General features: G+C 46.9%; 2 protein-coding genes across 2 annotated transcripts; both read left to right on the top strand.

The window, feature by feature from the left end:
- Window positions 1-788: 788 nt before the first annotated feature.
- Window positions 789-30,461, top strand: LOC8037348 (ARF GTPase-activating protein GIT1; the record flags this gene model as incomplete). The annotated part of the gene is given in 14 exon segments (XM_042290827.1): window positions 789-875; window positions 3,072-3,202; window positions 9,645-9,739; window positions 10,940-10,985; window positions 11,121-11,169; window positions 14,441-14,611; window positions 15,529-15,631; window positions 15,981-16,048; window positions 18,763-18,949; window positions 19,209-19,306; window positions 19,749-19,822; window positions 23,837-23,987; window positions 26,832-27,048; window positions 27,588-30,461. Coding segments are annotated over 14 exon segments (1,506 nt in total), but the record flags the coding sequence as incomplete, so codon positions are not given.
- Window positions 30,462-31,213: 752 nt separating this feature from the next.
- On the top strand, window positions 31,214-54,792 carry LOC8037349 (oxysterol-binding protein 1). Its single transcript, XM_029992753.4, has 13 exons — window positions 31,214-31,486; window positions 31,848-32,096; window positions 32,177-32,382; window positions 35,071-35,327; window positions 36,015-36,198; window positions 40,427-40,511; window positions 45,564-45,699; window positions 45,898-46,047; window positions 46,512-46,757; window positions 48,239-48,343; window positions 51,092-51,468; window positions 53,196-53,416; window positions 53,916-54,792. The coding sequence occupies exons 2-13, from the start codon at window positions 31,972-31,974 to the stop codon at window positions 54,059-54,061; spliced, it is 2,238 nt and encodes a 745-aa protein (XP_029848613.2). The 5' UTR covers window positions 31,214-31,486; window positions 31,848-31,971; the 3' UTR covers window positions 54,062-54,792.
- The last annotated feature ends 6,528 nt before the right edge of the window (window positions 54,793-61,320 follow it).

The following is a 61,320-nucleotide window of genomic DNA, read 5'->3' as shown; positions in this document are numbered from 1 at the left end:
TGTTGTGTAGATTTGGTCTTGAAAATGCTGCGAAACCTGCAATTTAGGCATAAAATTATAGGCTGTTGAAGGGCCAGTGTGTTCCATAACCTGCGGTATATTTTCTCATTTTAAGTGGTCACCAGAGATCAGAGTACACTCTTTGGCTCTCAAATGCAAATGTGAGAACCAAGAGGCCTTTCTTAGAGTGTGCAGCGTTTCCAGCTTCCTTGAGAGCTCAATGCACTGCAAATATTTTTCCACTGATGTTTGTGACAAATATTGGTTCTCAAACTAGAGCGGGTGGAAATGAGTGCCAACCACCGAAAGGCTTGACTCTCAGGCCCAGAACGTGTCTCTTACTGGTGTATCTAGCTCCCTCTACCGGCCATGTGTCAGAGCGTCCCGAAATTGGAAACGAAGCACGTGACAAGAGCCGTTGGGAAACGCTATGGATTTTCGCGGTACTGGCAGTCGATCGTTAAAAGCGCTGGCAATGGAGAAGAGCAGATGCGGGCATCTCTGGCATTTTGGCGTCTTGACTCGCGGCTACTGGAGCTTCTGCCAGCCGGGCATTTGCAGAGCGAGCAGCTGCAGAGGAGGCATCTACGTACCACATTGGCGTCTCCTGCCGTGCCACCGTCAGTATTGCGTCAAACAGCAGCATTACGCAGCTTTGTTGGTGTCCCGTAGAAGATGCAGCAAACGGAACAGTCTGAGACGTGTCTGGGCACCCTAATGATAAATGGGTTAGCACCGTCTCCATGCCAAACAGCCGCATGTCACAATTGGCCCGGCATCTCTCGCAGCAACTCCACTCGAGTGTGCGGACGGCCAACCTGGAGACGAGCCTGCGGCTGCTGGCGCAAGGGGCACAGCCTGGGATGCTGCATCCCGTGAGGACACTCCCTTGTGACGCAGGAAAGATGGTCGCCACTCGGCTACCCTAGTTGCCACTGTACACGATTTCTCGCAGGGTGCGGCTGTTAAGGGGAACGCCACATCCTGTGAGGGCGGGTGTCGTGGTGATCCTGCTTTACCACTAATAGCTGTGATGACGACTGTGCGTGGAACCGATGTCATTGCTAATAACTCTTCCAATATTTTTATTTTTTAAACGTGGTGGCGTTTAAAAAAGAAAGTTCCACCACTTTGAAAAGGGTTGAGACAGATCCCAAAGGTGGTCGAAGGCGGCACCAGAAAACTGCAAGTCTCGAAGCCATGGCCGGTGCCTCGCAAGACGAAGTTTCCTTGGGTTACCGTAGAAGCCATCCGAGTCTTTTGAAAAAGCGTCGCTTGCCGCTTTGCGGGAGGCCAGTTTATCTGAGCCTACTGAGCCTACTGCACCTTCCAGTAATGCCAAACTGTATACCAACCTGTTGAAATTTAAAAGTTCCTGCTTCATCTGATTAAAACGAGCACATCCTTAGACCATGTTGAATTAACCTGAGATTGGGGTAGAGAAGAAACATCAAAACGTAGAAGGGACTGAAAATAGAGAGGACGTCTCTAACTCAGCTAACTTTTTCTTTACCCCAGTCTCAGGTTAATTCAACATGGTTAATATTCACCAACTCGCCTGCGCCCTTACGATTTTTTCTACATCCTTAGAATCTCCTTTAGGGTGACTTCTGTTGCACTAAAATGTGAATTTTAGGTATGTTTGAAATTATAGTGCTACCCGCCTTTTCTTCAGCTTTATTGCCGTCTTAAATGAGGATACATTAAAGGGATGCTGAATCGAAAATCGAATTTCAGAAAACGACGCAGAATCGATAGGCTGGATGCTGCAAATCTCAAAACGTCGCTCACAAAGGGAGGTCTCTAACAGATCGTCGTATTTTTGTAAAAGAAGAGCGGCGCTTGCACAAGGCCGAAAAGACGTGTGATCTCGCGATTCTCATTTCCTCTTCTTTTCGCTTTGACTCCGTGAGGGCGCGGAGAGGAAAGGGAGCGAGGTCATTTCTCCTCCTTTTCAACTTTACTGCGATAAGATGACGTCAACTTTCTCCCTCACTCGCTTCTTTATTTTCCAGAAATACGGCCGCCCGCTCGAGATGTGGCTAAAATGAGTGATGTTTCGTCATTTATGGCGTCGTGTTGAACACTTCTGCAAACTTATTTTGTGAAATCCGAATTTCGGTTCAGCATCCCTTTAAGTGTTCGACAAGTGAGCTGATATTGTTCTTCCCTGATACACAAACTAACATTTCACTGTAACGACGCTTCCACCTGGGCTTGTCATACACCAACGCCCTATATTTCTTGGTGTCACTTATCATTGGCGCAAGTTGCTCATCATCTGCGTGCATTGTGTGACACTGTTAACACAAACAGGACCTTGGCCTTTTTCCATAATTTTTATCAAACTTCCTATTGACGAAAGCCCAATTTTGCCGCATACGCGTATGTCATAGATTAGCGCATTCCACCACACTAGCAATTTTGTCGATAGCTCATTTGTGAGAAAAACAAGCAACATACCGGCGATAGCTCGTTCATGTCATGTTTCACTCCATATATGCAGCACAAAAAAGGTACCGTACGTTTCGTTCCGCCCTGGCTGTCTAACATAATGTGACAAGGTTATTTGACTCTTTTGTTTTTATTGTAGCCGTGGTTTGTGGCAAGCCACTTAAGGCTGGCACTTGCAACTGCTTACTACCGAGTGCTTGTAAACCTTTTGGAATCCTTATGATGAGAGAACAGGCACCATCTATCGTGTAGCCTCGGAATACTTGGCATTTCCATATATTTCCTATTTATTTTTGCGTGTCATTCTTTTCTTAGCACCAAAACCTTGACATTTTTATAAGTAACCTCTTCCTGTAGATAGTGTGTACAATCTGACATTGCAAACACCGCCAAACCCTCTGCTCTAGTGAAATGCAGCTCCAGGTTCACGTCATATATGGCGTCAGCGTGCCACCGCATTCTCTCGTCGTTAGAGATACGAAAAATCCGGTTGTAAGCAAACGAAAGTGTGTTGATGAGCCTTTATACTAAGGACGGGATCTTTGAAGGGGGCAGTTTGGCGGCAACCGATGCGCGGAGGTCTCTGGCAAGGAGCCGACGCCGACATCTCTTTGCAGGAGAAAGGCAGCGCTGCGCTGCACATGGCTGCGCGTGCCGGCCAGAGCTCGCAGGTGGAGCTGCTGCTGGTGTACGGGGCTGACCCGACGGCACTGGACGCCCTGGGCCACTCGCCAGCGGACTACGCTCGGTGAGCGGCCGCGGCAAGGCATTGCGGAGGATTCGAATCCCCCTGAAGAATGTTCTCTCTCGTTTCGATAACCCCCGTCTTTTCCGTGGATGTCCTTTTGCTCGTTTGTCTTTGCTCACTTTGGAACACCTAATTGTAGGCTGCTTGTGATTATGGTTGCAGATTTTCTTTTTGTGCGTGTGCTTTCATAATAGGCCTTTATGCACCAATTAAATTATTGCTAAATTTAGCAAAGAAATGCGTGGACAGACAGACATACAAGTTTCTGGGAAAAAGGGGGGTTCCGTCGAAGGAGCGTGCCATCGGCAAACACTCCTGCGAAATAGCTTTTGTTTAAGTGTTTTTTTTTGTTTTTTTTTCACTTTAGAATGGTTACTGCTGCAGCTGATAGCATGTGGAACATGTCTAACTAGACCTGCAGCATGCTCTGGTTCTTACCCAGTTTGGTAAAAGATTGTTTTGCTGCCTTCGTCTCGAGAATTGTGAGGGGCATATACGTATCAGATTGCAGACGTGGGGAAGAAATAGGGGGGGGGGGGACAAAACAAATGAATGTAGCGGCTGCGGCCAAACAGCATAACACTTCGCGTCATCTGCTTCGGATGGCAGTTTCTAGATGTTACAGCCAGAAAGGCAAACCCAAGCAATGGGACATTAATTAAAAAAATCTATAAAGAAATTTGTTTTTGCAAAATAGTGATTTTAAAATTGCAGCTACTTTTCTTTCCATCGGCCAAGTTTCTTATGTTGAAGGTTAATATTTGAGCCATAATATAACTTTATAATATCTGTGGGGGCTGGAATCACACTGAAGTCGATGCTAAAACCACACTTTTTCAAAACAGAAATTTTGGACTCTTAGAAATTTTGAGCAGGGATATCTCAGCATGTATGGTAGGCAGAACAATAATGCTTTTAGCAATGTGTAGCTAAACGTGCAAAGCATACAATGTAGAAGCAGATTTTTCAATATAGGTGTAGGAACATTTTAAACTGAACTATTGTTTTATCGCTGCGTCTAAAGGTAAAGATAGCCAGAACCAAAAGTCTAAAGATACGTCAAGTGTATCCGGATCCTAGAGTCTTAAGATACATTGGACGTACCTGGGACACGGAATCTGTGGACGTAGCCGCGATTCGCACTCGGGGTGTTCAAGGCACCAAGTAGTATGCCGTATGCGTCGCCGACCCTGAGCTCAATGGACTCAACCGGCTGAACTGTCGAATTTCGAGAGAAGTGTTAGAAAGAGAGTACGAAACTGACGAAACATGAATCGTCGTGTGCCGTTTCCGGCCGTTTCCTTTACTGGCGGTCAAAGTTTCGTTTCCTACAGACGTGCAAAGCAGGTAGTGTGTGAAAAAGGATCGGCGGGTCACGGCTCCTGCCTACCAATTTTTGTGCTTGTATGATGTAACGTTTCTTTAAATGCATCTGTTGACATAAAAAACCGACTAGGAGCGAGCTCTGCCGAGCAGCTTTTGGCTTTTTCCCCATGAATGACCCTGGAAACGCGAAACCGGTGCTGTACTTATTCTACAAACTGGAAACGAGTCAGCTCAGCTCTCAGTGCATCCTATCACCAGCAAGGAGGACTGCTTTGACATCACGTGCAAGCCATGTATACCAGACTAGACTATCCTATTGTAGGTCTGCTACAATAGGATAGTAATAATAACTTCCCATACAAGGATAGAATAATAATAATATAATATAATAATAATATAATAATAATAAGGATATAATAACTTCCCACGGGAGTATTGGTCACACGTGTGAAGCACATGCACCCTCTTTGTGGTCGTAACACTTTGTTGTGGGCGATGATAATAATGGCTTGAGGCTACTCAAACTGGATTGGAAATTGGAATGGATTGATTGGTAACAAGCTTGAGTTGATCAAACCTTTTTTATTTATCCTAGTCATAAATGCAAGTATGAGAAAGCGCGACTCATAAGCGTGGAGCGGGTGCGTCCGACGGACCGGTGGCCATTCACCGGCTACGTCCGACGTATCTTTAGATTCCGGGGTCCGGATACGTCCGACGTATCTTTAGGCTCCGGCTTCCAGGTATGTCCGGCATATCTCTAGACCACGGTGTAGGAAGGCTCTTTAGGTGTGGAGACTCCTCTCCTCGCCGGAACGGCGAACACATCACGTCCCCTTTTTTCCTATGTTTTCTCTGCCTGCCCCTAGAGGGCGCCGAAACGTTCAAGCTGTCCGGTCGCTGGCCGTCCGCTGGACCGTGGGCCAGTCACCCATTGCTTACGCCACCTCTAATTGTTTCCAACCTTCTTTTTTTTTGCAATAGTGAATTGAGCATAAAAGAGATCTAAAAACCAAGGATTTGAATTCGGAAATATTCAAACATTTTAATGAATGCGCCGACTGCTCCCCAGCCTGGGGAAACATAAACATTTTAGAAAGGGAAAACAACGACATGAAAATATAAGTAAAAGAGACGATCAGGATAAAGACGTCTGCCGAATGCATCAGTCACACGTCCGTTCACTTGAGTAAAGAGGCCGAAAAAATTTTGCGGCTGACTGGTTTGGGAGAATTGGGATGGCCTCGGGGTGCCGCGGTGTGTGTGTGTTGACAGGGGATCTGTTGGCAGCTTTGTGTTGGCGCCGTCTGAGTTCATCGTTGACTGGAATGTACGGAGGGCCTGGGAAAAGGAAAAGGAAAGGGGATAGAGGTTTTGGGAAATGGAAAAGAAAAAGAGGGGGACCACAAATAAAGTTTGTAGCTGCGTTTGAGATTTCATCTGTGTCATTCTGTGTTTTGTCCTGTTATGAGTCGACGCCCAGCCTGGTTTCTCGGCTTGCATGGCTATCTTGCTGGCGTCCAACCTTTTTCGCGAACAACGTCCTAGCCAGACAGTCGGAGAAACAGATCGGGAAAACTTAACAGGACGGAAGACTACTTTATTTACATGGTTATATCGTGTAACATAGTGACAAAAGGAGCGCACCGAATGGGCAGCGGACAAGTTCTTATATAAAAAAACTCGGGGTTCTGGAGCTGCCGTGGCATTGGGCAGTTAGTGCCGCATTCGAAAGCTGGCCTCGACGTCAGCAACCTCCTCTCGGCCCCGATGCTCGGTCGTTGTTCTCTCCGAATTGAAGGAGCCTCGTAGGAGATTGTCTTGCATACGGTAGACGCAGACACAACAGACTGCCCATCTGTTCAGGGTCGGATTCTGTCTGGCGTTCTGGTGGAATACAGACGCCTCCGTGGAAGGCAGTCGCTTCTTCGGTTTCAGTCGAACGTGCAAAAGGGTTCGGATCGCATGAGAATGCGACAGTACGCAAAGGAAAAAAAGCAAGATGCAAAAGCAGTCTCGAGAAAAGAAAGAGTCCTGACTGTGCGGCTCGTAATGTGGAAAAGAACTCCAAAAATCAGCCATAGAGTGTGTCATACATTAAGGGGCAACTCCGCTTAATTTCAAAAATTTTGAGATAGTGGCCGATTTTGCTTTTTGAAGCACTCAAAAACAGTCCCCAATCTTTTGTTTCGCGAAAAATAAAATATTTTTCGTGTAATTTTACTCTAGCCATGATCACAAACTGAAACCGAAACGGTGGCAAAGCCGGACAACATTGTATATTCGGCATCACTAAGCATGTACACCCACGTGATATACAAGGGGAAGAAGGAGCTCCCCTCTTGTCAGGATCCTCCTTTGTGCCTCCTGGATTAGCACAGGCGTCGCCATTCTCCTCCCAGAAGATTATAGAAGATTAACCTGTCACTCAAAATTCTTACAAAAGCAGCTTCCCTCTCCTCCTTTTACTTGGTGTTCAAAGTATGCGATGTAACACAAGCCGCGCTCAACGAGGCGATCGGCTTATCAGTAGTATCAATAGTCGAGCGCCGGGCCGGCCGAGCGCGTCACTCACGTCTTTCACGGCGCTGGCGCCACCCGTGCTCTCCCCGGAAATAAAGAAAAAAAGAAAAAGCTGTACATGTTTGATGACGTCGCGGACGTGCCGGGAGAAGGAATTTGGAGGAAGCGGAAATGCAGCCGGGCAGTGTTGTCTGGCTCGCACGTCTCATCCAAAACCAGCGGATTCGTGCTTGTCAAACTTTGACAGCGATTTTAATGAACTTCTAGGCGGAATTTCGTCGTAATATTTGCCATGGGGGTTTTGTAGATGATAACAAAGAGAACTGTATAGTTTTGCACTACTGGAAAAGAAGCGGAGTTGCCCTTTAAGGGGGGACACTACCCGGAGAAAAAAAGATTCTTCAAAAAACATTGATTTTGAAAAATTACATATTTACATCCATCTACATCCAGAGAGTATTCCCAGAAATTTTCACTAGTTTACACTGCATAGTTAATTTTTTATAAATTATTTTCTGTCCACCAAAGCTAAAGGGAAGGTAGGGTATGGAGCACTTCGAACATATTTTTCTCCGTTCCACTTTTTTGTATAAATTCCATTTTAGTCAATCTATCGTTTGAGAATGGAAATACAGGAAAGGCTCGTTCTTCACTTTTCCTGACTGAAATTTAATAAGGAATGCGCCTATGGAGTTTGTTTGTCACTTTACGGATGTCTTTTATAAAAACTGTTGACATTTTGTCGGAGACAGAAAAGACCAAAAAGTGGACCAATTTCGCAGAAGAGAAAATTGATAGAAATCAATTACTTTTTACAAAAGCCTTTCCATAGGCGCACCTCCTAGGCATTCTGCTACATATCTAGCGAATAAAAATCTTTAATATTGTGATAGTTTTCTGACGATAGATTAACTAAACAGTGTAGGGGTGTTGCTGATAGAAGCTGCCCTAATTTCCTTCCCACTTAACCAACAGACCTAAAATTTTGTTATGCACCCTCTAGCGTGACCACCAGGCTACCCTGTAAATTTCATTAATTTTAAGCCAAGGGTTCAAAAGTTGACCCTCCCAGGGGGTGTCTCCCCTTAAACAATGTTTTAACGGCGTTTTTTTTTTTTTTTGGAGCAATTTTTTTGCAGGAATTTTTTTTTAATTTTTTGTTGAAGTTTGTGATATTATTATTATACTTATATCAGAAATGCCATTAATAAAACCGGTTTGCTTTCCTTGACGAGTGTGGTTACTATAAACTTGCTGCAATCTGCTACATGCAAATGTAAGTGTACTAACAAAGTGAACCTTTCAAAGAATGCTGCTTTTATTAACCTCTGCGTGCAAAAAATGTAACTTTGTGCCAATTCGGCCAGCAGCTCAATTTAGCAGGATTCAAAGGCTGCCTTAAAATGTAAAAGAATAATCACGTTAGCTTCCTCACATGTTGACAAAATATTTTTTTAATAGTCCAGCCGACCCAACGGGAATTTGCAAACCCAATATATATATATATATTAGAAAAGTCATGTGAACGGTGCTTAAAACAATTCTGTTCCGTATTATCTGTGAACAAGGTTTGTGTTAATCATTCTTTATTTTTGTGCATTCTTTTTTTTTTTTTATTTCGGTCGCGCTCAAGTTATTGTTTACCTGCGGTACAATCAGAGTTTATTCATTTTACAAACACTTACCGACGTTAGTATCGCGCTACTGAGGAAACAAACGACGGAATGTAAGCTAGTCTAGAAACTATCTACAAGAGAAGGATATTTGTTTTTGACTCGTAGACCGCCGTATCGGCTGGTATCAGGAACTTACTCTTGTTTGTCCGTCTGACATTTTTTGGGTTATAAATACTTCAGTGTGCTGAGAGAGATAATAGTTGAATGGCCCCACCTACATACCACATCGTACGCGAACCGGTAGCCACCGGAAAGCAAGCTGCACGTCGAGCAGGCAGCTAGCACAGGCGGCCCGGTGCGCTGCCGGATGGCCTGAAACTTACGGTACCATCTGGGAGTGGCTCCATGAAGTGAAGCACGCGAGGTGTCATTATCTGGTTGCGGCGTAGAGCGGAGTCTCTACACCTAAAGAGTTTTCCTACACCGTGCTCTAGACCCAACGTTGTCTTATTGCTTGGTAGCCACACATTAAGCACTGAACTTCAGTGTGTTGTAAAATCGCTTATAATGGTTCAATCTAAAAAGTGCTTCCAACATTGTATTCTTCATAATTCTTAGTATCTAACCGCATGTTAAAACATTCTTTTTAAAAGCAATGCTTTTTCACTATTGTTTCTGGAAACAAAGTCTGGTTAATTATAATTATCCTGAGAATTAACCTACTAATTTGAGAACAACAGATATTTGAAATCAGCACTAAAGTCTGAACAAGTCTGTGCTGTTTCAATGGGCTTGACCAAAAATAAGGAAGAAAGCTCTAAGACCAGTGTTTTCTTTAAAACACATATTCCTAAGAAACGTGAGGGGCGTTTGGGGAAAAGAACACCCGGGAAAACATATAAGCCGGGAATGTGTCGGCGAGGTGCTATTATAGCAAGATTTGAGATGCACATCTTGCCTTCCCGTTATCGTCTCAGGGAAGCTGGCCACATGGACTTGGCTCAGCGGCTGGAAGAGTGCCAGTTCGAGGTGACTGACCGGCTGGCGTTCTACCTCAGTGGCAGGAAGCCAGGTGGGTTCAGGGGCGACCTGCCTCCTCTGCTTTTTCGCTTCATTTTCTGCACGGCGTCGTCACAACTGTGGATTGCCGTGGTTTGCCACGAATCCCGGCAGTTGCGCGACAGCAGAGGCAGCGGACGCCCATTCTGCTCAAGCCTGCTCTCAAACCGGAAACTCTGACCAACGCGGGCTGACATGCCATAATGGTTGTGACGCCTTCCGCAGCCAATCGTTGGGATTGCAACAGCCCGTAGAGTTTTCTGGTGGTTCCCATAATCCATTTTGTTGCTGCATGGGCAGAAACGGCAGCTAAACCATCCCTCTTGGAAATGTGTTCCAGGCACTGTAATTTAGAGCCTCACTTGTTGTGCCTGGCATATAGCATCTCCCCCCCCCCCCCCCCCAGGAGCATACAATCTTTCAAAGAAACACTACTTCCCCAAAAAGATTTCTCCCAGCGAGGCAACGGATATAATTCCCACCGTTCATTCAAATGGTTTAAATATAGCAGAAATCCAGGTTTGCTTGACACCACAGGCATTCTTATTCGCAAAAGGTCAATTATGTGTGAATACTTTTTTTTAGTGATTTGCTTGCAGTACCATGGAGTATTTGAAACCACTTATGGCACGTGTCATTCATTGCCTTACGGAAAAACACAAAACTTGTACATTTTTGCTATTGTTTTTATACGGAGCAATGAATTACGAATTATGGCTAATTCTTTTTTAAAGTTTCACACACTGATAGAAAAAAAAGTAAAGGCCCGTTCACACTCTTGCGACCGAGTACGACCGAGTACGACTGAGAGAGACGAGGATCTCTTAAAACTTCTTAAATGTTTTTAGAATGAGGGAACACACTGGTATTGTGGCGCCATCTATGCGGTGACCCTGGAACTGCATTTCACAAGAGCGAAGGTTTTGCGGGATTTCCGAGGTCAAATGTGCGTAATAACCATAGAAAGGCTCGTTTATAACATTGACAAAAGTTTTTTGAGCCAAAAAAGAAAGGATAATGCGCGAGAAATAAAAAAAATATGCCGGACCGCCGAGTTTACACTGCTTCCCAATAGATGGCGCCAGTGTGTTCTCTGGTTTAAGAGGTTTTAAGAAACCTAGGTTTAAGAGGTCGCAAAAGTGTGAACGGGCCTTTATTCCAGTGTTTCTGTGCACTCACGTTAGCCCCTCCATATGTTGGTCTTGTGTTACAGATCACCAGCTGGGACAGCATTTCATCCTCCCGGAGATGTCCGACTGGTACGTGCCACTTTGCAGTCTCCCAGGGAAGGGATTGCATCTGTCGGCGGACGGCACATTTTCGTGTTGAACGGTTAATATCTGTTGCAATTGTTTCACCACTGCACATTTGAATTGCCCTGTCTCTCTTTACAGCCTGGAGTTGTCAGAACTTGCCAAGGTGGCCAAGCACAAGCTTCAGATGGTAGGTGCAGCTCTCTTTCCGAGTTCTCGCATGCACTCTTGAATCTGACTTCCCCCTCACTCATCCAACCCGTGCCAGCGCAGGGCCAATTCTCTGTTCCCCGTATGCTGCCTGGGTCCAAACATTCATTGTTTGCCGACCGGTGCATTACAGAAGTAAGAGTCCTCAGCTCCCACTCTCTGTCACTAAATGGTTCAACACAGGGGTCTGTTAAGCCAGTAACTACGAAACTAAAAACGACGAGCTCCAAAAACTCGAGGATGAGTTCTGAAGGGGGGCAGGCGTGGAGATGGCATCGGTTGGAACGTTTATCCCAGAATGCAGAAAGACAACCTTGCACTGGTAGCCTGCATGCAGCGGGCATGCAACACAAAGTTGTAGAAAGTAAAATGTCTAGAAAGAGTGTGAAGCAAACTGTAGAAAGGAGGATGTCTTTCTACATACCTTATAGAAAATAGGAAGGCCCCTAGGCCGGTGTTTTGAAAGGAACTTGCAACCAGAACGTTAGTGACGTTTAACATCGAGCAATAAATCCCAGCTTCACGCAAAATGTTAGAAGATGGTTTATATTTCTATCCTACTCCCATTGAGGACTCTGAATTTTTTTTCTAAGAGAAGTAGGAGGTAGTAGTTGCTGTATCAATTTTACATTGCCTTGGCCAATTGCGTGCGTGCACAACGACAACCTGCTTGAGGAAAGGAAACAAAACTGCTGAAATATGTTTTGGGCATACGGATCATGCAGTTCACAGTGCAAAGGAAACAGATGCTTCTACTAGCAAGTCTGGGATGCACATGGCTATTTGCTTCAGCCGCACTGGTCTGCTACAAGTCTGACTTTGTTTGAACGAAGAACATTCCTTTTTGGGCCTGTTTTTGTGAGCGTAACATTGCTAAAGAGCATTAAAAAAATTTGTCACATGGTCGCTAAGTTGGGCAGGCATTCCAAATTTCTTGGTCCCCTGAGCTCAGGAAAACTAATAAAAAATGGATACCCGGCTCAACTCAAAGCACACTGCACATTCCACGTCCCCTGACTCTATACATATAATATTGAGGTGCATGTGCAAATAGTGGATTTTGAGTTTGAAGCAAATAGTGGCTATGCTGAATATTTTCTAATCTGATTCTGAATAGTTTCTCCAAGCCTTTCACTACTGTTCCACCATGCTGAAATGAAAATTCATTTCAAATCATGAAGGTTATTTCTAAACTTCCTCTTGTCCATTTCGAAACTAAATTTCTTTGTAATCTAAGTACCGTATTTTCCTGTCTGTTGTCCGCGGGATATACAGTGAAACCTGTTTAGAACGAACCCACGTTCAGCGAATTATTGTCAATATCGAACTCGCGGAACATTTAAATAAAAATTCATGTAAAACATATGTTTTATAACAAACAACATATTGGCTACAGGAAAACCTCGTTATAACAAAGTTGAAGGAGCGATCGTAATTATTTCGTTATAACCATTAGTTTGTTATAGCCAATGTTCATTTCTTCCCTAATAGCAAGGAAGGGGAATTATGATTGCTTTGTTATATCCATTAGTTTGTTATATCCCGTTTTGTTATAACGAGGTTTTCCTGTATATCAAACTTTTTCGCCCGTGAAGGCTTCCAAAAACGTGCAAACAATCGTCTTCTAGCCTGTCCCTTCTCCAAAAAAATAAGTAGGAAAGAAAGAAAATTCCAGAGGCTCAAGTTGTGAACAAAATTGAGCGAAGAGAAGCGATTCAAAAGGGGAGGTAAGCTAAAAAAATAAACTCTGCATGCATGCAAAAAAAAAAAAAAAAAAAAACCTGTTTTCAGCGCGTTGTTTAAAGGCGGAATTGAAGAGAGGAGAAAAAGACAAGCTCTTCGGCTTACAACAAACTCGCCTTGGAAGTTCGTTGTAAATGATTTTTGCTATATCGAACTGATCGTAGCATTTCCTGCTGCTCGTTATAAATGGATTGGATTGTATATGCTTAGAAGTTTAAATTTTACCCAATGCGGACTATCTACAGGCAGGTGCAGACTACATAAGAATTTGTTTTTTCTAGATTGTTCGCTTTAACAAGACATGAAGGATTTTATGAATAACGGAGTATGTTAATGTTGATTTACAAATGACACAAGCTTGTTTGTGAGCTTGTACAGCAGGCATTTGTGAAGGTGTGCTGTGTATGGTAATTTTTACGTGTGGACTAGAGACAGCGTGCGGGCTACGCACCGGTTGCAACTATTTAAGCAAAAACTTTTATTTTCAACCCCAAATTTGCCCTTGCAAACTGTGCACCAGGTGGTAGAGTATAGTCCGGAAAATGTGGTAGTTATATTTATGGACTTTGGCCTTAGGAAGTTTAATGCCTGTATTGGGATAGCAAGTAGACGAGGATTTGGCACAAAATTAAACCTATAGAGGTGCCCAGCTATACTTAATGGAGGGTATTTACAAAGCTCCTCGCTTTATGCAAGTATCCTTTCTTCAGTCCTGAATAGACCGATCTTCCCAAGTGTCGGGTGCACGTGTGAGGCCGCCATAACTTGAGTTCACAGGAGGCTGGCTCCAGTGCCCGAGACGGCTCGTGACGTCTCGGGTTCTGCATGCGCAGAGCTCCAGCAAGGTTGTTGCACGTGCAAAAAGACTAAAGTTTCCTCGATGCATTGCGGCAGCGGTGGTGTAACCAAGCTGGCTAATGAGATCGGTTTATTCGAAAAAAGAAAAAAAGAGACAATCACAACTGAACAATGCAGTCGCAGTTGAATTTAGGAAATTTTGCTTTAACGTAGATATCAACATTCACAAGTTTTCCGTTTTATTTTTAATTACACAAGGCGCGCGCTTGCACCATCCCGTTTTAAAAGTGTGCTTTCCTCTTGAACGTGCGACTGTGATATTCATTCTTTTTGAAGTGTTGATCACAGCGGGTTACCCCCGTTGTGAGCGCTTCTTACCGAGCAATGGTACACTTCGAAGAAGCAGCACCCACGGCGTTCGCTTTTGGGGCGTTGCATCTCCGCAATGCATCAGTGCTCGGAGAGAAGCGCACTCAACGGGGCTAACCCGACGCAATCAACACTTCAGAACTACCTTTCAAAAACTGGAATATTCGCTCAGTCTTAAAAAAACATTTAAATTTTATTTTTAAGCTAGCTCCGATTATACCCCCAGCTAGACACCTGTGGCACCCTCTGCATTCTTATGAGACAAAGGGAGTTCCTCCGTTCTGGCACGGGAGGGACGGCGTGCCCGCAAGTGCGAACCCTTCGGGGCACTGTCGTTGCAGCTGCCAGATGCGCTCTTTGCGGAGCTGGCGCGGGATGTGCACGACGAAGTGGACCGTCGGGAGAACGACGCCATCTGGCTGTCGACGCAGAGCCAGAGTGCCCTGGTGGCAGACCGGCAGTCGGTGCCTTTCCTGCCCGTCAACCCCGAGCTCTCGTCCACACGCAACCAGGCACGTTTCTCTTTCTCTCTCTCTCTTTCAGCAGCGTCTAGTCTTGGCAGGTGCCTCAGGAAGGAACTCATTGAAAGAGCATGCCAAGTAAAGAGATGGAATTAATTGGATGCAGCGCATTGCAGCAGTGCTCTTGTGTGGCTGCAAGCCTTTGCTCAGTCTTCTGTGTCGAAAGTCACAAGTATTGAAAATTTCTCACGAGTTTAGAACTTCTTTGCTAGCGGTGATCAGGATTGTTTGTGAGATTGCAGCTCTCTTCCAGATTTTGTGCAAACGTACCAGATCTGCCCAAGGAAATGTGAAGGCTTGTTTTCGTGGCGTAAAAATGAACCCTGTTTGTTTGCCGTAATGTCTCAAAAGGTTGCCCATCCCATTTTTCTGGCTTAATATCCATAGGGTAGAAATATCCGTAGGGTGAGAGAAATGGCCCATTATGTTGCTCAAATCAAGCGTTATGAGCAATTTCTCAAGTTCTGAATCAAAGGCTACCGTCCTCTGTCGGGAGCAGATGCAACGCCAGCTACCCGGCACTGCAGCTCACAGATGGCACTAGCTGTCATTCGCAGGCTGTCATTTTCATTTTTTGAGCAAACTGGTTCAGTTCAAACATTGCCTGTGTCTGGCGGTACCAAAGAAAGTGGAGACTTCAAATTGGCGCCGCCTGAAGAGGTGCATGGAGGGCAGTGGAGGCTTTTCATTATATATACTTCTTTTTGCACAAACTAAGGTAACGCTTCAGATGTTGAGTATGCTTATGTGACAACTGGCAGAATACACCCTTAGTCAAAATTATGTTACATCCCACGTCCACAGTCTGCCTTTTGTAAGTAAGCTTGGATTGTTCATGTTTTTTTCGAGGTGCCTGCAGCACTCCATGCTGGAGAGAAGTGGGTGAAACCTTGCTCGCATTTTTCCAGGGACGGCAGAAGCTGGCTCGGCTGAACGCCCGTGAGTTTGCCAGCCTCATCATCGACATCCTGTCGGAAGCCAAGCGGAGACACTTAGGGTCCCAGCACTGCGGTAAGATGCTGGTTCTCAGGTTCCGTGTTACGAGTGCGCCCGTGTGGACTCATTCCGGTCTCGGCTGAGTGAATAACTCATTTGGCTGGGGATGTTAGGCCAAGCTTAATCTAGCTTGCCAGGAAAAGAATTCTTTGCAATGCATTGGAGTGGCTGCAACATTGCACTGAGAGACTGCGCTTTGAAAGTTTAAGTACGCCCTTTGCAGAATGATGGCAGCCGCCGAGATGCCTTACCTGGGATCCCCCTTTTTTTTTTTCCAGAGAGAGTAATTGTCAGGATACATTAATTCCACAGTCAGTCAAAAACGGGCACAAAGCAGACAGGTGTGTTCCCTTTTTTCATCCAGGACCTTCAAGTCTGAGCGACGACGAGCCCTTGTACGACAGTGTGGCCTCGGACGAAGAGAACAGCCAGGTGGGTGACAGCAGCCTTGCTCGTGCCACATGCAGTCAGCAGCTGGTACTTCGCAAACTCGTATCATGTTGCAGTTACAGCACAGTGACAAGGACGTGCAGCCCCGTCCTCATCACTGTGTGTGAGACTTGGACTGCTGCCTTAATCCTTCGCATAAGCGCTCTATGAGCTGTAGACTTCTGTACCATTTTATTGCGTTTGATAAAACGAGTTTTAGGGGAAGTCCGCAGGATGGAGAAGATTTACGCAAGAATAAATTGGCTTCCACTCGCAGCAGTGCCAAGAAGAGAAGAGTTTCCCCATTGGCTGTTCTGGACAAATAGGTGTTCTTTAGTGTCAACAATTTTGACAGCCCCTGGATTACCTTATTTTACTAACTGCTATACTGGAGAAGACAAAATTGTTGCGAGGACCTAATTTTCGCGAATCGCCTACAGTTTGCAAAAAATACGTCCCGCGAAGTATTCAGGCAATATGTGAATGCTACGGAAGCTACACTTGATTTGCGAAAATTAGAACCCGCGAATAATTTCAAATTTTCAGCTTTGGCCCAATTCGCAAAAATTTGAGCCCGCAAAAATTAAGTTGTTTACTGTATTCTGTAACCGGTATATTATTTGTATTAACAAATCTTTGCAGAACTAATGTGCTTTTAACGAAAAATGTGTTTTATGCAGCGTTTTCTATGAAAAGATTGTCATGAATGGACGTCATGGCGAGTGTTGTAGCGAGCGTCATTAATGAGTGACATGCTGGGAGACAATTAAGATTATATATAACGTTCATAAAGTTTGATCCCCTAGGTCGGTGGGGTGGCAGTCAAATGCTATAGCCACAAAGCTACTAGCGCAGCTGGTAGGGACGAGTCAATATTTATATTTAAATGCAAAAGTGCTGGCAACAACGGCAGGTTTTGGAGGGTAAAAAGTTAATGAAATAAATAAACATACAAATAAAATAATAACTAAATTAATAAACGAAAAATAAATTAGTAAACAAGAAATCAAATAAATATGTAAAATAGATGTCAGAAATAAATATAAAATAATAGAAATAGAATAACAAAAATAAATGAAAAGTAGGGAAGAAAAGAAATAAGGGAAAAAAAATGGTTAATAAAAAGATTGACAAATCTTGCCCAAACGACACACGTAGTGTGGTTTGTGCGGGACACATTCCGTGCTCCCTGGTGTTTGTCAGCATCATCAAGACTGTATTCGCAACTCCAATTCACTATAGGTGGCGCCACTTGTTTTCCAAAATGGTGGTTATAGTGAGGGTCGGAGATGCGTGCCGCTGCTGACCCGGTCTAGTCTGCTGGCTTCACTAAGCGAAACAAATTATTTCTGGAAATACGAGGATGCTAGGGTGTTAAGAGCGCAGGTCACCTCTTTATCCTGAAAACAAAAATGGTGTTTAGAGTAATATTCACGCCAGGTGGCGCTGTTTTAATTCTGGAGTAAAACCGAAACTAACCTCTATTTTGGATTTATATTTTTGGTATAGGTCTTAATTTTGGATTACTTCATTACCCAAGATGTGTCTCACATCGTAATTGTTTAGTAAAAGAAGTTGTTTGTGGAAACTTTATTTTGTGGCGTGCATGTTCGATCCAGGCACTTCCAAATATTTTGGAGATTTCACTGTCCCTTTAAAGACAGGATCTTTCATACACCTTGGGGGTAACATAGAATATTGTATTTGTTGAAAAAATCACTGCTGATATTTGTGCGTTTGCACTGCCTTTTCTCGCTCAGATAATTTTTATGGGAAATAGTGAACTGCGCGCCTTTAAAAGGTTTTTGGGTATTAAGATGATTAATTGCTTTAACATTATTTTTACTTTAACATTTTTACATTATGTTCACAAAACATATAATTTAAGGAACGCTGTTCTCACTACAAAAACCCAAAGACGGAATCTGAGTCAAACAGCTAAAGTATGAGTGTTTTTTAACGCAGAGCGTGACGCATATTGCATCCAGTGTTTGACTGTTTGTCTATCTTGGTAACAATGTCAGAGTTTTTCATACGCTAAAAAGAAAACAAAACGATACCTTTCCGAAAAGTTTATTATGGTTCAATGGCTATTTTTGTGATTGTGGCGTTAATTTGGGGCACACCGTGATTTGTTTTAATAATAATAATAATATTAAAATGAAAATATTTTAATGTGTAATTTCTCAATTTCAAATGCGTGACCAAGTATGACAGTCAAAAGTGTGCTAATTATCATCACTGGTGTTAATTGCAGCATTTTAATTACCGAGTTATAAAAAAATAGTCTAAAATCAATGAAAACATTATAGCTAATGTGAGAAATCCATGTAAAATCACACTAATTATGGGTAAAGCATAACGGTGCCATAAAATTTGCGACTTTTGAAAATCGGCAAAGAAGTCCCCGTCTGTATTCCTGCAAACCAAATGCCCCCTCCCCCCCCAAAAAAAAACAACAAACTACTACACTACTCTTAAAACTGATAAGTCGTACAACTGCACCGATGCCGAACGATTATGGAAAACAAATCCTTGTATTGTCTTAGACTTTAGCTAGTCCTTACGGCGTAAAATAGCAGTTTCATGCATTTATACTCCACGGTTGATGGTTTGAACAGTATGATACCACAACCCTAATGCGTCTGTGCACCATTGCCAAGGCAAGTCCGGCCGCCTACAACCGCACCACCTGACCCACCGCTCCCCCCACGCAGTCCTTCCAGGGTGAGTGCTGCCCGTGCTCAGCGCAGACGGCCCAGCTGTGGGAGCAGCTATCGCAGCTGGAGCGGAGCCAGGCCGCCCTCAGGCATGAGCTGGAAGCCCTCAGGGCAAGTCACCGGTCCCCCGCAAGGGCGGCGGCCCCCAGGGCACCCCCGCCCCCGGCACCCTCGCCCCCACCAGGTAGGTGGGGCAGCGCTCCCGCTCGGAACTGGGCCATAGACTCCCGGATACGCGGCGCATCGTAGGCACTTCGCTTCGCCTTACGACGGTCGGTCCAATACAACACCGGTCGACGGGCCAAATTTTTAGAAGTCGAGAGTGTGTCCGGGTCCTGTTGGGCAACATTGGCATTTCCTCTGCCTGTCAGTCCGGTGCACTGTCACCATGTTAGAGTCTGCTGCGAGTCCGGCGAATAAATGGAGCCGCAACTCTCTTTCAGCGACTCTACGCCGTCCTTCGCAACGCCCCCAGTCAATGTGCGAGTGGCGCCAGCTGGGGGCCTTCCCAAACAACATGCCCAGGGACGACAGTGGACTGGTAGGAGCACACATGTCTCTCTCCTCCTCCAGTTGGAAGCATTTTTTTACTTTCTGGCTGGCTTTCTACCGTTCTTCTTACACTGGGGTGTTGGCAAAGAAACTAATACCGTACATAAATTCAGAACTCGGGGGAAAAGTCTTTTTGCCATTGCATGCATGACTAACTTTGAGCTTGACGTACTGGGGAATACAAGCATGGGATGGTGATCCGGTAGCAGATTTGGTTGTTACTTAGCTTGTACGTTTGCTTTTCTTGCTTGGATTTTTTTAAGGTTCAGTAGCCACGTGATGAAACCATCTTTAGATCATTTGCTCATAAATGATGGTGGTCACCTCTGTGTTGCTCAGAATCTCTATAAAAGATTGTTCTGACCAAGACTCCATGAAGGATTTTTCTGACCTGGCTGGAGCTGTTCTCATATGTCTGTATTGATGTGCAGGGCCAGATGCAGTCTGGGCAGTGGTCTCACGCAAGCGGAGACTACGACAACTCCCTGGAGCCCCTGCGGGCAAGGTGGGTGGACCCCAGGGAGAGTCTTACGGGGCGATCAGGTGCAACTGCGATTTGAAGTGAGCAGTAGCGGGCCCTAGAAAAAAAGGTCATGGCATTTGTCTAATGGACCTTTGACCCTTTCACTGCTGGATTTTTTTTTCTGACTGCTCCTCACCCCCTACGGGTTTTTTTTTTGCACATTGATTCAGTAGAAATTTCATGCTAGTATGCACCATGATGCTCCGCAGGACATCTCACCATATTTATTTGGGATTATCTAAATAAAAAGGTCTTACTGATTACAAATGATTAATGCAACAATCAACAAAATAATTAGCTGCGAATTAGGATGTCCAGCAGTTTAGAAAACTTTTTTTAGTGTGAAACTGTTCAAAACAAGGCACCACACAAAGCGGCACCTGGCAGCTAGAACACACATAGCAAGATTCCCTTCCCAGCTTTCGTCGCATTTGTGTCTGAGTGCATACAAGGCAGACTCATGTTGGGTTCTGTTTCGCTGCAGTTGGCGGTATTTGAGACGGGAGGTGACACCCTGTCGGCCACGTCAGATGTTCACCTTTTGACTGGCGTCCTCCCTTTGACTTCGAGTTTCTCTCGTAGAACTTCTCGATTATCTGGCGGACTAGTTCAAGCCAAAAGTCCGCCATGCTCTTTTTTTTTTTCTTTTTTTTAAGGGAAGCGGTTATTTTTGAGTGTAATGCTGTTTAGGACAGTGATGCCCTAGAGGTGAAAAAAGTGCTTTTTGTAATACTTCATGGACTTCCTTGTGACAGTACTAGTCACGGCCACAACCATATCTTTTTGGTCCACAGCTCCCATGCGCAAGTTGCGCTCAGCGACGCACCGGGGTGTCTCTTTGCTTTCGCCAGTCTTCTCGTCCACCTTTGCTTACTCTACCATGCCTCTATGCATGCTTCATTGCAAGCCTGTGCACTTCAGATTTGTCCTTCCAGCAGACAGAGAGAAGCCGGTCATTGCACATCTCACTGGTTTCCCCTTCTTGCAGTATCTTGTCTTTGTGTGAGACACCTTTCCTGTTCTTCCGCACTGTACCGCAGGCATGGGTCTTGTTTTTCGAGATGGTAGGCGAACATGGCCAGACTAGTGTACCAATTATCAACCCAGAGTATGTGCCCCTTGTCCAGGTACTTGTTCAACAAAGTGAGAACAACTTATGCTCCATACCCTATCTCAGAGTTGTTGATTTCAGTTGAGAGTCCGGCATACATCACTATGTCCAGCACTGATCCTGTCTTTACGTTACAGAGTACAAATGATTTTGGGCCAAACCTGCTTCGTTTGGACGGGATATATTGTTCGAACGACAACCGCCTGTTGAAAAGCAGCAGGCTTTCGTCAATGCAAAGATACTGGAAGGGAGATGGGGGCCTCTTGAAAGTTTTTTGGTGCCTCTTGAAAGTTTTTTTTCGCGGCGTCGAGAGGACCAAGTGCACCTTGTGCAGCCTGTCGCCATTAATCTGATGTTCATTATCGAAGAAATGAAGAAGCCTCTAGATGAGGAGGGACCAGTTGCAACTCATCAACTTTGAAAATGCGGGTGCACTAAAGAGGAGATTCATTGGCCGGTACTCAGCAATGGTGCCCTTTCTTGCGTGTGCCATGAGCATTATGACTGCAAGAAATATGTATAACTCGCATGGCGTCGCATCTTTCCACTGCTGTATATGGGATCCGGCCGCTTGTGTTGGTGCGGGAACTATTTGGCGCTGGAAAATGTTTGTCTGCTCCACAGTTGCATCCACACTATCCAGTGTTGCCAATTTAGCGGTTTTCCCGCTAAACTTAGCGGTTTTTGGTTCTGTTTAGCGGGATAAACAATTTTTTTGCGGGCGGCGAGATTTTTAGCCGGTTTTATGTAATCTTGGCGGTTTTTTTTAGAGATATAGAAGTTTTATATTGATTTACTGTCGACTATGCACCTTTCATATCCATAATAATAAGGATAATAAGCCACAGTCGTCTTCGCTTACTCTGAGTAATGTTCTGGTTTGTGAGGGTAACGCCTGTGACGTCATCAAAACATTAAGGCGTCAAATATCGGAACATGCCTCCCTGTTTTGTGCACACACGTTTGAACAGCATGAATGTTCAAATTTTCCTTTGACGTTTTTGTCACTGTTTCGTGAAATGGGTGCGATGAAGTACGCTCAAAAGTTTAGAAAAGACTAGCTATAAGACCCCAAACCTAAAGACTGGCTACTGGAGGTTCCTGGTGATATCAGACGAGCCAGGTGCCGCTATTTCAACACGGAACTATCTGCGAATAATGTGGATTTGGTCGCGCACGCTGCAACGAAGAAGCATGTTTCGGCCGCTGCACCTTTCTCCTCTGGTAGCAGATGACTGTACGAGTTGAACGGGTCAGACTAGTCACGTACTGCTGAAGGGTCCCTTGCCATGTTCGTATGCGCTCACTCTGCAATTTTGGCTTCGGATCACCTGGGTGAACTGTGGCGTGGCGTGACAGATTTTTAGTCAAAGGAAAAGGAAAGCTTCCTTTCAGATGGCATTGATGTGATCTATATTGTTATTATACCTTTGTCAAACATTAAAGAAAAAAAAAAAAGTTTAAAAAGTTGTTTTGCACTGTGTTCGGGATTTAGCGGTTTTTTAGCGGTTTTTAGGATTCCGACTGCGGGTTTTAAATTTTTGAGTTGGCAACACTGACAGTATTGGATGTAAAAAAACTTTAAATAAAAAATTCTGAGGGCACTTAAGCGCTTCTTATGAGTTGTGAAATGGGAAAGCATGAATGTTGTTCTTCTGCTCCCTTAGTTTGTCTGCGGTGTATTGGCGGAGATGGCCATGTTTCGCTACTGCCAAGGTTAGGGCCAGCGGCCGAGCGCGCGTTCTCATGAAATGGCAGCAGCCCCCCCTCGTCCTCCGGCAATGCCCGACATGAGAGCGGCAGCCGAGCGCGCACTCGTGAAGCGGCTGCCAGTGGCTATCTAGGAGCCGTTTTAGTCAACCAATGGGAGAATGGGCATTTCTTTCGCGCTTTTTGCAGTTACAGACACCGCCAGCTCTACTCCGTGGGATTGTTAATGCTTTCGCATTAAAAATCTCGAGCTCACTGGACCTTGCTGTGATGCCGTTACAGATCCCTAAAGATGATGGGTCAAAAGTGTGCTCCTGAGGCTTGAATTTTTTCTTCTTCCAACAGTAATTCTGCTCGTCATGTTTCCTCTTCTTGCTCAGATTTTTTGGCGGCAGGGGTTCTTTTTTGCTAACGTCGCTCGACAAGTCACTTAGCTGAGCTCCTTCATCGTTATCAGTTCTATCTGAGTCAGCATTCAACAGTTTGTGAATTTCTTCAACTGTCAAAGTGCAGACGCAGATGGCAGCCTGACTCGCCATGGCTCATGGCTGCACTGCCGAGATAAAGACAAAGCGATGCGGATGTAGAAACATGTGCTCCATCTCTTGTCTAACCTACAAGTTCACTCTGTTAAGGTGAGCTCTCCATAGAAGGCGGAACATGACCGCATTATTTTTTTTCATACGAGTTGTCTCGAAAGTGGCAAGGAGTGAGTTTGAAAAGCAACATGAGTATACTGGGGAGTAGCAGGGGGTGTGCATGGCTGGTCTCCCGAGATATCTCGAGGGTGGCAGTTATATGTTAAAGGGATACTGAATCGACACTTAAACTACAGCTTTCACATTCAGAAATAAGTTTACCATGACAAACTCAGTCTGCTAATGACAATCTCGCACTTGCATGTTGAATGTATGGCTATATTTGTTGTGTCAAAAGACTGATTCCATTGAGCATTTGAAGATCAGTTATCGAAAAGCGCGACGCGTCGCAGGAGCTGGACCAATTGACGTCAATTGGTCCAGCACGGGCAAAGGTGCTTGCCGGCTGGCGTGGTTATGAGCTCCGCCACTTGTATCAACGTGCTACAACCTGGCCGGTTTTGGTTGCCTGTCCCTGTTCCCCGCAAGCTGGGGACCGTGGTGGTAACTGACAATGGCGCATGCGTGCCCTTGCAGCTCCGGCAGCCCCGCTGTGGGGGAGCTACCCAGCTACCCGGAGGTGATTGCCCGCACGGAGCGCATCACCAAGCGCATCCAGGAGCTGCTGCTGTCCGCCAGGGAGGGCAGACGAGAGTGCTTCCTGCCCTGCACCGAGAACATCTTGCAGGCAGGTGTCTTCACCCCGGGGTGTGACCGTTCACCGCCGAAGGACCGCACACAGGGTGGTCTAGGCAGTTCCTCGTCGTTTCGTGAAGCGATGGGTTTTCAAGTGAAAAGTAGTTGCGTTGTACATATGTTAAGGCAGCCGGAATTTAGTGAGCCCCGACGGGTGGCTGTTGTCTCAGCTGAAGACAAGAAACATAGCCGGTGCTGCACCACGGCTGGCCTGGGGTCTTTAACGTGCCCCACCTGGTGGTGATAGACTGCTGTACGCTGGTACGATGCTTGTCCAGCTCAAAACGGGCAGAAGTGGAGATTGAGCTCTGGATCCTTTGCAGTTTGAGTTTTCATTCTACGCACTCCGAACTTTTGTGCATTATTAACACACTCGGCCGTCTCGTCCCCCAGGGCTTCGGCTCCTATTTCTGGCGTTCCTGGAGCAAATGTTATGCGAATCACATTCTTGGGAGGAACATTCAACTTATATACAAGCTCCACAACTCAGTGTTTTAGATGGGTTCTTGGTAGAGAAGCTCGAGGTGTGGCAGTTGACGAGATTTCCCACGGTACTTCGCACCGCCATTATGCATTTTCGCACCGGAACATTCTTGTCTCAATAGCTTTTATATCTGTTTTACAAAGGGCGTGCAATATTCGAGCAGAACATTTAAACTTATCATTTAATAATTCTGAAAGAAAGACTACTATAAAACATGTAAGGAACATATTCTGGAGACGTTTCAGAAAGTATTTGCCAATGTGCACCTTTCTTAGAATACTTATAGAATATTTTCTTTGAATACTAAAATGGGCATCACCAAGTGAAGTGTGTTCGTGAATAGCTTGACTTTAGCATCCTACTCTCATTGCTCTTTGCCTTACTCATGATTCCTTGCGTGGGAGCCAAAGCATTTAACTAAACTGTCTCGCTTGTTGTGTCAGGCAGTAGTATTTGTACAGTTTACGCTCATTACAACAGACCTGGTTACAACAGACATTTGGATATAACATACAGATTTGTGAACTTCGGTTGGTTTCCCTTTACATGCCATTGACTCAACTTCCTATCTGCATACAACATACTCCTCTTACAACAGACCGAAACCTTGGTTAAAATCAAGGTCTGTTATAACGAGCTGACTGTATTACTTGTACTGTGTCTTCACCCAGTCTTAGTAATGGCTGTATATTTCGTTCGCTCGTAAATGCTCAGCATAGTTTTCAACTTTTTGTGCTGTCATGAAGCCCTACTTGTCGTTCTCATACAACGTGCACATAAATGTGCAAGCCCCGACCTGCTTGAGAGTGCATTACTACTAAGGGTTTTGCAAGCTTGACCTTCAAACTTCTTTTGCAAAATTCTATGAAGTTCGACTTTTGAACAGTGTTGCTAGACTTCTGCACAAAAATTTTGGATATGGAACAAAATATTTTATGCAGTACTAGGTCTCGTTTGAATTCAGAAAAGGACACACAATGGTTATGCAACATTAAAGTAAACATAATCTTTTAAGGATTTAGTTAGCCTGTTCCCGAGATCGAGCTGACACGAGATGGCGTCAACTCGTTTCAATTTCAATTTCCTAGAGAGCTTCTAGGAAATTTCCTGTAGAGCTTTGATTTAAAGGAAAACTGATGTGGTTCTGTATTTGAGGAAAAACACTCATACCGTCTTCATTCGGCTTCGAGGATCACACCGAGATTATTTTTCAATTTGGTACACATAGGATGCAGGAAATAATTTCTCAAGTACCGCCGAAGCCCCTTCTTCCCGGAGTGTGACATCATATTCAGAGTTTTCGGAATCTCCACTCTTGTGCATCTTACTCCTATCAAAGCTATGCACGCACACACTCACTATTTTCATAAAGCTGAGAAAAAGACGTCCCGACTGGTGTCAGTGCGGGGTAATACTACGCCCGGCAAGCTTGCAACTGCACCCACTGTTCTCCCGAGCGACATGCGCTTGGCGGCTGAAAGATCTGGGCATGATGCAATGACCGGTCAGAGGTCTTTCACGTTTTCTCGAAATTTATAGTTAGATCATGGAGGTAGGAAGCTTCTGAAGGCGACATGACGCCACCAAAGGTGAAGCCGGGGGAGACTTCCGGTTTGGAGGGACACGCCCCCAACGACGACCAAAACCAAAAGACGCTCTTGGACGGAAAGGACAGCTGATTTGGCGCCTACAGCGGTTTTGGCTGGGTTTCGGTCACCCTTGGGGGCGTTCCCACCAACCAAGGCCCCTACTTCCGGCTTCACTCGGGATTTTCTTGTTCGGCTGGCTTGAGGTGGTACGTCGCCTCCTCCTCCTCGTACCTGCATGAGTTACATGGTGGGGGAAACAAACGTGATATATTCAGATTCACGGGATAAAAATACTGTAGAATTCACCTACAAACTTTTTTTTTTTCAAGAACCCCTTCAGTTTTCCTTTAAGAGAGGGAGCAACTCAAACCACGGGGAGCGTTTGCAATTTAATGGTGGACGCCTCCCGCGCCGATTGGTCGCGAGAGCGCATGGAATGCATTGTCGCACGGTGAGGGAGAAGAGGCAAGTGGAGAGGCAGAAGCTCCTGCAGACAATCGACGCTTTCACCTCCTCACAGCCTGCATTGCTAAGGCAGCCCACGAGTCACGTAACCCCGGTCAAGCAGTTGCAAACATTTTGTAATGTAGACACGCTACAATTTCTTTCTTGGTGCACTCATAAAACTCGAACGCAAGTCGTACTTTTGTCGTACTCTACAATGAAAAGCTTGAAACCATCAAGCCCGGTCGAACGCAAACTTCGGCAGGTTCGAGACACCCCTAGTTGCTACAGCCCCTGGCGCCCTCTACGTCTCCCCCAGGCCAGCCTGGATATGGGGGCCCTGTTTGTGCGGGGGGGCCAGGGCCCCCTGGGGGCAGCCCTGCGGCAGCTGCTGGAGAGTGCCCGGCGCCTGCAGCGCGAGGGACGGGCCAACCCGGAGACGCAGCAGCTAATTCAGTGTGCCTACGACGTGGCCAAGGCCGCCAAGCACCTCGTCATGGCCTACCCGGCGCCCCCCCAGCAGGCCACACAGGCCGGTGAGGGAGAACACCCGCTCTCCTTTTCCGACAGCTCGAGGGGCGTCTCGAGGGGTCTACAAACATTGTTTTTTGCATTCTGTAGTCGTTGGCGGGGCGAGAACGGCAGGGATGCTTTTCAGTTGTCCCGCCTCCGGCGCTAGCTTCTCACCTTTAACGACATTTTGGCGTCTCGAGCACCTAGAGCACGCATGTGGAACCAAAACATGGCAAAAGGCATGGAGCGCGCTGCATGGCTTCTTTCGGGAGAGAAGCCATGCAGCACGAGTACCACGGCACGAAAGCGTGGCGTCGACATTGTAAACGTGTACAATCTTGGGAAGAGCAGAAAACTCTGGTTCTTTCTTATTACTGCTACCGCCATCCAACACCTTTGCGAAGCAAGTTTCTCCAAAAAAATCCGACTAAGATACAGATACAAAAATTTGATTGTAAGTTGGGAGGGTTTAATTGCCGATTCTAACAACCTTATGACAACTTAATACTATCTGTCTGTTATACCTGGCTTTCTGCTCAGGGAATACCTGTTCTCGTTCCAGGAGAGGGAAGTCATCTGTGGCAGCACTAACAGAAGGTCCACCCGGCGTGGGAGAAGCGACGGAAACGGACGACGATTGCACGGTGCACACCGTTGGCCCTCTCCCGTCGTTGCACTGCAGATTCTGCTACGCAGGACCCGGCGTTGGGCTCCCTCCCAAATTTTTGGCAGGGGACGGTCCCACCCACTGCACCTGCGGCACCGCAAGAAAGAGCCTTTGCGGCGGCCGCCACTCGCGTTGTCTGCCGAGGCAGTCGCCGTCTCGGATCCGTGCACCGTGACGAAGTCTGGTGCAAAACTTGAAATGACTGAATCTAACAAATGGTATCCAAAAGTGGCTACATGAACCTCGACTGACTTTTCAGCGTGCCAAGCAGTTTCGTCTTTCCTGCCGAGCGTGAAGTGGTAATGGCATGGCGTCGCCGTGTCTTCCTACAAGGAGTGCCGCTGCACTCGAAACGGGGTGCCGGATGCTCGTCGAGCCACCATGTCACTAACAGAGTGTGATTAGCTGAATGTTTTTTGAATGCTTGGATTCCAGCATGTGCTTCATGCTTTCCGCCATGCTTTTGATGGGTACACGTGCTAAGATGCACGAGCACACTGAGGTGCATGAGCACGTTCGAGCTGCACGTGCACACTCAAGCTGCACGTGTATACTCGAGCTGCACGTGCACACTCGAGCTGCACGATCACACTCCAGGTGCACAAAACACCGAAGCACTGTCAAAGCTAGGAACCTTGAGCTGGAGTTATGACATGACAACTAAAGATCCTCCCTGCAGTCGTCACCTTGTCGGTGACTGCAGTGCGACACTTGTCAAAGGGGTGTGCAGTTTATATGTACGAAGCTGCACTCCGGGAGCCGTAAACATTGCATCGAGTAGACCCCTTTCCGAGCCAAGTGGCACCTAGTACTGGCAGCCACAGAAACCCAAGCACTCGCGCATTGACGGCGGCGGCAGTAGGAGAGCTGAGCCTTCTGAGAAGGGGGCAGCGCAAACTGGTGTGTTATTTGAAATCCACTGTAGTAGAGCTTCGCTTTAGGGGCTGCCAAGCAGCCGTTCTCTGCTTCCGTTGTGACATGGCTTTGACCTTCGACAGGGTAGCTGATTTAAGCTCCGTTAAATGTTTTTTTGTTTTTATCTCTTGTCTCAAGCGAAAAACACTCGGCCCTAGTTTTGCACAGTGGCCCACTACCGAACCTGGACTCTATCACAGGACGTGCGGCATCCAATTACTTTGTTTGCGACCGAAGAAATGCAGCCCACCTAGCGTGCAAGATATTTTTCTACTGTTCCCATAGATGTTTACTCTGGCACCCCTTCTGCGACACATAATAGTGACACAGCACGCCACTGCGTATATTTTCCGAGAGACAAGTTTATTTTTGAAATCAAGTGGCCAACGAGAAAATTTCTTGTATTCATAATGCCAGAGGTAAAATTTACTGCATGGATGTTTATGCAACAGAAGGTTAGTCTGCCCCAAGATTTAAGTAGACTTACGTTTCCACTGCAGAGGCTGACTCAACTACTGCTGCATGACTCCCAGCCTCCCTGAGATGCGCTAGAGCTACTAGGAAGCAAAGCTCTCAGCGAGCGTTGCTTTATAGCGATGCTCACTAAGAGCGCTTTAAGCCTAGCTTATTCAGTGACTAGTGTTCACCACGTAGACCAGTGCATGCTCCCTGTACCAGCGTATCAGTAGCTGTTTGACAGATATTGATACTTGCATCTGGGTCTTGGGAGCATTTTGCGTCAGTTTCTGTTGTCAGAGATTCCCTAGTGCGTGTGGTTTGCAACATGATTTCGCGACACGTAAATAAGGGCGGAGCAGTAAACTCCTAAGCACTGGGAAGCATAAATGGATCTCCTGCTCAGGTCTAAATGTTTTTATCTCATAAACTGTCTTTTTTTTTTTTTTAAACCTAGAAGCACTTTTAGAAGGACAGACAAAGTGGATGAAACATTTCGTCCTTCTGCTTTAGGCTTGTCCTTTGGTGTTATCTTAGTTTTCATTCATTCATAAACCAACTCATCCAAATTTCTACTTCATTTTATGAGTGTTGCATTGTGCAGTGCAATTCATGACGACAATCTGAATGTTTATCTGGGTTCCTCCCTTTTTATTTATCATTTGCAAAGGGATGGAAATCTTGATGTGGTACCTTAGCAAAAGCATGAAAAAAAAAAAAAAAAAAGTACACTACTGCTAGATGCTTATGCCACTCATTTGTGATTGCAAGCCTCCTTTTATCTTGTCTTCTCCAAATACAGGACTCCTCACTGGCAAGCAGGCCTCTAGCTTTTGCTGTGCTCTGATATTTTGCTGCAAAGAAACAACTTCTTTCCGCCACTTTTGGCCCTTTACGCAGCTTTAATTCAGTAGCCTTCAATGCCGTCTGACGTTTCCTAGGGCCAACTCACATTTTCCCAAGATACTGAAAGCTTAAAAAAGCTTTAAGCGGCTGAAAGGCCCACTTGTGTACGAGAACAGCCGTCGCTTCCAAGTGCCAATTCCGTCTAGCCCTTGGTGTTCAGACACTGTGCTGCAGCTACATGTTTGATGCTGAGTAATGCAAGCAAAAGTGCAGGGTTATAGGCAGTAGACCGACAGACCGTGCATGAAAAGCATTATCCATGGCTACCGACGACGGGCATCAAAGCCAGGCAGCTTTCTCGATCTTCTGTCGCACTCCTTGTGAGGTGGCTGACCGATACAGTTCGGTATGGATGACCGCTTGAACTTAGTTTAGAAAGTTGATTAGGACTTTGTTTTCTTTAGTGCCTCGGTGAATAGTGGCACGCTGCAACCACGGTTTGTCTTGTATGGCCGACCCAGAGGAAATAAATTGTTCGAGGATGTTGCAAGATGTCTGCGTGTGAGCCTGTTTCTCACATTGACTGAATGGCTGGGAATTTTATTATTCAGATACCAATTATCACCTTTTAGTTTGATCTGTGGTATGGCTGTCAGGAAATCATGAAGAGGTTAATACCGAGGAAACCGGTTCGATCAAGAAGATTCTAGCCACTGAACTGGCAGGTTGACACTGGTGGCTAAATTAGATCCAAGATGAGCTTTCAACTAGCTTTCCATTGAGTCTGGAAATTATCGTGACCGTCTGCTAGAATAGGGTTGATATGGTGTTATACGTGTCAAGACGCCACAAATTTAATGTTTTGCAGCAGCGCCAAGTATTTGGCGTCAAAAGCAGCCATACCGAAACCTGTGGTCAAGCGCGGAGAAATCGGAGAAATCTAACGGGAAAAATATGCTTAGCCATGTGGAACACGTGATCGAGTTTTTACACTGATACATCTTCGTTGCCAAACGCCGCTCACCTAATGAGAACCGGCGAAAAGAAGGAGGAGAAGGACGCGCCGCAGCCACCGCAGCGTAAACCAATGACACTTCAATCGGATGACAAATGTTGGGAGAAAGTGGGGGTCTGTGTCTCGCCGAAGTCTGACATCTCAGTTGATTTACTAAGGTAAAATACCGGCTTCCGCGAAAACCGCAGCTGCGCGCTGAGCAGCGCGGCACCTACGCCCCTGCGCGGCACTGCGCCAACCTACGCTAACTATGCTGCGTGCAGGGCGTGCGCCTGCAATCTTTTGGATTACGGCGTTCCTGGGCCTCTACGACACCGGGGTTCTTTGTGGAACCGCTCGAACCGCTTTGTGCAGCGGAACAAAAACAAAGCTGACGAATAAACATCAAACCGCGATACACAGCTGATGATTGTGATGATGATGATGATGATCACGTGATTGACACTCCTGAGCAGCCAAGGCCAGACTGAGCCGCCAAGCTCTCGGAAAAAAGTGTTTCCCGGAGTGAGCGTACTGCGTTGGTCGGCTTTACGTTTAACTCGTGCCATGTCCTGAAAGTCCGGTAAGTCACCCGCGTCATTAGTGGTCTCTTTGGGCGAGAACAAAATATTCTGACGTATCTTCGTGTGCGATCGAGATGGGCTTGGCAGGTTTTGCGGCAACCCTTGCAGACGACATGGTCCGTGACATGGCCGTGTCGACGTGTTAGAGCTGTTGACGAACTAGGGCAGGAGTCGGTGCCGTTTCTCTTTCGGAGAGCCTAGCGTTTCGGCAGACGTGCGTCGACGACCCGGCCCATCTGGCCAGTTCGCCGACATCGGCAACCCACAGCAGGGGGCGCACGAAGTGGGAATATGGTCGACCCCGCCTTGTGATGCGTTTGCCCGATTGACGCGGACCGCCCGCACGAACGACGCACGCAGGCGGCCCCGGACCGACCAGGCGACAGCCCCCCTGCACGCTTCTGGGCAGCGCAGTGCGCTCCCGACGACAAGCCCAGTGGTCGAGGGGCCCCGACTCGCAGGGCGGCCCCCCAAGGCGCGGACGATGAGCAGCGAGCTGGAGCAGACCGAAGCCGAGATGAAGGGCTGGCTGGCCAAGTGGACCAACTATCTCAAGGGCTACCAGAAGCGCTGGTTCGTGCTGTCCAACGGCCTGCTCTCGTACTACAGGTGAGGCGTGTGGTGGTGCGTGCCCACTTGCCGTGCGCTGGCGCAACGCTCACCTGCGGCCGCATCCCCCGTGGCTGCAGGAACCAGGCCGAGATGGCGCACACCTGCCGCGGCACCATCAGCCTGGTGAGCGCGGTGATCCACACGGAGGACTCGTGCAACTTCGTCATCTCCAACGGCGGCACGCAGACGTTCCACCTGAAGGCCAGCAACGAGATCGAGCGCCAGAAGTGGGTCACGGCCCTCGAGCTGGCCAAGGCCAGGGCCGTGCGCATGATGGAGTCCGGTGAGAGCGCGTGGCGGATTCGGAGCGCGGTACTGCCGTGTTCGCAAGTTGCGCAGTTAGCGAAAGTACCCCGAAGGAGCAAGATCCTTCTTGAAGCCGCTCGGGTGCAGGCAGTGCTTACCTGTGTCTGTTCGAGCTGTGCCAAGCTTTTGGGGTAGGCATGCACACAAACTCGCGAGTATCTGGGCGCAGCCCTCGGGCTTAGTTGACAGCAGAGAGCATGGAACCAGGCACATATAGACCATCACATTAAAGGCACTCCAAAAAGCACACTTTTACTTTTCAGTGCAATGCAGGTGGTCGTAAAGTGAGCCACCATTCGTGGTTCTTGAATGGGGGTTGTTGAGGGGTGCCCAGGATCATGTCAGGGTGCACCTAGGGAGGCAACATTGAGCTCTAACTGCACCCCTACTTATTTCCCTCCCAGAGCTATGCTGAAGGGGGAGTCAAAATACCACTTCCTTATGAACTGACTCTCAATCAGGGTGCCCATGTGTCTTTCCTGGAGAATCCACAGGTCTCCCTTCTTAATGAAATCAACAGGGGCAGTATTCAAGCTTTGTTTTTGCTACCACCAAGATAAGGACTGCATACAGCTTAAAACGATTGTTGCACGGAGGCACACGTTAGGTGAGCATGTTAAGACGTGCTCATCTGAAGTGGGAATGCTTTTAAGATCCATCGTACGTTCCTGTGCCTCCCTCACCAGTTTCTTTCTGCACAATGCTCTTGTGCAGGGTTCGTGCCATGCGGAAGGGCATTGGTCTGTGCAGCTGATTGCTAATCAGTATTTTCAAGCGGTTGTTAACTTTGCAGCAAAGATTAGCTATCCGTATGTTTTTAGGTGCTAATTCTGTTTCTTGTAGGCACCTATACTCATATACACCGCGAAAACTAAGGTAGAAAATGTCCGGCTCCTTGCAGAACGTAGTTTCCCTCTTCATGTGTTGAATTAAAATATATGTAGGTGTGTTTTGGATTAGGATTAGCTTTATGTTATTTTATCAAGATGTACATATTTAAAACGCTAAAAGTCTTGTTTCTTGCTTCGACAACTAAATTTTGTAAGAACTACTTTATGCAGCACATGAATAATGTGCAAGCCTTTATTCTTCGTTTTTTTTTTTTTTGTGTGTGTGGCAATGAATATAGTTTGCGACACTTTTTCTTATTTTATCTTTGAGCGCCTATTCGAAATTGACTCTGTGTCAGATTTTAAGGTGTGTTAACATAGCATGCATGTCAGTCCGGCACGTCTGTCAAGCCAGTATCCGCTTAGAACATAATCTCATTGAGGATTTGGTATCAAGCTGCTTTAAAAAATGTGCAACTTCATGACACTTTGCAACATAACAAAAGGATTTGCTCCTCCCTTATTTGAGTGGAAAAGAAAGCTTACATTTTAGTGAGCACGAGGAAGTACATGGCATGGGCAGAAGGGCAGCCTGACAAGGTTAGCCTATGTTTTATGTTAGAGTATGTGAATGTCAAAACATGAAAACCAAACGCAAGTGCACTCTTAATGAAGAAAAAAAAAGTAGTAGGAAGTTGCTCTTGATATGGTTGAATCTTTCACTTTTTTTGGTATCTACACTAATTAAAGGGGTACTCCGCCGATTTTTGAGCTACCTCAACTAACTATATTTTCTGACTCCCCGGCCTTTACCCTTTCTGGTATGCTATTTAGTATCCTTAAATTCATAATAGTTATTGCGAAATCGGCAAATGAAAATGATGCAAAAACAAACATTCAAATATACCCGCCCTTTGCAGGGCCGTGACGTCAGTAGAAGGTAAGCTTGCCAGTCGGGCGAGCAGTCTAAAAATTAGAATATGCCAATCATTTGTTCCGTGCTGGAGCGCGGGGACTGGAGCGAGCTTCCAAAGCATTCATTTGACACCATGAAACTGCTTTGAATCAGTTGGGAACAAATTCTACAGTCCAAAGAGTGAACCCCTGCACTTCCACTGACGTCACTTTTTCATTGTTGCCAGTAGAGACTTTCAGTTTGAAAAACACGGTGAGGACCAAAATTGTAAATTCAATAACTTTGTGAAAAAAAATTATTTTGACCTAATATTTGGGATACTATTTTGGTAATGTTGTTTGGCGAGTTTAGCAAAATTTCAAGCAAATCGGGGACCATGAAGAAATCGGCGGAGTACCCCTTTAAGCCTCCTAGAACCAACCATCTGTAAGATCCAACAGTTTGTCAAAGGCCGTACGTGTTCACCGAAAAATTGGGCTTTAATCTCTAGAAATATTTTATAAACTTCAATGAAAACAAAAAGCTGGCATTATTGGAAATTTTTGCCGTAAATATGGGAAAAACTATAATTTATGGCACATTATTTATTTGGCTCTTCTTCAAAGTGTGCCAACGCTTTGACATAGCGGGGGAAAAGCTTCACCATGAGCCCACGCACTTAGTATGCGACTACAGCCTCGGACAAAGAAATAGTTAGATGAGCTCAGTTCCTCGTTTGATCTGCAAGGAAATAAAGTGTGCTGCCTTACAGCAGAGCCACCGAGCACGCTTGGAGCAGTGCATTTGGTTTCCCCATCCTTTCCGCGTGCAATGCAGTTGAGTTCGGGGTGGCCTTACACACATGGCTACGCAGTTTCACGGCATAGAGGCTTTTGGGCTCTAACGTCGCGATGTTGAACATGTCACTGCTGGTGCGCAGAGGAGGACGAGGAACTGGACATGCCGAGCCAACTGGACAAGAGCGAGCTGCTCACGGTGCTGCGCCTACTGCACGTCAAGCTGGAGGATCTGTCCATGTGCAGCGACCTCATCGCCAAGCACGGCGCGGCGCTGCAGCGCTCCCTCACGGACCTCGAGCAGCTCGAGGGGGGGCCGGGGCCAGAGGCCGCTGCCCGCGTGCGCGCAGTCAACGAGCGCGCCACCCTCTTCCGCATCACCTCCACCGCCATGATGAATGTGAGTGAGACCCCAGGGGGTCAGCATCGAAAGGACGGAACGAGGACGCTGTCCCTGTGTCCTCGTTTCGTCCCTTCACTTTTTGCTCTGCGGTGTTGCTGCTGCATGAAGGCCCGTTCACATGTTCTCACGACTGAACTATGTCTCGTTCGGTGAGAGAATACGCCGGCACACTGACTCCATCTATGAGGTGACCCTGGCACTGCATTTCACGAGAACAAAGGTTTTGCAGAATTTGCGAGACCAAATGTATGTACTATCCAGGGGTCCGGATGTCCCAAACCCCCTCTTGAATCCCGCATGTGTAAAATTTTAGGGCGGTGAAAATGGGGGGGGGGGGGGGGGGTATTTTTAAGCATTTGATATGCTGACCCCCTTCGTCTGGAAGCACCTGTCTCCGCTTCTGGCACTAATCTTTAAAAAATGGTTGTTAATAACATTGTCAAAAGTTTTCTGAACCAAGAAAGGAAGAATAATGCGCAAACAAAATAAGAAATGTATGGATATGACGAGTGTTCCAGGCTGCCCGACAGACAATGCCAGTGCATTCTTCTGTCATAAGAGAGTTTAAAAGGTTTTTAGGCACGCGGTCGTAAGCAGTTGCGAGTGTGTGATCCAGCCTTAGCACGGCGGCACTCGGTCTACAGGGGCGAGACTCAGCAGGTTGGCGCTTGCCACGTTGTGCAGGCATGCAGCGAGTATGTGCAGCTGGCCCAGAGCCAAGGGCGCAAATGGGTGCGCATGCTGCAGCACGAGCACGAGCAGTGCCTGCGCCTGCAGGAGATGGTGGAGCAGCTGGCAAAGCAGCACTCGCACCTCGAGCGAGCCGCCAAGGAGGCTAGCCAGCCATCCCAGCACAACTCCTCTTCCGGTGAGTCGCGCACAACGCCCGAAACGGGGCCCATCCAACTAGTCCGAAGGGGCCGGTTCGGCAAGGAACCGTGCAATGCACGGCACGAGCGTCGGCAGTGTTCCTACAGGTGGAGGATCTACGCGGTTGTGAGAGGCTGCTGCCGTTTTGCCTCGACACAAATTGAGGGGTGGTTTGCACGTGTGAAGCTGGGGCACTGGACGGGAGCGCCGTATTGGGCCTCTGGAATGCTCGATGCAATGCATTGTGCTTCTTACCCTGAAGAAAGAGCAATGCATTGTTGTTGCAGCCAACGCCTGGTGCTGTCGGAAGCGCGAAGAAGCGCGAAGCTGTAAAAGTCGTCGTACAACTGGTGAAACCTGAGATAAGAATTGATTTGTGTAGATCTAACTGTACTAACAAATATTGCAAGGTGGTAGCAAACAAATTTAGTAAGACTGGGTAGTTACATGGGACAGTTAAATAGTAAATAAGGTTTTCTTCAACCTTTGGCTCTGAACAGGTTGAGCCCCGGTTGAGATGTTGGTGAATAAGAGAATCAAACTTTTTTTATAAAATTATAAGTAATAAAGAAACAAAGGCACCAGGACACTTGTAGAACAATTAATTAGAACGTCGGTTAAAACAAAACAATGTAAATGCATGTTTGTCGTACATACCTTCTTCGATGCCGTTCAAGAACACACAGCGCGCGGGTTGGCAGTATTGCATACTCCAGTGTTCTCCAGATAGACGTCCCTTTGCCACGGGCGCGAAAGGCAGAGAACAAAGCCCCATTCAAGAGTTTTACTTTCCCATCAAGCCCCAAAATCTCTACCTTATGTCAGCTACCATATTCTTTACTAGTAAAATTCTTGTTTTAAACTAAGAGAAAATAAGTGTTTTAATACCTTTTGTGCAGCAACAAACAAGAATGTTTGTAACTATGAGACCTTCACCTCATTATCACATCGCTTACAGCGGATTTTAGAGTAGACGGAGCGTCCTTCCCTCTTGTGACATTATGAAAATGGTTGTAGTCACTATAACCGAGAGGGATATTGTTAATTCTTGTCTGCCCACTTGCTTATTACCTCGAGCTTCTCTGTTGTAATGAAGGGCTTTGTGGAACTGAAGAGTGCCAAGCCTCCTTTTGCACTGGTCAATGCGTGTGACAGCGTGACTGCAGTCGACTTTACCAAAATGAATAGACCTTTTCATCTCAGTAGTTGCCTGACTGGAGAATAGAGGGCGCTGACGTACTCGCCGCCATGAGGTTGCTTCAGTTTGGTGGTTTTCGCTTTAATGTGCTTGTGGCTGTGTCGCTGTTTTATGCAGTTCTTGCTTAATTTTGAGATACAAATGTGTCCCTTGTAGCACACAACCAAAGAAAACATTGGTACTGGGCCACTTTGAGGACTATGTAGTGGTTTCGAGCCCGAATTGCAGACTTTTTTTACAAACACCTTTGATGCATCTGATTATTGTTGGCGGCAAAACAATTGAATTGATGTATAGGGAAGATTACCATCTACAACCGTACCCAATGACACTAGTTTCCAAAAAAATTAATTAACATGAATGTGGAGAAGTAGGTCAACAGCTTGATTAGCAATGTTTTAATTGGGAAGAACAGAAGAACTCGCGAGGTTTACTAGTCGCTGTTTGGTTTTCTTGGATGCCCAACCTTTTGTGAACTTTGCATACTAAAGAAGTCTTGTAGGGTATGTTGGGCTAGTTGGTTCATCGTAGTAAAACATATAAATTAGCGCAAAAAAGGCAAGGACAAGAAGTATGCAGGACAGGCGCTAACTTTCAACTTGTTTTATTCAGGAAAAGTAAACATATATACAGTTGAACCTCAATTTAACGAAACCCGATTTAACGAGTTTCCCGATTTAACGAACAAATTCGGATTCCCCGCGCAGCCTATCCCGAAGATTGTCTTTCTCGACTTTACGAAGTTCCCGATTTAAAGAAATAATTACGGGTCCCGGTGACTTCGCTAAATCGAGGTTCAACTGTATACACAATAAATTTGGCTGAAGTCTAACGCTAAATGCCACTTCATGGACCTGTGTAACCAAATCTTTATTTGTTTGAACAGATGCATTTTGTAGATTTCGGTGTCACCAGCCACTAAAAGTATATCTCTTTTTGTCATTGACAATGCTGAACTGAAGTGATCTCTGTGTGGACAATTTTTTTTCTGCATCAAATAATAATCATAATAAGTGTGTTGTATGTATGTTTATACGGCCAAAAGTTAGTCACCCTTAGTGGGCATCTTCTGTTTCAGCTATAGATGAGAAATTTGGCCAATGCAGTATAACTGCTAGCCTGGAGTCCCTAATATGCACCATGCAGTAGTGATACACGACCACACACCAGTACTATGCTCATTCAAATTGAAACAGGCAGGGGTTGGGATTGCGAACCCCTGCCCGTTTCGATTGTGGACCCCGCCACTGCTAGCTTTGCAACCTGCTTCAGAAGTAGTAACTTTGGCGTGCCCCCGAGTTTTCCACGAGCTTCAAGTCGTTCTAGAAAGAGTTGATGTAGCGGTTTTCAATGACGCTCAGTAAGTTTCTAATTGGAACCATGTGCCTATATTCACTAATTAAAAAGTTAATAAACAAATTTTAATTAATTAGCTGACTTATCGCAAAGATTAGCCACCCACATAACGTCCCTCTGGCCATATAACTCACCTGCACAAACCGCTTGAGTGTAACTTTCATGGCTTTTTTTAAACAAATTTGTAACGCTTAAAAAAAAAAAACACCCTGTATGTCTCAAATGCATGTTCTTGGATATAACATAGAGTATAGTAAAATTTTCTGAGAGTAAAGGAAGCTCTTTATATTTTTTTTTCCCCTGAAAACATCTTAACTGTGTCATTATATCTGCTGTGTATGCGCACAAAGCACAAAGGCGGTCAAATCTTGCAGGAAGCGCTCATAATTTTGTGTTAGTCCCTCAACATTAAAATTAATTTTTTTTAGAGGCTTTATTTTGTTCAGAATTGAAATATGTAGGAACAGTCGGGGATCCCGGTTGTTACAGGCTCTTACCCGGTTTTGAAGCCCCGCAAACTCGCGACGGGCGGTTTATTATGCGTAATTATTGTCATACAGAGAGTGCCTCATCCACAAAAGCTAACGCATCTCCTCCCTTTTTTTTTCTCGTGTCGCAGAAAATTTTGTTCATGCCTTTTCCGTAAAATGTATCGTTCTAACTCAGCTGTAAGAGACGGGTTCCTTCTCCCACTTGTATACTTTGTTTCTTGTCTAGTTCAGAGCCGAAATTCCCGGCCGTTGCACCTCTACACGCACCAACTCCTTCGTGCCCGGTACATTGTCTTAACGTAGCCGCCTTCCCACATCCCTATAGTGTAATCGTTGTCAATCGATTCATCGAACGAAAGAACAGCTGACCGTCTCCGTTAATGTTTACCTTTTTCGCTCGTATATTTTCGTAGCATGGTTACATTTATCACATTGTCGTTTCATATTTTGTTTTGAGTTTCCCTTCTCTGTAACATCTTTGGGCCTCGAGGGTAGTTAAGTGAGTGCAATAAATAAAAGGGAACCTTCCGGTAGCTTCTGAGTAGGAGCCTACGTTTTGTCGAGAGCCTCGAATTTTTGGAGCCAATAAAGACAGAACCATGCATGAAAAAAAGTAGGAAATTACGGAAATTTTGTCATCTCGTCATGAAAGATGACAAAAAGTATTAAGGCACTCGTTTGTAAACTGTCTCAAGCGCGTGAACCAGCCTTAAGTCTTTCAGAGAAATGTTTGCTTCCACTTAAAAGCTCTCAAAAGATTTCTTTTTTCATTCTGCACTCTACGAGTGGCATCCAGGGTGTTGGTATATTTACCGAAATTTCTCTTTGCCAGTGTACTCTGAGACAATGTGCATCAACAAACACTCTCGGGCCTTTCACTGCATTGCCACGAAAATTTGTTCTTAAGTACTTCATATTTTTGCTAGGTCTAGCTCAGCCCGAAAGTTTGCTCATGATTTATTTGTGCTCGGCAAGAGGAGTGGGCCACTGCAGGTGTGGCAATTTGTGAGCGGCAACACGCAGGTCCTTACCTCAGCACTGTCCAAGTGAGATGTGCTGCCATGGAGGGCAGTCTCTAGCCTAGGGACAAGTGAGGGGATGTTACGGTGGATTGACCTGGCTTGGCCGGGCTCTGTGCATCCCAGAGCATTCCAAGGAAACAGTCGCTCATCTTCTCGCAGCTCACTCCGACGAAGACGAGTTCTTCGACGCCCCTGAGCATTCTGCGGCCGACTTTGTGGTCTCCATCCCCAACAAGGGCCACAGGTGAGTGTACTACCTTTGGGGCCGTCTTGCTTTTTGCTGACGAATCATCGTGCAAGTAGTCCAATAGACAGATCTCGGCATTCCATGCATTTGTTACACCGTCACGGGATTGTTACATGGCAGAAAGACTAAAGTTCCTTCGGTGCATTGCAGCAGCGGCGGCGTAACAAAACTGGCTGGTGGGATCGGTCTATTGCTAAGGGCTCAAGACGGTGGAGCGTGCTGGAAGGAGGGATAGAATACAGAAGGCCTGTTTGTCCTCTCCTTATGCATTCCTCAGGTCAGCGACTGCCTGCAAAACTGTCGCCACCTCGGAACCTCAATTTGCATTTCTGTATCGCCGTGTCATATTTGTTCTCAAATTGGCAGCCCCGTATTTACCGGGGTCTCAGATAAAGCCCGACTTTCTTTACCCGAGGTTGTGGCAGCACTCAAATTTGATCAAAACTTCTTCGTAGTCACTTGTTCCAAATTATTTAAGAAGGTGTTACGGTCGCCTGGTTTTCTAGTTGTTTAGAGAGACAGAAAACACCGTGTAGCAGTAGATGGGGAACCGTGAAATCAGCCGAGTAGTTTGGATGGAGAATGTTTGTCCAGCTCGTCCTTTTTGGGAAGCAGCTACCAATTTTTGGCCACATATAAGTAAATCTTCTCCGCTGGTTGCTAAGTACAGCTAGTATTTGTTTTTGTTTGTGTAAAGCACCCTGAAACTCCCAGAGATTTGAGTTTGATAAGGGAGCAACTCCAGTTGTTCCCCAAACTTTGGTCTGCAAAAGAGAACTAGGCTTTAATGTTTTCTGTTTATATCAAAAAAAAAAAGAAAAAAAAAGTATACCAAATTCATTTTTTCAAAATTGTATATTAACTGCAAAATGTCAGTATCTTAGAGCAGCAGTATGGCACAACCAGGGCTGGGCAGAAACACTCGAAAAAGTGTTCGCAAATATGAATACTGAGTTACATGTATTTTAAGGCACAAAATGCAGATGCTAAGATACATTTGTCTTTTAGGCAAGAGAATATCCCTGAGATACGATACTTCTGCTAAAACAGCAAAAGAGTATTTCAGAATACAGATACAAATATTTATAGAAAAACATTTTTTTCCTGAAAAGAGCTACGTCGGAGGGGGGTGGGGTGTAGTTTGTGACGAATGCGAATGGTTCTTTATGCTTGTGCTCCTCTTTTAAGGTGAAAGCCTTACTTGTCCCATTACGCGAAAAGGCGTCGTCGGTGCTTTGCTTCAAACATGGCCATAAAAACAAGGACGTCTGGCCTTGTTTATACTCCAAACGATTGGTTCGGAAAAGCTTGTAATGGGTTTTGTAATGCGAAAGCAATAATATATAAAAATATGTCATCAAGCATGTGCTGCTCAAGGTCAAAGTGGACACACCTCAGAAATAAAACACAAAGAAAAGCCCAGCAATACAGATGCATCGTCACGGAAGCCGTGAAGCCTGCGGGGGCGCTCAAGGACAATGTGGACGCGCCTCCGAAATAAAACAAAGAAAAGCACAGCAACGCAGATGCTTTGTCACGGAAGCCATTGTAAACCCAGCGGGGTTCGCCGCGCCTGCGCAGTGGGAAAACGTAATGTCACCACCGGAGTGCCGTGTGCAAAAGGAAAACGTAGCGCGCTGGTTGTAGGAATGCACTGCGGGTATGAATGCTTTGAATTCCTGCATGTAAGCAGTCTTAAATGTCTTCGGCGAGTTTTTAAAGTCTGAGGAGCGTAAAATAATGTAAAAAATTAGGTATAATTTGTTTCAGCTTAACTCATACGCAGCCGACGCTACGAGATAATGGTACCAATCAAGCAGCATCAAAAGCACAAGTCACAGGGCCTTTTTTTTATTATGATTGGTTCACCAATGATAGAACACATACAGAAACATGGCAGAAACAATGATGGTGCATTTTCGAGGCTTTCTTGTTGGTTCTATCAGCTCGTAGTGTCGGCTGCTTCTGGACTTAAGGTGAAAGGAAGTATAGGAAAGGCAAAAACACTCTTTATGGTTGGAAACCATATGGCTGCAATAGACCGATCTCACCAGCCGGTTTGACTATGCCACTGCTGCCGCAATGTATCAAGGGAACTTTAGTCTTTTGCTCATACAACCTCCTCACTGGAGCACTACACATTTCTTGTTTGTTCCTCAGCATTCATTAGCTCATTGAAACGGCAGTGGATTGTATTTTTGTGGTCATTTTATGCACTTCCCCTTAGTTTCAACTCTTTATTTATCATTAATGCCTTTTGGAGAAAAAAAAATGTCACCCCCGGTGAACCACATAGTTATCGAACGGTAAAGACTGTGTGCCAAGCTTGACGAAAGGCGTCTGCACGAAATGAACCCTGTTATGCCTTAGGGCACATCTGAAACTGCCATCTTATATGCTTCTGAGCCACCCATAATCTGGGGAGATAGTACAACAGAGCCATACCTTTCCTCCACTCATCTACTTTACTGCAGTTGCTCTGCTAAATCGGAGAGTGGGGGGGCTTTGTGAGAGGAGCTTATTGTGTTGTTATTGCAAGTAGCCTTCTTTAAAGCAGTTTTTTTATGTTGGTGATTGTGATGAATCATGTTATTGGGCAGGCTCATACTATTATAAATTCTGAAGCACCTTGCACCAAGTAGATGTTTTTATCTTTTAAATTTTTGTAAAAACGGCGACAAATGTAACGAAATACCTAAGCCTGGCCAAGTACTATTGCGATACAAGTGGTACATTGTAAATGTATTTCATTACCGAGATATAAAAAATGACAGGAGGACACTCAAGACTGCTTACGTGTAGGAAGGCAAAAGCATTATGGTCCCGTGGGAAAAATGTTTTCGAGTAACATTTCTACATGTATTAAAGTTTAGGACGACGAATAGGAAGACATCCTAGAGATCGACGCCAAGTATAGTGTCTAGGACGACGTCAAGGACAGCATCTACGATGATGCTGAGGACGATCTCTCGGACAACCTTGAGGATGACGTCAACTATAGGACGACGTCTAGGAGAACTTTGAGAACGATGCCTAGGGGAGGACACTTAAAGAGATACTTCAACAAAAAATTTGAAATATATCTGTCGTGTTCAAAAATAGGTTGAATATGATCCACAATATCCGTAAATGACAATTGCACGTTTGTATTTTGAGCCTGGTGGCTGTATTTTTTTGTTATAAACGGGCCCACTTTAGCAAGTGCTCGGAGAAGGCCCAGCTTAGAGCATGTGACATCCGACGCTATCGTGACGTAGGTCTTCTCAGGACGAGCAAAGCTACGGCGAGGCTGACGTCGAGGGGATGGCCTAGTCGTTCCAGCCACCGAAGCGGCTGCCTTTGTGCAAATTTTGGGTGACTGGTTAATCTTTTATAATCTTGTAGGGGGACAATAGCTGCTTCTGGAACACACTAAAGGGATTCTCGGGAAGACGGGAGTTTCTCCTTCCCCTCTTCTCTCGTCGTGGCCGGAGGCGAGACACTCACCGTCACTAGCTCTCAAGGTTCCTAGATGGGCATTACAAACGAGGTGTTAGCGACATCCACCAGGTGCTCTTTGCTAATCATTTAATTCGTTTTAAAGTTCCTTTTCGTGGCTTTTTTAACAAGATATTGTTGTGTTTGATGTGATACTGCTCCTTTGAACACATATGGACCATAAAATAAGCGCCGAAATTTCGTTGTAGTGTCCCTTTAAGGAGGCTGTGACGTATTTGCGTGAGTGGCCACGTTTGCCTGCGGAAGCCGCCGTAGATGTAGACTAGGTCGCCTCACAGTTCATTGCACGACGCACACGAGCACAGATGAAGTCCGAAGCGCACCTTTTGCACGCGGCGCTCCGGCGGTGACATCATTGAGCGTGAGCGGCATGAGCTTGATGATCTATTTTTATGGCCATCTTTTGGGCACAACAACGCCACTTTTTTGCGTAATAAGACAAGTAAGGTCGTCCTAAAGGTCTAGGACGGCCTCAAGGATGCCGCCAAGGGCAGCATCATGCTTGAGCATACGATTGAGCATCGCGTGCCGCTCAATCATATTTTTATTGCCATATATGCCGCTTTTTCGCTCAATGGGACAAGTAAGGCTTTTGCCTTAATAAACTTTTCAAATGTATCTCGATACAGAGATGCAGATACTCAAGAGTATCTCTAATATACTATTGCGATACATTTGTATCGCGACAGTAATAGTATGTATCATGATACTGCCCAGCCCTGGGCACAACAAGCAAATTGCCTTTCATTAGTAATCAAACAGCTTTAATTTGGAGGGGGAGGGGGGGTGCTTTGGGTTAAGGAGTGTTGGAGCTTGTCTTGTCGGTGAAACCTATCTTGGAGCACTGCATGGGCCTATCTTTTGAGGCTCGACCCTGCCCGGGCCTGTTGACGCTGTCTTACCCGACCAGGACGCGGCTCCATGAAATGCCTATCTGATCTGGCCTGGCGCAAGACTGGCCCGGATAGACGTGCCTCAACAGTGGGAGATAAAGCATGTCTCTTCCCCGGGCCTGAGAACAATGCATGCTACCTGGTCCGGTCCTACCCGCAGGCCGGGTCGAGTCTGGGCATTCAGGTTGGCCCGGGCCCGTGCAAAGCTCTACTGTATCTTCTCTTTCTGATTGGGTCCTGTGTGATTATAGTTTGCTGTCCTTCGAAGATTTTGTGTTTCAAGTTTGTTTGCTTTAAGTGGGTTTTTATTGTGTGTCATGTTTGTCTGCTTTGTGGAGAGAGGGGGAGGGGGGTAGGATTGACCGGATCTTGCGTTAAATTGCAGTACCAAACATATCTCATAGGGAATTGGTGATCTTTTATACATATACATATTCACAATAAAATAAAACTGAAAAAGTTCCTACAAAAAATTTATTTCTAAGTAAAAAAAAACAAAAAAATATGCCGAGCTTCAAAAAGAAGAAAATATGATACAAAAAAGAGAAATCGCCAAGCCCTAAGAGTAAACCTACTTTTACACCTCAAATTTTCGGAAGCATGAAAGCTCGAATTTGAGAACCCCAAGTCGTCAGCGCTTGTGCCCCTGACGGCGCAGGCGGACGGCAAGCGGGCTGAGCCTGGCAAGCGAGGGCGGGGCCTCGCAGAACGCGGCCTCGGACACGGACTCGGAGCAAGAGACCGGCCAGGAGACGGGCGTCATCAGGCGCCGCACCGCCACTGCCGTCCACGCGGTAAGGAAACATGCCCTCGGCCGCTGTGGTCGCCGGAGCAGATTGGCTTCTGCAACATCATTAGCTGCAACTTTGGGACCACTTCCGACGCACGGCCAGAACAGGGTGCTAAACACACCAGTCGAAGACGCATTCCTGGCACTGCGGTAGCGGGACTCAGGCTCGCGCTGCTTCCTCACGGTCCCTTTGCCGTTTCAGGCCCCCCGAGAAGGAGCGGACCCGCCGGGAGACCCTGTGGTGCGGCGGGAGCGGCGCACGCGCGTGCCCGAAAAGCCAAATTGCAGCCTGTCGCTTTGGTCCATCATGAAGAACTGCATTGGCAAGGAGCTCACAAAGATACCCATGCCCGTGAGCAGACGCCTCGCTTCATTGTCCGCGCCGCGTGACTCGGGACAGCTTTTGCACGTTCAAACCGACAACGGGAGTGCCGACGGTGGTGTCCGGGCAAAGCCTTCCCACCGGGGGTGCGACGTGCAGTTCGACGTGTCAAAGGCCCTAGGAGGTGGGAATTTGATACGCACGCACGAGGCTTCTATATTTTTGTCTGGGATTTTCGAGGGGATATTTTGATTGTTTAATCGGGCTCCACTGAACAGGTATGTAAAGTACCGATGGAGTGACGATACTATGGTGCAGATTTTTCCCAGAAAAATGACCTGCACAGTGGAGACACCGTATCGCGTGCATTTTGGTCGACGGAGTTTCGTTCACGAGCCGGGGGAAGCCACGATAAGAGTTGGGTCGACCAGCGCGCTCTCCAATCGCTTTCCATTCTCTACCAAAGTGACCCGCACATCCCCGCACGCACGCAGGTGAACTTCAACGAGCCGCTGTCGACGCTGCAGCGCCTGACGGAAGACTACGAGTACTCCGAGCTGCTGGACCGTGCGGCCAAGTGCAACGACCCAGCCGTGCAGCTGGTATATATAGCGGCCTTTGCGGTGTCTTCTTACGCGACCACCAGCAACCGAACGGGCAAGCCCTTCAACCCACTGCTGGGAGAGACCTACGAGTGCGACCGCAGGGACGACCTCGGCTGGAGGTCTCTCTCGGAGCAGGTGAGGCTTCCCTGCTATGGCGGCTTCCACGTGTCTCCGATGACCACGTCCTTGTCTACGGTCCATCAGTTTCCACCCGACGACGTAGTACTTCTGTCACATTGCTGCTTGCCGGGATCCCGGCAGTGGCATGGCGGCAGAGGTAGAGACGGCGGACAACCATTTTGTCTTAGGTCGCTCTCAGTTTCACAGTTCGCGGAAGCTCCGGCAGTTGGGAATTACGACGCCGCGACGGCATGACACTCGCATTCGTCGTTCTTTTCTGCCCAAACTTCTACAACACATTGCCAGGTTTACAACTTCCGAAAACGCAATGCAACCGCTCCTGTGACTTAATTTGTTGCCCCTTTGGGACCGCTTTCGTTGGGAGAGCCGTGTGAGACGCCAAACACACCGGTCAAAGACGTTCTTCCGGCACCGCACCTTCCGCCCGAGACTATAGTATTGCCCGGAGCTCCTCGGCATCTGGCGTGGCTACTCTGGCGACGCTAGTCCCTGGTTTCAGTGGCCGGAAGTTGCTATCTATTGTCCCTGACAGAGTGAGAACCGCAGGGCGTGTCTCTAGAACGGCGGATCTCCAGCATGCGCTCCGGGCCCTTCTCTGGGCCTTGGCTACATGCGCGCGCTCGAGATGCATAAAACATTAAAGCATTGTTGAACGTAGGAAACTTGCACTGGAGGTGGGACAGCTCAATTGCCTCCCCGCCTGCTTGTCAGGTACTATGGTAATGTTGCTGACGGGAGAAAAATGGGGTGGAAGGGTCTTTGCAGGCCCCGTCCCCTGCCTGTTGGTTAAAACCAATGTTACTAAAACACTTAATTGGGAAACTCACCCCCTAAAATCCAGACTGCTCGCATCCACCGAGATCAAACTGGATAAGATAGCAGAGCTACCCTTTAGCGTTGAGTCAAAGCATGAAAGTTCATTTATATAGCAACTGCGAAACAGCGCTGCGAGATGGCGCCACCGGCACTTGCGCGACTCGACCTGAATTAATACGTGCAGCAGTGGAGTTTTCGGAGTGGCCGCTGCAGGAGAAATGGTGGCATTGCAATCGCCTTTAGTTAGTTTTCTAATACGGATCGGAGCCACTTTTTCGGAGCAGACTCTGTGGCAGTTTCCCAACAGAGTTGTTTTAGTAACAATGGTTAGGAAGCCTCTTTACTTACTTCGCACGGTGCACTCTTTATTGCGATAAATGAGTCCTGCGAAATTTATCACAACATGAAACTCACAGATGCCATAAAGTCGAATTGATTGAAAGTGGGAGAACGCTGCATTCATGTATGTAGTTGTCGAATACGGTGTGCGTAGCGGGTCTCTAGCTCTTAATCGTCGCGAACACGACGTTGAACAAAAGTGAAACTCTTGCTGAAAGGTGCATTCTTTGCAAGTTTTGGAATGCCCGTTCAGCCGCGTTCAGAAGGACGCCGTGCAAGACTGCTTCTCTGGAAAGTTGTCCCCTCCCTTTGCCTCACAGGTGAGTCACCACCCACCCATGCTGGCCCAGTACTGCGAGGGCAGGGGCTGGCGCTGCTGGCAGGAGTTCTCCATGTCCAGCAAGTTCCGGGGAAAGTACCTCCAGGCAAGTGCACCTCTTCCTCCAGCCCAACAGCACGCTGCACCAAAAGCCTCGCTAGTGTGTGTGCCAGTTAGTGCATATTTTCGCCCATTAACCTTGTGGTGATACACATCTGAAAGTTCCCGCCTTAACGCAAAATCGCACGCACCGCGGGAGGCGTAGCTATTTGTTATGTCTTTCGTGAACTATAAATGTTATATTCGCACGGTGTTTCACTTTGCTGGGATATTTATTGTTTTCAAAGTTGACGCTCCGCGCACGTAATGCTCGCTTCGCATACCGGCTGCTCTGGCGGTAGTGCCAATGAGAGCACTGGCTCTTCCAATTCAGACTCTCATTGCTTTTCGGAATTAGATTCGGAAAATGAGAGCTCATCAGCCGACCGAGAAGCTCTGTAAAGTACCTCCGGTTAGGGATCTGAAGCCGCTGCAATGTCACGGAATGAGATGTGCCAAAATTAAACCGAATGGAAGAAAGGTGACAAATTTTTGCCTTCAATATTTTTATTTGATGCTTCTAAACCTACACAGCTTGTAAGAAAAAACATCTTTTTTTCCATTTTCACAATGTGTGCGTGCATTTTGCTCAGACTAGGCTCTGTCACCTCCATGAAGATTGTGCCAATCATGCGGCACATGCGGTAGAACCTCGTTGACGCTTTCTGGGTTAAGATCCTTTCTTGGCTGTGACATTTTGAGAACGCCGGTCCCAACAAACACCCAACAGTATATAAGCGTATTAATTTCCTGTCTGGCGCATTTGTCTTCTTGGTTGCTACAGTAAACTTTCATTAATTCAAACTCCAGGAAGCCACTAATTTTGTTAGAGTTATCAGAAGCTTCAGTTATCAGAAGGTTATCTAAATATGATGGAAGATAAAATTATGATTTGCCATATGAATGGCTACACATACAAAGCAGATATTCGATGATTTCTTCTACACTGGCCTACTGATCATAAGTATAGATATGCCACACAAGAAACACTTGTGAAATGTATTACATAAGGTAATTTATCCCTCAAAAATGTTGTTTATTGAAGACTGTTCAGACAGCACATGGCAACCCAAACTAAGTTAAGTTTGTTCATGAGGCCACGAAGTTGTTTAGTGTGAACTATTAAAGGGACACTGACAGGGTCTTTATGGCTGCCAAGGCTTCTATTTGTACATCACATATGAAAGCCCAACTACCCAAAACACAATTTGCGGCTCGAAATTCGTTTTCTTTTTGCCCGAAAACCGCCAATCAAGAACTGACCGGTTTGAGTCGCACTGACTCTCTTCTTCATGCTCGCATGGCTTGCCATTTTCTATAGTTTAGACACAACCACCAAACATAATGAACATCCTCGGAGTCATTGAAGGCACACAGTTAATATTAAAAAAAATGAAATATGATACTAATATTTTGTGTCTTCTAAAAAAAAACGCAAATACCTACGTTGATTGAAGAAAAGAAAAAATTGCACAGCCACGTGACTTCGGCCAACTCTCTCCTCCTCTATATTTCTTCTTCCTCCCCAGTCCAGTTTCGGCTTCAGTTTCGAGGAGTTGCATTTTTTTACTTTATTAGAAATATATGTGACACTGTAGCAAATATCGATTGGGTAGTCTTTTGACACCATAATGAATCTCCTGGCAAAAAAATAAAACAAATTTTGGGGAATGCAGATTCTTGGACAGGTTGGTACTAAAATTTGGAAAACATCCTTCTCTTCGTCCCTGTCGCGAAGCACTATTATGTTTTCCAAATTTTGGGGTTTTTCAGTGTTCCTTTGAGCGGCAGTTTTCATAGCAACTTGCATGGACGCTGCGACATCGACCTATGCTATGGCGAAAGTTGCTGTGGAAATCTCCGCGTGGGGCCCGTTCTCATGGCTCATGGTGCCCTTCTTGAGCCCCAGGAACGCACTTCTCACCGATCACCGGTGCACTGCGGAGAAGCAACACCCGCGGAAGCAAGCTCCGTGGGTGTTGCCTCTCTGGAGTGCACCGGTGCTTGGAAAGAAGTGCACTCAATGGGGCCGCAAGAACATAAAAGTATTAATTACACGGAAATGCCGTTCAAACTAAGCGGCGTATGAATTCATTAAAAACATAATGGGACAACCAAGATAGTAAAATTTGTTTGAATTAGCCAAAAGTAAGAAATTACGAGTTTGAATTACCACGAGCCTACTGTACATAAAAAAATTGCAATTCGACGCATTCAGCGTGACGCATTGGTCACTTGTTTTGTCCTTGTTTGCTTTCCCTCTTCGTCACGCTTCTTGACTTCTTGCCCCGACGGTCATGGACGGCACTTAGAGAATAAATGACAAACAGAAAAACAGAACTTGTCTATTTTTTTTTAAATTAAAACTAGGTCATTTGGGCCGCATTTAGTGTGGCAACTTAGACATGGATGCGAGGTAAAAGAGTACTTAGTCATAAATAGTGGCCTTCATACCCACGAATGCTGTTGCGCTAGTAAATCGAGATAATAACACAGCCAAGTAAGTATTTGAATGTGTCGGTACTGCCTGTGTCGCGGCTGACCGGCACGAGGTGTTGCGAGCATTTCTCATAGGTAGCATGTCCACCTATCTTGCAAGTCCCACAAAAAGCTTAGCTCTAGCGAAATGCGGTTCTAAGGTCACCTCACAGACAGCGCCGGTGGGCCAGCGTGTTGTTCTCTCATCCCAAGAGACTGCGCAAGAACTCGGTCGTAAGCAAAAGCGGGTCCGCGCGCCCGGCTTTCCCCCTCCCAGGTGGTTCCGCTGGGGGTGGTGCACCTGGAGCTGGGCGGCTGCCACTTCACCTGGCGCAAAGTGACCACCATCGTGCACAACATCATTGTGGGCAAGTTGTGGGTGGACCACCAGGGAGAGATGGAGCTGCGCAACCACGACTCGGGCCACGCCTGCCACCTCAAGTTCCTGCCCTATTCATACTTCTCTCGGGAGCCGCCCCGCAAGGTGACTGGGGTGGTGACGGACCCCGAAGGCACGGCTCTATGCGTGCTGCAGGGCTCCTGGGACAGCCAGCTGGAGTACGCCCGGGTGGTGGCCAGCCGGGGCTCCGTGCGGGGCAAGGCGCTCCTCGAATCGGCCACCCCCAAGGTCGTCTGGCGGAGGAACATGCCCAGGTGGGGCTCCCAGGGAGGCTACGGTGGAGTCACCGTACATGCTCCGCTGGCGGAGTGGAGTGTTTTGATGGTCTAGAATTTTTCACTTAAAACGTCGCGAAAGGAGCGGACGCCGCTTTTGTGGAAGATGCGATGGGGCGTGACACAAGGCGGCGGTTCATCGCACGCTGTGTCGGCGGCCGTCGTGTCGTCTGCTTGGATACGGACACTTTGAAACAGCGCTTGCATTATAAAGAATGCATTTACTCATGTCTAAGTGGCACACACAATGTCCAAAGGTTTGAGAAGCTTCCTGCTCGATAGACCAGATTTTGCAGACGCGAAGCGAAAAATATGCGCCGTCCCCAATGCGGCTTTCCCGTGAGCACGGAAGTCAAATTTGCCGCACTTGACCCCCCCTCCGCCAAGGACGGGTTGGCGCAAAAGGAAAAGGAAGGTGACACTCTGGCCCGTCCGCCATTTAGTTACTCTGGGTTATGTAAGGGTCGTGGCCAGGTTCCCAAATTCGGTCGTTTGCAGTTTGCCCCTTTGTTGGGACGAACCAGGGGGCCGTGCATGGCGTTGGAAGAGGTCGGCTTGTGGCGTCTCTTAATTACGTCCGCACCACTTCATTTTTGCTGGTATGCCATTTCGCGTGCCCACGAGGTTGAACAGAAGTGTTGATCTGCAAAAGCGTAATAAACAATGTACCCTATTTCCTCCGGACCTGGTGTATAGTCTATAGGAGCAAATTTTGGCCGAAAACCAAAAGGTTTACCTTGAGAATCCGAATTGTGTATTCCACAGACAAAAAAAAAGGTTCTTCTACAGAACACAATTTCAAAAATGCCCACTTTGTTAGTGCACAAATAAGCTTGTAAGAATCATGATTAACATATCAGTCTTTCACAAGATCCGTATCACCTCGCCATAATGCAGGGCTTGTCATTCTTTTCCGTCCCAGGGAACTCCGGTAAACCTCAAAAAGTCCCAAGGATCCTCCCCTCCCCTTTTTGCCAACCGATCATACTGGGCAATAAATGTGTTTAGATAGTGAGCAAGAGTTTATTGCAATGACAGAATAAGATGAAATCCAGAACTACAGACAGAATGAGAAGGCAGAGGGGTTAACCTGGGGCACAATGTAAAATATATATACATATTGGTGCGAAGAGGGAGTTGCTTTGTCCGCAACACCAACTCAGTCCATGGTTCAGTCCGTGGAAGGTTAAACTAGGGGAGGGCACTACAATTTGGGTGCTCGCAGAACCCATGAGACCAGCTCGCGGAACCCCTGTTCCACGGAACCCAGTTTGAGAACCCCTGTTAAATGCATCATTTTGAAAAGACAAATTTTTGTATAGTCTGCACCTGGAGACAGCCTGCACCGCATAAAAAGTCAACTTTTAAACATGTATAGTTCGTGGACTAGTCTGGAAAATATGGTACCCCTTTAGAAGTTCCTCTTTCGGACTCTCAGTGAGGTGGCGGCATGGTGGCCTTGTAGGTGCTTGCATACATAGAAAACTGAAATGCAGAAAAATGGGCCATGCACCCGTCTCGTGGAGGGGTACCTTCGATGGTCACCTTTGAAGGCACCTCACTGCCTTTGTTTCGTTCCTTTTTCTGATTGGATGCCTATTTGGGAGGTCTGTGTGGCAACCGTCTGGTGGCCTTGCGTAGACACCGTAAGTCCAGTAAGATTGGATGTCTACTGAGCGTCCCCCGTGGGGCCCCCTTTCTCACAGCGAGGAGTATGAGCGCATGTACAACTTCACGGTGCTGGCGTGCCAGCTGAATGAGCCGGAACCCGGAGTGGCCCCGACGGACAGCCGGCAGCGCCCGGACCAGCGGCTGATGGAGGAGGGCCGCTGGGACGAGGCCAACCAGGTCAAGCTGCAGCTCGAGGAGAAACAGCGCGCCACCCGCCGCCAGCGGGAGGCCGAGGCGGAGGCCGCCGCCGCTCAGGGTGGGTGACTTTGGCTACCCCCTGCCCTTGCGGTACCCGGAACGCCTCTCCGACCGGTGCGCTCAGGATCCCACTCCGCACTCGCGTCTAAAGTGGTCCCAAAGTGGCAACAATTGACCTCAATTGTTGCTAGTTCGTGTTGGCCAACAAGCATGGCCAACGCGAGCATCACCGTCGTCACGGCGTTGCAACTCCTGGCCGCCGAAGCTTCCGCAGACTGTCGAGTTGGAGAGACTTGTGGCAGAACAGCCGTCTGCGACATCCACCATCGCTGCTGTGACACCACCAAGGTCGCGGTCGCTGACGGCACAACACGTTTATGATGTCCTCAGGCAGAAGCCGAGGGACCACTTTTTTGGACCGCAGCAAACACACCGGTCGGAAACGTGTTCCAGGTACCATACCCAAACGGCGGACCTCGGTGCATCAATAACGATGATGATATTATCATTGTAGTCATTTATTTTTTGTTGAGGTCCCGAGCACGGCTTCCCCGCAGGGCGCCCGTACGTGGGCTATGAGCCGGTGTGGTTCAAGAAGGAGACGGACAGCATCACGGGCAACCCGATCCACGTGTACCAGGGACAGTACTGGCTGTGCAAGGAGGAGGGCCGCTGGGACCGCTGCCCGGCCATCTACCTCTGACACCGCCCGCCCCCCCCACCCCCCCAAGGTGCTCTGGCGGCGGGAAACCCCGCCACCCGTTACGCCCCCGGAAAGAGGAGGACGCTGCTCCTGGACGTTTTTATTCCGCTGTGGTCGAGGATTTTACATTTGCAGGCGTCCGACTAACGTCACCCGAGGGCTTACCGGGCCTCCGAACGAACTGCGCGAAGCAGGGGAGGCAACGTCGTCTGCCTGAATGCCCGCGAGTCGTAAAGGTCGGGAAGAAAAGGTTATTTTTGTAGATGCCGCGGCGATCGTCCGGGGCCGATTCGATCGACGGTTGTGGAGCGAGCAACTTATATTCACTGTTTTCTCTCGATTACAACAAACGATTATACACAAATAAAGGAACAAATCTCGCTGTGCCGTGAGACGCGTGTGCTGGTTGTCGGGTACTGTCGTGCTGAACGGGCGTCTTTTGAAAATTGCGAGAGGGGATCGTTTTCTGTCTGCGATGTTGGCCGAAGGGTGGTCTTTCTGAAAGGCCGCTCTGTGGCAGATTGTGGCGGCTTTTTTGTCTGCCTCGAGAAGGGTTGTCTTCGGAGGCCCGGCCCCCTCGGGACGTTGTTGCAAGGCGTTGTTGGGAGTCCGTACTGCTTCTACCAAGATATAATATTTAATTGCCGAGAGAGGCGTCCCGACTATTGCTAAGTTTTGTATATTAGGTAGACAGCGATGGTATGTACAAATAAAATAGCTTCTAAACATTATCCGTCTGGCTTTTCATTTTGTGGTGCGATTGCGGCAACGGAGGTGATGCGCCATTTGCGCCGAATTACCCAATAGACCTTTTGCAACTAGTTGTGGAAATGTCCTTGCCTTCGTAACGTCTGTCGCATGACACCAAGGGGAGAGAAAGTTGCTCGCTTGCACCTACTCAGTCACTTCCGAGGCTGCCTCTGCAGTTTGCTACAGCCAGTACTATACAGCCAGCTCCCAGCACCCCATTCAGTGACACAAATGCCACTGCTTACGTTGGCAAGAGGTCTACCATGGGCACATCTGCTATATGCCGTGCCAGGATGCCATTTTATATCGAAAAAGGCTCAGTGTTGGGAAGTACTCCAAGCACATTGTACTTGCAGTACTACTGTATATCACTTGAAGTGGGAATTCCCGAGAAACGAGAACAGTGTTTTTCGGCTCTGATAAATGAACTAAGTATAGTGGAAAGCTTAAACTTTGTTAGAATGTGACGCTAGCCATTTGAATAGAACATGAAAGTTTGAGAATATGACGTTTCTAGCTAGATCAAAAGAGAATTGAGAAAAACAATTTCTCTATACAAGCCGGCATCCAGCTAAGCCCAATATTATCAAAGTAAGAGATGACTCTGTGGGTGTCTGTAGTATCTATTTCAGTAAAAAAATCTTTTCAACAAAAAAAAGCTTTTTTTTTCTTTTTTTTTTTACTGAAATACATTACACGGTTTTAATGTCATTCCTTGTTTTAACAATATTAGGCTTAGGTGGACGTTGGCTCAGAAATTTTGACCAAGGTAACGTCATGTTTGCAACCTTATGGTTCTATTCCAACCCCGTGTGTCATATTCTTGCGGAGTTTGAACTTTCTGCGATGCGTAGTTCATTAACCCGAGTTTAAAAACAGTCTTCTCATTTTTTAGGAACTCCCTTCATATTCTCAGAGTACGTACCTCAAATATTTTTTTTCTGGTACTTTCCAAGAAAAGTACAACTCCCAACTTCAAAGTACATTCCCCAAATTTTGTCGTTAAATTTTTATTACAAAGTGATGCATTGTCAACAAATAAGTGCCTTGTAAGTTGATTGTATTGAATAATTCGTCAGCGAGAGTAAATCAACTACTCTGCGATCAGTTGACTATATAATGTTTGCCGCCATTTCCGTAAAAAAAATCCGTGGACACCTAAGCACTTATGAGTTGTGAATGCGAAAGCATGAATGCCGTTATTCCGCTCCCTTAGTTCGTCTACGACGTAGTGGCGAGGACAGCCACGTCTCGCCGGCAGTAGACGAGAGCGCGCGCTCGTCAAGTGGCCGCGTTGCGCTGAGCTCGGCCGTGCACCCTCTACGTAGTTTTGCCCAGGCGGGCTCTGCGGCAAGGCGGCCAGGCCAGCCAGGCCCGCACCGCCGCACTTCTTACCGGCGACCGGGGCGCTGCGTATGCTGCACCGCCTAGAGTTCCTATACAGGAACTCTAGCCTCTACAGGAACTCTAGCACCGCCATGAAGAGGGCCTCTTTGGTGGCGTTTCTTGGGACTACGCCGCTCAAGAGCCAATGGGAGCCTCGTTACATTATGCGCGGCTGCCAATAGAGACAACATTGGGACAGGGGAAGGGTTCGTTCGGCGCGGCTTCAAAGTTGATGACGTCGAAACTGTTGATCCCCGATTACCCCTGGAGCATGCTTGCCAACACTGATCGAAGTGCTGCGCGCCATTTGCACGAAAATGCGCCATGAACTAAACCACGTGCTACGTCATGCGGCAAAGTGCCATTTTTGCTAAGAATTGCGCCCCACCTGCACCAAATTTGGCTTAAAGGGACCATGAAGGCAATTTTGAAGTTTCATTTGACGATTAAAATGGGCGTTAGGCATGTATCCGACACTCTTGACCAAGTTCTAGCCCGAACAGACGTTTGGGTGCCCGCGCCTGAGACCCCCCGAGACGGCGGCAGAAACGTGAACTAGAGAGCGCTGCGTGACGTCGAAGCATGACGACAACGGGCTCCTCGTCAGGCGATTGGTTCAAACGAATGGTGCGCTCTGGCGTGGCGGCCAGGTGGCCAGGTGGCGGCCAGGTGGCGAAATCGACGACCGATGTGCAGCCCTGGTGTCGGTGGCAAGTCTGGGGAGGCGCTGGTCTGGAGCGCCCTCGTAAAGCACCAATCCAGAGGTTTCGCGTCCTGAGAAGCATCTCCCGTTCCGTCGGCGTGATGTCGCTGAACGGGAGCTCAAGCCCGGCCGCCACCATGCATGTCTCTGCTCGTGCGGGCAAGTGCGTGCAATCACAAGCTTGCCAAAAATATATGTTCACGCGCACGCTGCACATGCTTGCACGCAGGGGGCACGGCGTCATGCTTGTTGTCCACTAAATGTTACCGAAATCAGACAGTGTTCCTGGGCGTGACGTCCGACTGTTTGTTTCAGTTTAACAAATTTATTTGTAGACAAAAAAAAAACCCGCAAAGTTTCGAAAAAAAGTAGTGGTATGCTAGGACACAATTCTGCCCAAAAACACCATCCTAAAAAAAAAAAAAAAAAGATAATAATTTCCGTTATGGTTTTTGTAATTAAAGCTAAAAATGCCAATATTTGATTATTGGTTGACTTAATATTCAGAGAAATAGGGGGCATGGGCGTATCAACCCGGAGGGGGGGCAAGGGAGGCGCTTGTTCCCCCCCCCCCCCTTCCCCAGTTCTCAGAGTGGGGGGCAACACGTGTTTTCCACCCCCCCCCCCCTCCCCCCCTGAAACAGCCGCCACTGGGCAGGGCAAACATTGGCCGGCGGCGCCCAAGGGATACCAAGGGCATCGCCCCCCGGCCCGGGGGGAGGGGGGGGGGGGGGGGGGGGGGATTGGTTTGCTTCTTTATTCAAAAACAAGTTGGTACGCCACTGTTAATGGGAAAAGAAAATGGTGCAAATTTGTATTTCTAGGTCAAAGCACAGTACTTTTTCATTCAAAGCAAGCTCGAACACATACAACCACATAATCACATACTATACTCTGTCTCAGGAGTTCTGTGCAGCAAAGGCAAAGGCGTAGGCGCGGGCACATGGCTTTTATATTTGCTTTCCTTCCGCGAGTGCTCGTGAAAAGAAGGCAAATGTGAAAGCCAAGCGCTCGCGCCTGTGCTCTTTTGCCTTTGCTGCACGCAGCTCATGACATGAAGTTTTTATAAACGCAGGGCCGCGAGACATCCGCTGTGCTCGATTAGTTTAGTCGAATAACACGTACGAATGCCATGATGTCGCACCCTGACACTGTTTGGTTGGTCCCATGGCTCGTAGCGTCGGCTGCGCTTTTAATTAAAGTGAAACAAGTATAAGGATTGCTCGTCAACCGCGCCGGCGGGTTGATTACCGACACTGTCCAAATTTCCAGACGATGTCGGCCATGTCAGGAACCAAAAGTCGTGAGTAAACAGTGCAGAATAGTAGGATGGCGGCTACTGTGATAAGACAGAACCAGTGTCCTGTACTCCTGATGAGATCACTTGATTATCATGTCTGCCGCGTGCCTCCGTGCCGCCCAAGGAGGTTAGAAGTGGTGCCGCCCCTCACCAGCGCGCGTGCGTCGAGCTTCACCACTTTGCACCGGAGTGCTAGGAGCAGCGGCATACATCTAAGAGCGCCTGGGTTAGCGCGATAGGCTCGGAAATTATGCTCAGTAATGTTCGAGGTCTCCCTTTTTTTGGTCTTAACTGTAGGTTGAACACATTTTTTTTTTTAAAACCTGCATCGAGAAAGAGAAAACAAAACGCGGGTTTATATTTGAATAAATACGGTAGTCACAAGGTAGTTCTATAGTGCAGCTGTCGATCGAAAGAGCAGCGTACTTTGACTTCCGATTGGAACCAGAGTGAAGTCAAAGTCAACGCCGCTAAAGAGCAGTGTCACTTTTAAAGCACAACTATAGGTTTTATAATATATGTGGGTGGCTTTTTTTGCAGTTTATAATATTAGTATTGAGTTTGAGGTTCATGAGACTTGGGGAAAGTATTTTTATTGATAGACGAATGTTAGTGGATATGCTGGTTTTTGCTGGCATTTTACAGGAATTATATTTACGGGCTAAGTAGAGCACTGAGTGTACAAGTGGGAGGGTAGGAGGCTTTATCCCAACTAAAATGTTGCGCTTCATTTTTTTTTTTTTTTTTAGTATTTATTGTAGATGAAATTGCACTTTTGAGTTGGTCACAGTAGAATTACCACTCTACTCTGACCATAGCCTTATTTCTAAAGAAAACGCTGTGTTCTTTTTGCGTCCTATATATTTATGTTACAAAATGTAATAAGTAATGTGCTCCAGTATAAAAAAGCCACCCTCAGTCGTTATCAAAGATAGACTCATTTAGCGGTGCAGTCACTTTTTCATATTTCGAGTGATGTGCTAAAAGATATTGACATCTGCTCCAGAAGCGTCAGTGGCTGCTCCAAACCAATATATTACCTGCTACAGAACCTGCTACAAAGAGTCAAATGCCGTTTCTATCACTACAAAAAAAAAAAAAAAAATGGGGGGGGGGGGGGGGGCATTATGAAAGATTGTATTAAAAACTACTCGCACTTGCACATTGTATTTATAGTACTTGCTTTTCTATCGTAGTCGCCTCAGCCTTCAGCGTCGAAGAAGCGTTTAGAGAATGCCAGCTGCCGCAGGGTTGATCTGCCGCCAAGTTGAGTTCGCCTCTCGGTCCAGCCGCATACTGGCGTCTTGTCATGGCGTAGCTTCCGCATCACGTGACGACACGCCTCTTGCTCCAGCTGCGTTGCCCGCAGCGCGGGTAACACGTGTGTTCTAGCTCACTGTCCAAGAAAGGTCTATGAACTTTTCCGAAGAGTTGGGCGATACTACTGGGCAGAAGATCGAACTAAAGGGGGCGCTTTATCGAGCTTGTTATCCACACAGCCCGGTGCTTACTAACACAGCAAAACAAAGAACTTGACCCTCGCCTAGTGCGGTCTTGGCACGAGCGCTTCGCTTTGACCAGTGCTTTGGACGCACGAGGAGCGGCTTTCGTATCGCCATTATAGATTTCTCTGATCAACAACAAACAACAAAATTCAGTTTCTTCGCCACACACTTGAAGCATGCCGCTAGAGGCGTGACTGTTCGATCTCTTCCCCAATAGTCGGTGACAGGTTAAGTGCTCAGGGAAAGCTCCTTCCACCTCTTTCCACTTTAGCAGAGCGAACGCTAGAGAGGAGGCGACCTCCTTTCCGGCGTTCGCTGTGCTAAAGTGGAAAGAGCTAGCTGGGAGGAGTTCCCCCGTACCGAAATGAGAAAGAGCATGCGGCGCTACCACCGCACGCAAGGCTATTCCCAAAAAACTGTCAAACCAACAAATAAAAAGTCCGACAATTTTTTTTTGTTTGTTTTGTCTTTAAGAGGGTCGATTTGCTGAAAACTTGGTTCAAGACATCAATAGAAAGAGATAAACTAACCAAAATTAAGTGTGTTTTTTATGTGAAATTGAATTTTATTTTAGAGCTTTACCATTCTTTTCAAACTGAAGGTCTACTGGCAACATTGAAATAGTGACGACAGATGTGGGTGCTGGGCAACGTTACTTGAGCAAGCTTAGTTTCGAGTGGCCCAGGTGGCGGTCACGAAAACTACATATAGTAAGTTACAGGTCAAGAAAGTAGCGGCAAACGCCCCTCAAAGGAAATCATATATCCCTCCGCCATTTCCGTATCCAATAGCGTCCCATCGTTTCCGTGACGTCGCGGCCAACGCGCAAGGAGGGTCTTGCCTTTTTGTACAGTTTTGCTTCATCTTTTGACTTTGACTTAGCATTGTGGAAGCCGCGAGAGGGAGACTAGAGTTTTCCCCTCCGATGAAAACAAATACGACTTTCGGGGATTAGGTTCCCCCTCCAATGGATACAAAGGCTGTTTTCAGGGGCTCGGTTCCCCCTCCGATGAATACAAAGGTCGCTTTCTTAAGACGTGGGGGTTGGAGACAAGTTGGATCCCATTAAAGCGGAACAAGGAGCGTTTCCAGTAACTCTTCTTTCGATTGCGGAGGGATTTGAGACGGGCACATCACGCTTGTGGGAGGAGCTTCTCCTACCTTCTTGAGTTGTAACCGACTATAGCGGCGCTGCAGTCGGACCTTACTTCCCTGTTTCGCGCGTTGTTGACTATCACCGCGCTGAGAGCTTCCTTTTCTTTTTCTTTTCTTGAAGTGTAATACACCACAGAGATCAGAGTCAGCGCATTGTGAGGGTTCTTTCTTTGAGTGTTTGAAATTTATTTTCGTGTGTGTCTGTTTCCTTGCGCTGCAAAGTGTTAGTATGAATCAACAACTCGCCCAAGCTCAAGTATTACTATTCAAACTTGGCGGGCTAGACAATCCGGAAGTAAGAATAGTGCATGTATATACTCATCACATTGTCATGTTCACGAGATGCGGCACCGCGGGCCTCCATGGTACGGGCTGCTGCCTTTCCGCGGTGCCGCGGCTCCCCAGAGCCAAATAAATAAAGACTAAGGACTAAGACTTAAGACTAATTGCAGCGCTGCTA

The sequence above is a fragment of the Ixodes scapularis genome, unplaced genomic scaffold (genome assembly GCF_016920785.2).
Source record: "Ixodes scapularis isolate PalLabHiFi unplaced genomic scaffold, ASM1692078v2 PGA_scaffold1__304_contigs__length_218370807, whole genome shotgun sequence".
NCBI classification, from domain to species: Eukaryota; Metazoa; Arthropoda; class Arachnida; order Ixodida; family Ixodidae; genus Ixodes; species Ixodes scapularis.
This window is presented reverse-complemented; position numbering and strand designations above follow the sequence as displayed.

What these genes read in the sequence shown, in the direction of transcription:
- LOC8037349 (XM_029992753.4), top strand. Translation starts at nt 31,972, where the DNA reads ATGAGCAGCGAGCTGGAGCAGACCGAAGCCGAGATGAAGGGCTGGCTG. An exon ending in CCGCCACTGCCGTCCACGCG is followed by an intron (nt 45,700 to 45,897) that starts GTAAGGAAACAT and finishes TTGCCGTTTCAG; the next exon opens with GCCCCCCGAGAAGGAGCGGA. An exon ending in GGAGGCCGCCGCCGCTCAGG is followed by an intron (nt 53,417 to 53,915) that starts GTGGGTGACTTT and finishes GCTTCCCCGCAG; the next exon opens with GGCGCCCGTACGTGGGCTAT.